Source organism: Phacochoerus africanus, chromosome 11 (genome assembly GCF_016906955.1).
Source record: "Phacochoerus africanus isolate WHEZ1 chromosome 11, ROS_Pafr_v1, whole genome shotgun sequence".
NCBI classification, from domain to species: Eukaryota; Metazoa; Chordata; class Mammalia; order Artiodactyla; family Suidae; genus Phacochoerus; species Phacochoerus africanus.
The window spans coordinates 45,765,036-45,834,306 of NC_062554.1; the positions used below are offsets into that span (position 1 = coordinate 45,765,036).

The 69,271-nt window shown below is 55.7% G+C and overlaps 2 protein-coding genes across 10 annotated transcripts; one reads left to right on the forward strand and one right to left on the reverse strand.

Moving 5' to 3' along the window:
* Positions 1 to 17,247: 17,247 nt before the first annotated feature.
* CXCR5 (C-X-C motif chemokine receptor 5) lies at positions 17,248 to 29,711 on the forward strand. Of its 2 annotated transcripts, none has more exons than XM_047753804.1 (2): positions 17,248 to 17,438; positions 26,992 to 29,711. In XM_047753804.1, the coding sequence occupies exons 1-2, from the start codon at positions 17,382 to 17,384 to the stop codon at positions 28,054 to 28,056; spliced, it is 1,122 nt and encodes a 373-aa protein (XP_047609760.1). In that variant the 5' UTR covers positions 17,248 to 17,381; the 3' UTR covers positions 28,057 to 29,711. The 2 variants fall into 2 exon arrangements, with proteins under 2 accessions (XP_047609760.1, XP_047609761.1); XM_047753805.1 differs by lacking the exon at positions 17,248 to 17,438 and adding an exon at positions 24,767 to 25,082.
* Positions 29,583 to 57,469, reverse strand: BCL9L (BCL9 like). 8 transcript variants are annotated; one of them, XM_047753796.1, is made up of 11 exons: positions 57,331 to 57,469; positions 52,128 to 52,207; positions 51,226 to 51,455; positions 50,899 to 50,954; positions 40,679 to 41,064; positions 39,867 to 39,986; positions 36,755 to 36,965; positions 36,518 to 36,602; positions 34,145 to 36,428; positions 33,423 to 33,704; positions 29,583 to 32,984 (listed from the first exon to the last, which is right to left on the reverse strand). In XM_047753796.1, the coding sequence occupies exons 2-11, from the start codon at positions 52,144 to 52,146 to the stop codon at positions 31,891 to 31,893; spliced, it is 4,767 nt and encodes a 1,588-aa protein (XP_047609752.1). In that variant the 5' UTR covers positions 52,147 to 52,207; positions 57,331 to 57,469; the 3' UTR covers positions 29,583 to 31,890. The 8 variants fall into 8 exon arrangements, with proteins under 8 accessions (XP_047609752.1, XP_047609753.1, XP_047609754.1 ...); XM_047753797.1 differs by lacking the exons at positions 51,226 to 51,455; positions 52,128 to 52,207 and adding an exon at positions 42,330 to 42,431 and having other exon boundaries at positions 57,331 to 57,466; XM_047753798.1 differs by lacking the exons at positions 51,226 to 51,455; positions 57,331 to 57,469 and adding an exon at positions 42,330 to 42,431.
* Between the last annotated feature and the right edge of the window lie 11,802 nt (positions 57,470 to 69,271).

The window sequence follows — 69,271 nt, forward strand, 5'->3', positions numbered from 1 at the left end:
CTTCTATATGCCAGCCAAACAAAACAAAACAAAAGAAGCTATTCCTGTCCACTTATTCTTTCAGATTAACTTTACAAATCACCTTGACTCATACCATGCTGGTAAGAATAGACATCTTCACACCACTGAGTTGCCCCATCTAGGAATGTGCTATGAGCTGTCTCTCGGGGAAGTCACGGCCTTGTCCTCTTGCAGGTCTCACACACATTTCTTGGCAAGGGGTTTGTTGAAGCAATTTTATTTTTAGTTTAGTGCTTCTCAAACTTTGATGTGTCTACCATCACCTGGGAATCCTCTTAAAAAGCAGACTCTGAGTCAGCAGTCCCAGGGCAGAGCCTAGGATTCTGCATTTCTAGCAAGAATGCAGTTGTGCATTTTGAATGGATTCGTTTAGTCCATTTTAAAATTGGTTACTGTGATTATCTAGAAAAGCTAATGACATTTTTTTGTCTTTTGTCTTTTTTTTAGAGCCACACCTGCAGCATATAGAGGTTCCCAGGCTAGGGGCTGAATCAGAACTCTAGCTGCCAGCCTATGCCACAGCAACTTGGGATCCGAGCCGCAGGTGGGACCTACATCACAGCTCACAGCAACACCGGATCCTTAACCCACTGAGTGAGGCCAGGGATCAAATCTGCATCCTCATGGATACTAGTCGGGTCCATTAACCACTGAGCCATGACAGGAACTCCAAGAAAAGCTAATGACTTTATTTAACCAGTTTTGCATACCATTCCCTTCCTGGGCCCAGCAGGTTTGCTGGGAGACCAGCTGGAGCTGCCAGGGCCAAGAAGAGTATTTGGGGAAAGGGGCTCATGGCACTTGTGCTAAAAAAGGGCCTATGGCATCCATGCCTGGAAATCTCGGCAACTGGTTTCCTGGCAGTAGTGCCCCCCCCACCCCTTATGATTTTACCCTTCTGCGTGATTTAGACTCAGTGAACCCAGTGAATGGCAGGGCTCGACAGAGCGTCAAGCAGGTGCTCAATAAATACTTGATGGGTGGCTGAATCTATGGAACCACCCCCTCCAATAAACTCTTCTTGCTGATGGGGAAACTGAGGTCCAGAGAGAGGAAGCAATCTGTTGGGGCTGAGTTACGGGCCTGGCTGGAATGAGAACTCAGGTTCCCTGCCCTGTGCTCAAGATTTCCACCTTGTTTTGGGTCCTGAGATACATCAGAGAAGCACAGTCCAAGATGAGGGAGGCCCCAGGACCACAGCACACAGAACTGAGGCCCTCAGGATCATCTCATCCAGGATAAACTAACAAGGAACCACCCTACGTGCCTGGGCCTCAGTGCTGAAGAGTCTCATTCAATAGGTCATTTGTGAGCGCTATAGGCTCTGAATAATCCCCAGGTGGGTGAATCAGGTATGTAGCCAGCTTGGGAACCGCTGTGCTGATCCAATCCCCTTGTTTTACTGAATAGGAAACTGGAAAGGAAAGTAATTTGCTGACGGCAACACAAAACCATTCCCATGGGACTACCTTAAGCCCTGAGCTTCAGAAGTCAGGAACCAGTCCAGTCATAGGCTTTCTGACCAGGAAGCGGGAGGGGAAGGGTGGCAGGGACTGAAGCTGCCTTCTTGGCAGCTGACCGGCATTTCATTTTTCCAAGCACAGTGACAAGTCAGAAAAGGCTTGTGAGGAGTTCTTGTCGTGGCGCAGTGGTTAACGAATCTGACTAGGAACCATGAGCTTGCGGGTTCGGTCCCTGCCCTTGCTCAGTGGGTTCATGATCCGGCGTTGCCGTGAGCTGTGGTGTAGGTTGCAGACGCGGCTCGGAACCCACGTTGCTGTGGCTCTGGCGTAGGCCGGTGGCTACAGCTCCGATTGGACCCCTAGCCTGGGAACCTCCATATGCCGCGGGAGCAGCCCAAGAAATGGCCAAAAAAAGACAAAAAAAAAAAGGCTTGTGAGTAGGAAAGGCAGTTTGTTTAAGGGCAGTGATTTGAGAGACGCAGAAGGCTTTCTCCCCATCTCCTAAAAGATTGTGCAGATCACATGGGAGGGTGATTAAACAAGCGGCGATCTCTCAAAGCAGCGTCAGTGAGAGAGTTCCTATTCCTGCTCTGCCACCAGTATTAGCAAATTACTTAGCCTAAGACTGTTTTCCCACCTGTAACTTGAGATCATTAGCAGAACCCACCTGTAAACCCAGAGGTTAAATGTATATAGTACTTGGAACCAGACTGGCTGGGTCAAATCCCAGTTCTGCTGTTTATTGCCTCTGTGACTTTTGGCAAGTTGTTTAACCTCTTCATGCCTGAATTTCATCACTTGTAAAATGATGACAATACTAATTTCCTCAGAAGGTTGTCATGAAGACTAAACAATTGCCTTTCCCTAACCACTGAACTTTGTGCCTTAGGCCACAATTCTTCATCTATTCTCTGCCTACACTCACCTAGCTTTAAACTCCATCTGACTTGTGCCAAATTTACATCTTGAAAGCTCCTCTCGTCTGATCTCTACATTTGGATATCTAATTGCTTGATGGACAACTCCTCTTGGATGTCTAATAGACACCGTAAACCTAATGTACTGCAACATAACACGCCCCATCTCCCTCCCTAAACCTGCTCTGCCCAAAGTTTTCTCTTAGTTAATGGCAATTCTATCCTAGCTGCTCAGGCCAAAGTCCTTGGTGTCATCCATTAGCCAATGATGTTGGCCCCACCTTCAAAATACACCTGGAATCTGATCACTTCTCACCAAGTTCATTTTAATGATACTGGTTCATGTCACCATCACCCCTTACCTGGACTAGTAAAATAGCTTCTTGGTCTCCCTGCTTCCATTTTTATTCCCCTCAAGTCTATTCTTTTTTTTTTTTTTTGCTATTTCTTGGGCTGCGCCCGCGGCATATGGAGGTTCCCAGGCTAGGGGTCCAATCGGAGCTGTAGCCACCGGCCTACGCCAGAGCCACAGCAACGTGGGTTCCGAGCCGCGTCTGCAACCTACACCACAGCTCACGGCAACGCCGGATCATGAACCCACTGAGCAAGGGCAGGGACCGAACCCGCAACCTCATGGTTCCTAGTTGGATTCGTTAACCACTGCGCCACGACGGGAACTCCCTTCTAGTCTATTCTTAATGCAGCATTCAGAGCGAACCTACGTCCATCGCTGCAAACCCTCCCCTCCAGTACTTCCCATTTTAGAATAAAATCCAAAATCTTTACAGGGTCTCTGAGGCCTTATACAATCTGGTACCACCATCTCTGCTGTCATCTTCTTTTTGTCTTTTTTTTTTTTTTTGTCTTTTCTAGGGCCGCTCCCACGGCATATGGAAGTTCCCAGGCTAGGGGTCTAATCGGAGCTGTAGACGCAGCAACACAGGATCCGAGCCGCGTCTGTGACCTACACTATAGCTCACAGTAACACCGGATCCTTCACCCACTGATCGAGGCCAGGGATACGAACCTGCAACCTCATGGTTCCTAGTCAGATTCGTTAACCACTGCACCACGACAGGAACTCCTGTCATCTTCTTTACCCAACACTTTACCCACTTTGCTGTAGTCAGACCAGCATTCCCACACCTCAAAATCTTTGTGCTTGCTAGCTGAGGCCTGGAACATTTTTATCCCAATTTATCCTCTTGGCTCACTCTTGTAACCTTCATATCTTCACCCAAAGGACCCCTTCTAAAAGTTAGGTATTTCCTGACAGCTCCAGCCCCCCTTGTTCTCCTTTCCTGCTTTACCTTTTTTAATAGCATATATACCCTTCTTATATACTATTTTATCTAATAGGCCATCTAATTTTCTTTTTCTTTTTTCTTTTTTTTTTTTTTGGTCTTTTTGCTATTTCTTGGGCCGCTCCCGCAGCATATGGAGGTTCCCAGGCCAGGGGTCCAATCGGAGCTGTAGCCACCGGCCTACTCCAGAGCCACAGCAACGCGGGATCCGAGCCGCGTCTGCGACCTACACCACAGCTCACGGCAACGCCGGATCGTTAACCCACTGAGCAAGGGCAGGGACCGAACCCACAACCTCATGGTTCCTAGTCAGATTCGTTAACCACTGCGCCACGATGGGAACTCCCCATCTAATTTGCTTATTTATTTTGCTTTTTATTTGTCTTTTCCCTTTAGAAAGTAAGCTCTGTGAAGACTGGAGGACAGAGATCTTTGTCCGTTTTTCTCACTGCTACGTCCTTGGAGCCTAGAACAAAACCTGGCATTCCTGATAATAATTGTTGAATGATTTAATTAATATTTATTCATCGTTCTTTTATCATTTTGGAAACAGAGTTGGGAAAAGAACAATTTTCTTTTCTTTCTTTTTTTTTTTTTTTTGTCTTTTTAGGGCTGCACCCACGGCATATGGAGGTTCCCAAGCTAAGGGTTGAATTGGAGCTGTGGCCCCTACGCCACAGCCACACCAGATCTGAGCCGCATCTGCAATCTACACCATAGCTCACCGCAACGCCAGATTCTTAACCCACTGAGCGAGGCCAGGGATCAAACCCACAACTTCATGGTTCCTAGTCGGATTTGTTTCTACTGCGCCACCACGGGAACTCCGGGAAAAGAACAATTTTAAGCATTGACATTTCATGCTAAAAACTTCCAAACAATGTTTGAGAGTGTGCTAAATGAAAAGGTCGGCTACAAAATTACACAGATATTATGATTACAAATTTATAAGATGTGTATAAGAAAAAAGATGGTGCACAAAATTGCATTAGTTCTCACTGTAATATTATGATGGATTTTTCCCGCTATTTTCCAATTACATGTTATGTTGCCTCTAAAAAGAATTTGACTTATTGAAATAGAAGCAACATGACATCTTTTGCAGAAAAATGAAGCAAAGCAAAACCTTACCTTTTCTATGGTATCTGGAACAGTTTTGGAGAGATGGACACTGACCTTGCCGCTGTGGTTTTCCCTGGAGAGAAGGAACTCATTGTTGGTATTGACGTATCAACTTTTTCTGTAACGTTTAAATCATTTACAAAAATAACATTTTTATATTGTGTCATCAGACTTCTTAAAAAATAAGCTTAGGAATTCCCATTGTGGTGCAGTGGAAATGAATCCGACTAGGAACCATGAGGTTGCGGGTTCCATCCCTGGCCTTGCTCAGTGGGTTAAGGATCCATCGTTGCCGTGAGCTGCGGTATATGTAGGTCGCAGACACGGCTCAGATCCCGAGTTGCTGTGGCTCTGGGGAAGGCCGGCAGCTATAGCTCCGACTGGACCCCTAGCCTGTGAACGGCTCTAAATAGACAAAAAAATTAAAAAATAAAAATAAAAAATAAGCCTATGAATTCCCTGGTGGCCTAACAGGTTAAGAATTCAGTGCTGTCACTGCTGTGGCTCTGGTCATTGCTGTGTCTCCGGTTGATCCCTAGCCTGAGAACTTCCACATGCCACAAGGGCGGCTAAAAAGAAAAAAAAAAAAGCCTAGAAGAAGCCTCTTTAGGAAAAAAAAAAAAAAAAAAAGGCTGGTCTGTAAGGAGAGGCTCCATAAAGCCACAAAATTCCCCTTCCTTCCCCTGCTGGGCTCCGGAAGGCTTTTCTTAAATATGGATATTGGGGCTGGAGAGAGACCTGGAGAGCACCCCTGCCCCCGAGGATATGGCTCCCTGTGACTCACCCCAAAGTCCTCAGGCAGTTTGGGGGTGGGTAGGTAAGAACACCCTCTCCCGTCTCCCTGCCTCCAGCAGGGCTTTAAAACCCTCCCCTCAAAGACCCACAGCACAAGGAGGAGAGAATTGATGGGCCCTCAGAAGCGGGGTCCACACAGATTTAGTCTACCCTGAGGAAGAAGACTGGGGAGAGTCCCAAGTTAGAGAGGAGGAAAGGGGACAGAGCATCGCCTTTAAAAAGACGACGCAGTGAAGATATGACACAAACTGGTTTGAACAATCAGGCCCAAGATGGCGGAAGATTCGACTTGAGCCTAATTACAGGCTCATTGTAAACCAGCAGCATCTTTTTTTCTTTTTTTTTTTTTTGGCCTTTTCTAGAGCCGCTTCCCAGGGCATATGGAGGTTCCCAGGCTAGGGGTCTAACCGGAGCTGTAGCCGCCACAGCAACGTGGGATCCGAGCAGCGTCTGCAACCTACCATACGGCAACGCCAGATCCTTAACCCACTGAGCAAGGGCAGGGACCGAACCCGAAACCTCATGGTTCCTAGTCGGATTCGTTAACCACTGAGCCACGTCGGGAACTCCACCATCAGCATCTCAACAACACGCCCACAGGCGCCATGACAGTCCTAAGGCTGACCAGAAAGGCCAGAAAGTGGGCTGGGGCCCAATTCCTGGAGATCTCCGCCCCTTTTCCAAAATAGTTGGGATAATCCTCCCACTTGTCAACCCATGAAATTACATAGCCCGAAAAACTGAACACCCCATATATCAGGACCACTCTACTTTTTTTTGCCTTTTTTTTTTTTTTTTTTTTTTGCTTTTTAGGGGCACACCCACTGCATATGGAGTTCCCAGGCTAGGGGTCAAATCCGAGCCACAGCTGCCAGCCACAACCAGAGCCACAGGAACATGGGATCCCCAACCCACTGACAGAGGGCAGGAATCGAACCCACATCCTTATGGATACTAGTGGGATTCGTTTCCGCTGCCCCACAACGGGAACTCCAGGGCCACTCTACTTTCTGAGTCAGACTGCATTCTGTCTATAAGATGTGTATCTTTTTAAAATTTTATTGCTGCACCCACAGCATATGGAAGTTCTGGGCCAGGGATTTAATCTGAGCTGCACCTGCAGCTGCCAAGATGCCAGATCCTTTAATCCACTGTGCTGGGCTGGGGACTGAATCCTTGCCTCTGCAGTGACTCAAGCCAATGTGGTTGGACTCTTAACCCACCGCATGACAACAGGAACTCCTGGGTATCTTTCTAAATAAATCCACTTCTTACCTATTACTTTGCCTCTCACTGAATTCCTTCTGTGCTGAGACATAAAGAACCTGAGGGTCATTAAGTCCTGAGACCAGGTGTGTGATTTCAATCAAAAGAGAGTGGACGAGTTCCTGCCATGGCACAGTGGAAACGAATCTGACTAGGAACCATGAGGTTGAGGGTGCGATCCCTGGCATCGCTCAGTGGGCTAAGGATCCAGCATTGCCGTGAACTGTGGTGTAGGTCGTAGGTGCGGCTCAGATCTGGCATTGCTGTGGCTGCAGTGTAGGCCAGCGGCTACAGCTCTGATTAGACCCCTAGCCTGGGAACCTCCATGTGCCACAGGTGCGGCTCTAAAAAGACAAAAGCAAAAAAAAATAAAATAAAAAATAAAAGAGTAGTTCCCGTCGTGGCGCAGTGGTTAACGAGTCCGACTAGGAACCATGAGGTTGTGGGTTCGGTCCCTGCCCTTGCTCAGTGGGTTAACGATCCGGCGTTGCCGTGAGCTGTGGTGTAGGTTGCAGACACAGCTCGGATCCCGAGTTGCTGTGGCTCTGGCGTAGGCCGGTGGCTACAGCTCCGATTCGACCCCTGGCCTGGGAACCTCCATATGCCGCGGGAGCGGCCCAAGAAATAGCAAAAAGACAAAAGTAAATAAATAAATAAATAAAAGAGAGTGGAGAAGGAGTTCCTGTGGTGGTTCAGCAGTAATGAACCTAACTAGTATCCATGAGGACAAAGGTTCAATCCCTGGCCCGCTCGGTGGGCTAAGGATCCAGCATTGCAGTGAGCTGTGGTGTAGGTCACAGACGAGGCTCGAATCTGGCTGTTGGTGTAGGCCAGCAGCTGTAGCTCTGATTCAACCCGTAGCCTGGGAACTTCCATATGCCACAGATTCAGCCCAAAAAAGCAAAAAAAAAAAAAAAAAAAAAAAAAGACAGGGAGGAGTTCCCCGGTGGCTCAGTAGGTTAATAATCAAGCATTGTTGGAGTTCCCATCATGGCGCAGTGGTTAACAAATCTAACTAGGAACCATGAGGTTGTGGGTTCGATCCCTGCCCTTGCTCAGTGGGTTGACGATCCGGCGTTGCCGTGAGCTGTGGTGTAGATCAAAGACCCGGCTCAGATCCTGTGTTGCTCTGGCTCTGGCGTAGGCTGGCAGCTGCAGCTCCGATTGGACCCCTAGCCTGGGAACCTCCATATGCTTCGGGAGCAGCCCAAGAAATGGCAAAAAGACAAAAAAATAAAAAAATAATCAAGCATTGTCATGCTGTGGTGAGGGTTGGATCCTTGGCCCTGGAAATTCCACATGATCCAGGTGTGGCCAAAAAAACAATAAATGAGACAGTGGATTTGAGTCTCAGCTTGAATGTTCAAGTCCCGATCTCAGTTTTTGGCTGGATTCAAGTCCCATCTGAGGTGTGATTGGGTTCAAGTCCCAATCTGAGTTGCACAGTTTCGCAAGGGTCCTCCGACCATGAATTTCTGCAGCTCAGCGACCTCGGAGCAGCAGTGAGGCTGGTTTCTCTGCAGGGTGCTGCGCTCACACATGCCACCTCCCAGGGCGGTCGCCTCAGATTACCAAAAGGGGCCCTTCGTCTGCTTTTTGTGCTGCTGGTCCGAGAATCTTCTAGAAGGTGTCCCAAACACTGCTCTTCTCACAGAAGGAATAGTGTGCATGGAAGTTGTCAAAGCAAGTTTGGGCTCCTGCTACCCTATGCCCAGGCCCTCCCCAGCCACTCTTTTTTTCCCACTGCCCAGGCCAAGGAGCCTTCTTTTTGCAGCCAACCAGGATTCCGCCTCCCAGTGAGTTCCATGGCTGTACGGCCTTAGCCAATGCCCATTTTCTGGGCACTGGGCTGGTTCGTAAGACTCAGTGATTTGTGGCTTTCTCTTCCCCACCCCAGGCCTGACAAGGGTAAAAAACTGTTTTGTTTCTGGGTCAGCTGTCAAGCGAAGGGTGATTACCCTCGTGGACAAGCTGAGCCTCTGTCCCACCTCTGCGTCTAACAGCCTCCCCCTCAGTGTCCAGCCAGGGGCCCTGGAGGATCTTGAGGCTGGACCAACCACCCAGAGGACAAGAGTTCCTCTGCCTGAAGCAGAACAACAGTAACACTGACAGTTTATGTTCCCTTAGTTTCCCGGAGGATTTTAGATTCCAGCGGCTACCAACTCAGGTACCATGCATAGGTTCATCCATCATTCATCAGACCTCTGTGGACTGCTGACTCCACCCTGTGGGCCTGGCACTGCGCTGGGACACAATCTAGTAGGTCAAGGGTGCAGGTGTCTCTATGACAAATAGGAGTCAGGCAAATGGCCACCCTACCCCACCCCACCTAAAAGAAGCAGCTGAAAAAAATCACTCTTACTTGGATAACTGGTCAACAACATTATTGAGCCCTTATTGGGTACTGGGTTTTTTGTATATTAATCATATATTGATCTTCACAATAATCTTTTGAGGTAGGTGTTAGAGCACTTACACATGAGGGAGAAGACAGACTTTCCCAAGGTCACACAGCTACTGATGACTGAGATTCAAAGCCCGTGTTCTTTCTCCTGACCTCACTGTGGTCCCAGGTTAACCACCGCAGGCCCAGTTCTCGGAAAGCCAACCCGCTAGGCCCTGCCCAGACTTCCCACCTCTCCTCCGCTGGCCCTCCTCTCTTTCCCTCTTCATTCATTCATTCATTCAGTGAACAAGTTGTCAAAGGTAATTACTGAATACCTACTAGGTGCGAAGGTCATGGGGAGAGGGGGGAAATGAATCATAAATGACTTGGTCACCAAAGGCTCATAGGAGAGCCCAGTATGGAAATAACTACAATGCCAGGCAGAAAAGGAAAGCATGTAGGTAAAGTGTGAGATCAAGTTCAAGGGAGGCCACACAGTATTCTGATTTAGGAGAATCCTTGTGGAGGAGGGGCACTGAGATAAACCTTGAGGATGTTCAGGTTTGGGTCCAGCAGAGATGTGGGGGAAGAACTGCTACGATTCAGGAAACACCTTAAGCGAAAGGTGGAGACAGAAAGAGATGGAGAGAGGAGGGAGGAAAATTATAGGAGTCTGTGTGGTTGGCGAAGGAGGCCCCTGAAGGGGAGCAGCAGGATGGTGGTTTAGAAATGGACAGTGGAGGGAGTTCCCTGGTGGCTCAGTGGGTTAAGGATCTGGTGTTGTCACTGCTGTGGCACGGGTTGGATCCCTGTCCTGGGAACTTCCATATGCCACAGCTGCAGCCAAAAAAAGAAAGACAAGAAAAGAAGAAAAAGGAAGAAATAGACAGTGGACATTCTGTAAATCTTTGAAAAGAGTATATTTGGGCCAGATTACAAGGACCAAAAATGCCAACTTACAGTACCTGATGCTTGTTTTCTTGCTCACAGGAGCCATTATGGGGATTTTTCAACGACCCCCTCTGGTGGGTAAGGCCAGGTGGCTGCTTTATCTTGGCCTCTGCGGGCCTCCTCTCCAGAGCTGGAACCTCAGTATCAGCAGCCCTCTCCCCCACTGCTGTGTCATCATTTACTCTCTTTCAAGTGTCTGGCCCACACCCAGCAGCCCCCACGCTGCAGCCCAGAAGGCTTCCTTCCTGGGGCAGCAGAGCCAAGTCATTTGGAAACCTCTCTCTGATGAGCTCCGAGATCAAGGTGCTGATATGGCAGGTGGGCCTGCCTCACTGGGTCCCCAGTCACAGAGGGGAATGCGGTGGTGAGTTTCGCTGGCCCATCATCTCTGTCTTGCGCCCAGTTCACTTTCACTGCCGGAGACGGAGATGGAGATGGTGCGATGCGGATGCTTTTGACAACGCCGGCTCCTAGTCCTGCTCCGCCGTTTCCTGCCTCAGCCTTTCAAGATTGCTCTGTCCTGCCCGCCCCACTCTGAGCCATCCAAGTCCAGGCCCCTCACCTACCCCTTCACCTACCACAGTTCCTTGCTCGAGCCTCTGGGGGCATAGACGTGGGGGAGATGAACTGTTCACCACTTCATATCTCCTCTAGAGCCAGCAGGCTAACTGCCCCAACCGGGGGCCAGTTCACCTCTTTGCATCTTGGAGGGCAGAGCACTGGTTATGGAGTCAGAAGAAGTGGCTGGGCTTGCTTTCTCACTGGATAAACTCATGCAATTCACAAGACCAGCTGAGCCTTGGTTTTCTCATAAATAAAAGAGGCTGGGGATTTCCTGTTGTGGCACAGCAGAAATGAATCCAACTAATATCCATGAGTATGTGGGTTCAATCCCTGGCCTTGCTCAGCAGGTTAAGGATCCGGCCTCGCTGTGGCTGTGGCGTAGGCCGGCAGCTGCAGCTCTCATTCGACCCCTAAACTGGGAACCTCCATATGCCTCAGGTGTGGCCAAAAAAAAAAAAAAGAGAGAGAGAGAGACAGAGGCAGAGATCCAGAAGGAGGGAGGAAGGAGGGTAGAAAATACAAGTGTATAGCACATAGTAAGCATAGGTAAAGAATAAGCACATGCCAAAGATGTTGTGGCATAAGATGTATTTTTTACCACGGGCAAGCGTCAGACTGGGTCACCACAGCGTGCTGAAGGTTAACCAGCAGAGCTTTAGCTTCACCAATTAGCGCAGAGGCGGAGACGGAGAGAGGGGCCAGAGATGGGAGCCAGCTGGATCTGGAGGGCATGACCTAAGGGCCAGCGTGGGGTCCCAGGAAGCTGTTGTTCTTGGGGGAAACCAGCTGTGGGTTGTGGTGCCTGTCGTGTGAGGTGCAATCAGTTATTCTAGAGAAGCCTCAGCTCTGGCGGCATTTGTGTGAAGACGCTGAGAGCAGTGCTGGGTGGGTTGGGCTACGTCAGACCCAGCCAGCTCCACGGACCAATCCTCGGAAGCCTAGGGCAGTGGGTCCCAAAGTGTGGTTCCCAGGCCAGCACCATCAGCATCACTGGGTCACTTGTTGGGAATTTGAATGATCAGGTCCTCCCCCAGACCTCCAGAATCAGAAACCCTGAGTGAGGGCCAGCCTCCTGTTTAACAAGCCTGCCAGGTGATGCTGAGGCCTAATGTTTGAAAACAACTTTCCTAGGGACACCCTGTTTGGCATTCCGGGTTTGATGTGTCTTAGAATATCTAGGCAGGGGTCTAAGCGCAGCCTCGTTGGAAAATAGAAATGCCAGGCCTCCAGCCCAGGCCTTTCGATAGAAAACCCCACAGTTTACATGGCACATTCACACCCAGGACTGACTGTGAAGGAACTCGGGGTACATGTTTCTTCTGTGCATCTTCCACGATGCTGGACTCGGCCCTCACTGGGGCCACTGATACAGTACATTCATGTACGTTGCTTTGAAAACGGTCTCAAGGTACATGTGCATATGAGGGTGCAGACTTGTGTACGTGGGTCTCTTCTGCCTTCTCTGCTGGACGAAGTGCTCCCGGGACAGGGCCTGAATCCCACTGCCCTGAGTTTCATATTGCTCCTCTGGTGGAGGCTCAGCAGCACTCAGCATGCAAGCACCTGACCCAGACACCTGTCTACCCTCTAAACCTGGTCCCACAGCCCGCCTCAGGGCTGGGGGTTCCCAGACACGCTCTCGGCCCCTATAACCTTGAGACACCCTTGATGCGCCTACCCAGCACCTGCAGCTCATTTCCTCCCCGCAGGACTCCTACCTGTTACCTAATGAGAGAGGAGCTGTGCGTGGGTGCTGGCTCCGGCACTGAGAAGCTTTACCACCCCACTTCCTGTGTTGATTTGTATTGTGCTTTTGGGTCACTGGTGCCTGAGCGAGATGTTAACATTCACAACTCCTTCCCACTACTGCCTGAAGCTCAGTTTCCATGTGTGTGATAATGTGATAAAAATACCTAACATGTAAAGACCGTTCAGAGGATGAAAGGAAGTGATGTGTGTGAGAGCTTAGCACAGGCCATGGCACATAGTAAGAGCCCGATAAACAGCCCATAAAGGCTTTAGGCAGAGTTTTTCCCCCAGAGAGCCAGGTAAGTGACTGTCCTTTGCAAAACTGAGTCTCTGAGAGGGTTGTGTGGTCTGGTGGCGAGACCACCCCCCGCAGGTCTGGTGTCCACGGGGCTGGCTCCAGGCTCTGGCTCTGCCCACAACTCTCCCTGAAATCAGGAGGGAAGAACTGAACCCCTATGTCCTCATCTCCCCAAAACATAGCCATGGTGGCACCAATACCTCCTGCACGAGGTGTGGGCATCACCCATCACCCAAGGTTTTGAGGATTGGGTAGAAAAAAAGTGTGACATTAAGTACAAGGAAATATAAAAATTCGGCAGCTTTGCAGATTGGTAAATTCTGTACAAATGTCATTGTTATTCTCCTAGCCCAGAGAGACACCCAACACTTCCTCAGGCTGACTCGCTAGGTGGGAGCTCTGTTCTGAACAGTTGGAAAAGACCCAGAGGCAGAAGAAAATAAGGTCTCTGTCCAGGTTCAAGAGAGCGAGCCCCCCAGGGTAAAGAAAGAATAGAGGGGGAAGACCCCAGCCCATTCTCTGTCCCCCAAATGCTCTGCAGAACAACTTGATTTTTCTGAGGAACTGTAGAAAAATTAAAATAAGCTTGGAAATGAACTCCAAGACAAATAATTGTATCTAGTATCCGAAATAAAGAGAAACAATTAATCCGTGAACCGTGAAGCAAGATTACTGAGAAAATCCACCTGAGCTGATACTAATCTGCCTTCTTGTCTGAGGCAAACACAAGTCTACTCTTGCCAGGCTTCATTTTTTCCTTTATTTGGCCTCCCCAATGCGTATGGAGTTCCTGGGCCAGGGAACATATCCAAGCTGCAGTTGTGACCTACACCACAGCTGCGGCAACACCAAAACCTTTAACCCTCTGTGCCAGGCCGCGGATCGTACCTGCATCCTAGCGCTACAGAGATGCCACCTATCCCATTGCACCACAGCAGGAACTCTCCAGCGTTCACTTTGATGAGAAGCCTGGAAAACAATTCTGCCTCGGGTAGGCTGCCCGTGGGTGGGGATTGGGACCCCACAAAAAGAAATATAAATAAGTTGCACATTGAAATAACATTTGGGCGGCCTTATCCGGAAGCGACCCCCTCATCTGACTGTCACACACAGACGGAACCCCTGCCATCTCTTCTTTATTTTTTTTTTTTTTAGTTTTATGTTTTTGTCTTTTCTAGGGCCTAACCCTCCGCATATGGCGGTTCCCAGGCTAGGGGTCCAATCAGAGCTATAGCCGCCAGCCAATGCCACAGCCACAGCAATGTGTGATCTGAGCTGTGTCTGCAACCTACGCCACAGCTCACGGCAATGGCGGATCCTTAACCCACTGAGCAAGGCCAGGGACTGAACCTGCAACCTCATGGTTCCTAGTTGGATTCGTTAACCACTGAGCCACGATGGGAACTCCCATCTCTTCTTTAAATTCAAGAGGGTATTCTGTTGCAGCACAGCTGGTTAAGGATCCAACATTGTCCCTGTGGTGGCTGCAGTTGCTGCCGTGTCACGAGTTCAGTTCCTGGCCTGAGAACTTCCACGTAACTCGGGTGCAGCCAAAAAGCACAAGTCAAGTCCCGGGCTAGGAGTTGCCCTCTCTGCTCTTGGGGGGCTTGCCTAGCTTTGTGGGTTTGACGATCGTAAGGTCATCTTTTCTACCAGAGGCAATTAATTAGTCTCTGAACCTTCTAAGGCAACCTTAGAACTCAGAAAGCATTTACCTATTTAGGGCGAATCCAGTTGACCATGAAATGTCAGTGCTGGTGTGACCAGTGGGGCCCTAGGAACCTACAGTGTGTCCCGGCCTCTACAGAGACAGGAAGGGCCGTCCGAATGGGTCCACAGTGGAAGAAGCACCAGGAAGTTGAGGGCCTGGAAAGGCGTTCAGGTGACAGTCACAGGTCTCTCTTCTCCATAATATGCCCAGGTCAGCTACTGAGAAGCCAGCAGATGCCTCGCTGCCCGTGGTGTCATAGCTGCAACCATAGCCGTAGCCTGCTGCCGCACCCGAACCTCCTCCCAACCGCCTCTCTGGGCCTGCAGCACATCAGGAGGAATGGAAAACCGTGGGAAGAATAAGAGAGGAGAAGGCCACGAGAGCAATTCCTCAGTGCCTACTCCAGCCACCTCCTTCTTCCTTCTGCTGTGCCCCCCAACGTCGGCAAGCAGCATCACCACCAAAACCACACCCACCATATCTTGAGTAATTCTTTCCACATATTTTGTCATTCAGTCCTCGCTGTCTCCCACGCCCCCTACCTTGCACCCTTGCCTCCAGGCACATCTGGTCAGGCTACCCAAACCTTCATTGTCCAGCTCATGTCCTCCTTCTTCCATGAAATTTTCCCTGATCTTGGAGAATAGTAGATCTCTAATGGCATGAAGCAGGGTTCTGTCTTTGGCACTGTTCCGTCAATGTTTTCCAGCAGGACTTGGATAGACCCAAAGGGAGCAGGCTTCTCTAAGTTGGCCTCATGTCAACAGAGGACTGAGTCAGGATCTCGAAACTTGTCCTTGATAGCCTGAGGGGACAGACTAGAACCATCGAAATGAAATTTTGTTAGGCCTGCTGTCAAGGGGAATGGGAGCCCGTAGGAAAGACCATTTTCATTGTAGTTTTATAAGGATGGAACCCTGAACAAGGAAACTCCTATCTTCCCATATTTTGTCCTAGTCAGATTATATGTAGACCATTAACTGAAATCACCCAGAGGTCAAAGAACAGGTGGATTAAGTCATCCTGCGTGAATACACGATCTCTTGCCAGAAACAAGCTTTAGTCTTGGTGATGCTTGACTAATACTGGGTGACCATCAGATGAGGATGTAGCAACAAGAATGCGAGCAACAACAATCTTGCATTTGCTGGGGTTGGGGGAGGGGGAACGAGGATGGAAGGGTTTATCTTCCAAGCTCCCGTCCAATTTCTCCATGACTTTCTATACTGTATTGCTTCTTGATCAGTGTTTTCACAGCAGCAGAAGCTAAGTTTTATATATCTATACATGTATATCCGTGGGTTGGAGGGGCAGGGATGTTGGGGTGGGTGGGGCTGGAAGAATGGAGAGTACGCAGGAAACACCAGGGCAGCTTCCTCCTCAAGGTTTCAGGACCAGAAGTGCAAAGAGCTCTGGCCCCGTGTCCCGAAATTCTTCCTCCTTGACAGCTGTGGCTAAAGGCAGAGAATGGAAAGAAAGTTCTTGCCAGTAAAAAAGAGGCTGGAAACTCTTCGAGTTGTTGAAACCTAAGAAAGATGTATCTGCTAGGGGTGACGCGAGAGGGAGAAAAGGAAAAGACGCCTAAGGAGGCAGAGGAGGAGAAGAAGGGCACTAGGAAAGGTGGGGTCCCAGCGAAGGGCAGCTTGGCTGGAAATGGAGGCTGAAGTGGGCAGAGGAGCGGCGCGCGTCCTGTGCGGGTGCCTTGGCATGTGCAGCATGGTTTCTGTATCAGTGCGGACCTCTCCTGGATGAAAAAGCACGAAGATGAGGCTTGGAGGGCAAGTTGATCAATATCTACAAAAGAGCTTCTTAAAGGTAAGGTTCCATGGGCAGGGCAGAGCGGAGGGAAAGGAAAAGGCTTCCGTGAGCCTGTAAGAGTGGCAGCCTGGCGGGCAGAGGAAACACTGAATATGAAGTCAGGAGGCTTGAGTTCAAGTCCCGGCCCTGCCGCTGGTTGGCTGTGGGTCTCTCCCCTGCTCTGGGCCTCAGGGTCCTCCCATGTCAACGTCTGTTTAGCTGGGTCGTCTGTGATGTTAATAATTTACATGCGAACCTAGTTCCTTCACGATTTTTTCAGTCAGAAAATGACTCTTCAGGGACTATGTTTTGCGCTGGGTGATTTGGGTAATTTCATTTTGTCTTCCAGTAATCCTTCAGGGTTGCTCCCTTTGAACACTCCTAACCTATCTCCTCTGACCTTGAGCTGGAAAGGAAAGGGGTCTGGCCCCTGTTTGGGTAAAAGGATGGAGGCAAGCAGGGTGTCCCAGTCTGCCTGGAACTGAGGGGTTTCCCAGGACAAGGGACTTTCAGTCCTGGGCACCCTGGATGCTGGGTGGCCCTCGTGGTGAGAAAGATGTCGGTTTGGAGGCAGCTTGGAGGAGAAGGCCTGGAAGAGCTCGCCTCCTCTTCCCTTTCTGGGTGGAGTTCCCCACGAAGCCCCCTACCCATGTGGTGGTTTTGATTACAAGGTGCACCTCCTTGACAGGAGGCTGGTGGAGCTACAGGGAGGAGAAGCGAGGGGTGCCTTCAAATCTGTCACAAGCCCATTCAAGACAACTACTGCCAGGAAAGAAGATGAAATGCTTGACTAGCATTGATGCTGTGGGGATTTTCCCTTTTTCTTCAAAAAAAAAAAAAACAGAAAAGACCCAGTGGAAAAAAAAAAAAAGTGATGAGTTGTGAGACAGGCCCCGGGTCCTAAGCAGCCCCAGGAGACAGCGCGCAGTTCATTTGTTTAAATTTGCAGCTGACGGCTGCCACCTCTCTATAGGGACCAGGCAGAGAAGCTCTCAACATCAGGCACTGGCCAGACCGGTGACGGACAGCTACAAATCATGAACTACCCCCTAACCCTGGACATGGAATTCACGAACTACAACCTGGAGAACCTGGTGAGTAGGGACAGATAGCTCCTGGTCACCTGGGCCAGGCCCTACTTGGAATTCTAAATATCCTGTGCCCAGGGCCCAAGGCGGAGGGGATGGCCCTAGAGTCCCCTCCCGCTGTGGATCGGCAGAGTCTGGACAGGCCCCTGGGTGCTTGCCTTATAAAGTTTGATTGCTCATTCCATGAAGGAAGCAGATAAGTAGAGCCATTGCCTTAGTACCCTTTGGAGAGGGGTGGAATGATGGGTTCAGGTCCTGCCTCCTCTCTGACCTGCTCTGTGTCCTAGAACAAGTCACTTTGCCTCCCCATTCTTCCATGGGGACCCTCTCCCTCGTCTCTTAGGGCTGGAATAAGGAGGAGATGGGGAAGCGCTTTAGAGCTTTTCTCAACCTCAGGAGGCTGGCTTTGCGAGTCGCCCAGTGCATATTTATTCATCTCTTGCTTTATGAGTCGATCACTGCAGCATGACATTGTAACTTGGATAGAGAAATTGAGAGCCTGGTCTTGGCCCTCAAATAGCTGACGGGCTAGCCAAGAAGAAACCACGTACGCACTCTTGGACAATGATTATGTGCTGAACCGAGGCAGTGTGGGACCAGGTGGTCAGCAAGTGAGGAGCCCGTGGGCTGGGGGCAGGAGGCCAGGGAGCCAGGCTGGTATCGGCTGGTGGAAGAACTCTGTGTTTGTCCTAGAAAGGTCCTAGAGCATGGTGTGACCTCCCTCAGGGGACTGGGCTCTCTAGAGACAAGGTATTCTTGGGTGGGCTAAGAAAATGGTCCCCAGCATCATTCTCTGCCACCCATCCAAGGCTTTCCTGTGAAGCAGAGTAGCACAGCTGACTTGGTTGTCACTGGGTCCCCCAAAAATAGAGAGAGAGACCAACTCAACCAAAAACCCGAGGGTCCTGTGTGGGGGCAGCAGGTTACCGTTTGTAAGAATCTTTTGGAAACTTCTTTGTGGTTCCTTTCCCCCCACGGCCAAGGGTACCTCTAGGGAGAGACCTTCTCTCTGAGCCACATTCTAGGCTAGATCACGAAGGATCCAAACCCAAGGATATAGGTCTCTCCTATACCCACCTGCTCTCCGGACCCTAACCTCGCCCTCTGGTCCCTGACTCCCTGGCTGGAGTCTACACTGTAACTTCGCCCACCGTGTTCCCAGACTTGCTTGGATCTCACTTGCCAAGATCCCAAGGCTCAGAAGTATAAGTCGAACATGGGGAGGTGGGAGGCAAAGCAAATTCCCCAAAGTCTGGCCTCTCGGATCCAATCCGCTGTTAAAAGCAGAGCGCCAGACCCGTCAGTCTGATCAGACCTGCTGCCTCATTGGTGGGACCCACAGCAAAATGAACATGCAGGTTCCCTATTAAGAATTTCAAGAGAGCAACAACCGAGCACCTGACCCCAGCACTGGGCTCTTCGAGGTGGAGGGCGCTGCGTGACGGGACTGGTCGCACTCACAGAAATCCGGCCCTGAGTCTAATCAGACTAAAGCCCCACAGCCTGACAAGGCGTTGTGCCTCCACCCTGGCCCCCAGTCCTGGCCCCTGGCCTCACCTGGTTAGGTTACTGGGTATCTTTCCCTGCCCCCAGCTTCAAGCTGACCACGAGCCCTGACCCAGTTGGCTATCACAGGAACCAACTCGAGACCTGGCTGGTTCTGGATTCTGAGAAACCTCAAGAGTTCCTCTAACTGCACACCTCACTCCACACATGACCTACTAGAGACAGCCAGTGGGGCTAGCAGGGGCAGGGGGACAGCGGGCCATGTCCCATATACCAAGGAAAATCTGAGGCCAGGGAGAGAGTCACGGTGACTCGCTGGATGTCATACTCAAATGAGTGGTCTCGGGCCAGGCACCCCAGCATGCTGGCACCCCTCCATCAGGGTCTGGCCAGGCACCAGGAGACCTAGCACCAGCCGGGCCCTGGAGCTCCTCTTCAGCCAGCTCCCAGTGCCTCACCTCGCCTTTGCTCACCTCCTGTACTCTCTTTCTCTAGGGCTGTTGCCCTCCTCAGTAGACCCTCTCCCTCCACCCCCACCCACTCACGCCTGGATCTCGAGCATTTTTGTCGGTCTGCTGGGCAGCATCTCACGGCACAGGGGCCCTGGGATGCCAGGGCAGCAGAGGATCTTGTATACAGGAGCTTCTCATGACGCATGGACTGATCAGTACGGCTCTGCTGAGGGTCTCAGCTCACCATTTCTCTCTGGAATTAGTCTCTGTTCTTTTGCTTCCTATTCTCCTTGCTCTCCTTGTTCAAACCACGTAGCAGTTCGCTTGCCTAGAACACTTGGTTCTAGACACCAACACTGGGTTAAGAGCTGGGGGCTCTGGGCCATGAGCCAAGTGTGGGGTATCCTGGCCTCCCTTCCTCCCCTTGCATTCTAAGAGCAACAGTTTTAAATGTCCATTTGCTTGAGATGGGTTTTGCTCATCTCCATGAATAGAACAAGAACCAAAAAATCTAGATGGCTAGGTACCAGAAACAAGGAGCCAGTTCCCTGAATCAGCATGCCAGGGAGCCTTCCTGCTGGGGAGGCCTGGAAAAGCCTCTGTCCACCAGAACCTGGGTGTGAAAGGCTGGAACTAGGGTCTGGGGCCCCTGCCGGGGCCAGTCCTAAACAATACCTCTAGCCGCACCCTGCAGCCCAGCCAAGATGGGACACTGCCATAGAGCAGGGCGAAGCTGGTCCAGCCCCAAGGCCTGGCTTCCCCTGACCCCTCCACAGGGATGACCCCCCACAAACTATGACTTCAGTGTGATCAGAGCATCCCGGGCTGCAAAGGCCATTCACATGTGCCGTCCCCTTTCATCAAGGAGGTATAAAGAAGAGGAACCAAAACTAGCTCAGGCTGTTTCTGGGGTTTACCTTGGGGGAGGGGAGGATAACCCCCTCCCAGAGCAGATCAAAAGTCCCAGAGGAAGCCCCGGGGGGAAGGGGCCATGGCTGGGGGGTATTGGAAGGGTCAGAGATGAAGGAGAGACCCAGGGCTGGCCTGGGGAGGGCAGGCGTTGGGGCAAATCTGGGCTCAGGCACAGAGACCACAGTGTCCATCAGGAATTCTTGCCCTCAGTGAGGACACAGGCTGTGGCCAGTCCACTCCTCTGGCAGAATGGCAGGAAAAGTGGCCACGGGTTTGGCACTGAGGGTCAGGACACAAGAATGGGTCTTCTTTCAGGAAGGATGGGACAAAATGCTTCAGAGCAGTACTGATCCAGGAGGCGATTTCAAGAACTTGCTGCACATCTGTCCCTTGGACTCTCTGGCTCTGTCTCCCAAATCCAAGTTTATTTGGAGGACCGAATAGGGAAACCCTTTAAACCTAAAGACGCAGTCAGAGGTAGGGGTAGATTAAAGTATCCCTTCAGAATCACAGCCAGAGTAGAACCATGTTCCTGACGGTCAAGTCCCTTGAGTGGAGATGGAGGAGGAGGCTGGTGGGCTCACTCTTGAAAGACGGGGCTGGGAGAAGCGGGAGATGTGAAGCCGGAGCCTCAGACGGTCTTTAGGGAGGGCGGGACTTCTAAAGGAAGAGTGAGAGTTCCTGCTGTGGCACAATGGGTTAAGCATCCGGCTGTAGCGTCTCGGGTCACTGGGGAGGCCTGGTTTCAATCCCTAGCTCAGCACCCGGGTTAAGGATCTGGGTTAAAGGGCTGACATGGCCACAGGGCTGCTGCTGTGGCGTAAGGTTGCCGTTGTCACTGGGATTCAATACCTGGGGATTCTCACATCTTCCCTATGCTATGAGTGTGGGAAAAAGCAAAAAAAGAGTAAAGAAGACAGACCTCTGCCCTCATCCCTCAGCCCAGTCTCCTTCCTCGAGACCCCCTCGCCCTTCGAGCCACTGAAAGCTGGAACGCGAGGCACCCTGGCCGGCCCCATGCACAGCTCCTGACCCTTGGTTGGGAATATCCAACCAGGGACATAAAAGGAGATGGAGCCAGTGTGTACTCCCTACAGCCAGAGATGACCCTGTCTGTGTGCAGACGCCTCCCGCAGCCAGTATGACTCAGGCCTCTGGAGCCCCAGGGTTCGGCCTGGATGAGCCAAGCACGCAGCAGCCCCACCCCCCTGCTGGGGGCTGAGAAACAAGGTCAGGCGGGGCCATTCCTGCAGGACAGACAGCCTGGGGAAGCCGACGGCTCTCACCCAAGTGCTGAGCTAGATGCAGATGATGCTGAGAAGCAGCTCAGCCCCAGGGCAGGGCGTGACAGCCCGAGAGTCAGAGCGTCTGGGGATGTGAAGCGGAGGAGCAGGAGCATCAGAGGGCAGGGCCCGGCCGCCTTTCCAGGGCAGGAATTCCCTCCCACACACCTGGCCTCAAGCATCCCTCTTCCTCCCAAGGACCCCCACCCATTGTTGGACTGTTCTGCCTGTTAGAAGAGTCTTTCTCCTTTGACTGAAACACCCCCATCTCTGCCCCTGCGCATTCCTCCTGGCCGTGCCCTCTAGGCCCTCACGCAATAAACCCATCCTACCCTCTCACCGTGGGGCCTCCTCCCAGTCCTGGAGGAAGCCACCTCTCCTGGACTTAAGGCTTCTCTTCCCTGGACTCTGCCGCCCACAACCATACTCTGGAACAAAATCCTGCCAGGGTGGGGATTTCCAGACCCCTTAACAACTGGTCACCCTTGTCCAGACCACACAAATTGAGTTGGTGGCAGCTGCCCACCTACGGGTTTCTGTTCACCTAGATAAGGTAACTGAGCCCTCTTGGCAGCCACCTCACCCTGTTGACTCATCTGAAGCTTGCAGTCAACAAAGTCTTGGGTTTTTTCTCATCAACAGTTCAGTCAGGTCTTCCCTAACCTGTCCCTGGAGAGTTGAAGTCTCAAACTCGAATCTAGGCTCTAGAATTTTCTTTCTTTCTTTCTTTTTTTTTTTTTTTTGTCTTTTCTAGGGCCATTCCCACAGCACATGGAGGTTCCCAGGCTAGGGGTCGAATCGGAGCTGTAGACACCGGCCTATGCCACAGCCACAGCAACACCAGATCTGAGCCGCGTCTGCGACCCACACCACAGCTCACGGCAATGCCATGAGCAAGGCCAGGGATCGAACCCACAACCTGATGGTTCCTAGTCAGATTCGTTTCCTCTGTACCACGACAGGAACGCCTAGATTTTTCTTTATTGATTCCATCTGGTCGGTTTGGGCCTGTAGTTCCAGGTTGTGGAGAACTCTGCCTTGTCTGAAAGCATCATCCAAGACAGGGCTGAGTGTGTAAAAGAGGAGCCGATTCAGGACAGACCCCTGAAGCGTGTCCTGCACCCTCCCTGCCCCACCTGCTGCCACAGAGCCCCAGCCAGCAAACTTTGCGCAGCCTCACGCTGGGCAGTGCAGGACAGCGAGGCAACCTCGTTATTCGGAGAAGTCAGATGGGCCTGGAGACCTTAATTATCCAGGGAGGGGCTTGGGGCCTAGGGTGGCTCCTGAGGAAGGAGAGAAGGGAGGGGTGGGGGGGGGGAGGAAGGGTAACCTTTGTCCTCCCACGCACTTTGAGCTCTTCCCCCATCCTTCCTTCCGCTGGCATCTCCACACCAGGACAGAGAATGTTCCAGCCCCTATTCCTGCCCCCTCCCCCAGGCTCACAGCAATTTTCTACCTAGATTCCTGGCTTTGCGCTCAGCTGCATGCCAATCATCATGTTTCCTTGCCTTCTTTGAGGCCTGGGTCCCTGGCCTCTGTTGGGCTACTGTCCACTGGGTACCTGCTTGTGCTGCCACGGCCCCACCTGGCACGTATCTAAGTCTATACAGGGTGAGCGCTGCCGTCAGAGTGCGTGTGTGCCTGAGGGCCATGGGTTCCAGCAGCTTCTCATTTCGAAGGAGGAGCAAGGGCTTGGCCAGGTGACCAACACTCTGCTCCCTCTGGGTGTGGGTCTCATAGGACCCCCTTCTGCACTCTGCTCCCCACGGCATCCAGGATTCCTGACGCCGAACTTCTCCTGGGCCAGAGCTGACCTTGCATGATTACTCAGTCCATGATCTGGAGAAGGGTCGGGGGGTGGGTTCCCTGGGTATGGGAAGTGGCTTTAACACGTGCCACTCCCGAGCCCCCAAAATGTCTGTTTGACACCTCCTGCTGAGACATACCGCCATCTCTCAGCCCTCCTCAAACCAGCTTCCTCCCATCCTCTCCTCTCTGCCCCAGCACTCTGCCAAACAAATACCTCCTGGGGAGAAGGAAGAGACAGTCCCCAAGCCCAACCCTCCTCTAAACCTGGGTTCTCAGGAGATGGGGGCTCTGGGGTCCTGGGGACATATCTCTCTGGGTTGACTTTAAATGACCAACAAACCAATCAACCTGGATGCTTTAGAGGGTAGGACCGAATGGGTCTCATAAATGGCCTCTTTGGCCAGACAGATTGGCTGCACCGAAACCCTCCCCTAGGCAGTGGGACAGCCAGGCTCCCACCACGTGGTGCATGGAGTCCAGCCCTGCTGTCTGCACCAAGCCCTGCATCTCTTCTTCTGTCTGAATTGCTTTGCTCTGCATGAAGACAGCTCATCTTGCTGCTTTCCCCTTTAACTCCTGCTAAATCCCAGGGTGAGTCAAATGGTTGTAGTCAATGACGATACTGAAAATAGCTCCCAGGATGGAGAGAGAACCCAAGCCTGGCTCTAGGCCATCAAGAGCTTGGGAGGAGGCACATCTGTGTCTCTGCGGAGGCACAGGAAGGAACTTGCCTAAAGTCCCAGGATACAAGGGCCCCTGGGCTTCTGTGGAAAACTGCTCTTCAGGCAGTTCAGCACACATCAGCTGCATGTCCAGCAGGTGTAAAACACATGGCCGCTTGTGAGGGGGACGCAGCAGGCTGGCCCCTGGGAGTTCACCATTTAGTGAGGCAATGGCTATGCCAACCCCTCGTGCTGTAGAAAAGGCACACGTGGTGGAAGAAGAGAGCGCCAAAGTCCAAGTGGAAGAGCTCGGAAGGCTGCAGGAAGGTGGAACTGAATGGGGCCTCGAAGGACGCATGGGATGAGGCAAAGCTGGGAAGGAAAGGAAGAGTTTTAGAGACAGGGATGAAGCGGGGTGTCGGGGGCCGGCAGCCACTAGAATGATGGATCTGAAGGATAGGGATAAAGTGATGAGATAAAAGTAAGGTTTGAAAGGTCAAAAAAAAATTTTTTTTGGCTTTTTAGGGTCGCACCCGCAGCATATGGAGGTTCCTAGGCTAGGGGTTGAATCAGAGCAGTAGCCGTCGGCCTATACCACAGCCACAGCAACACCAGATCCGAGCCGTGTCTGCAACCTACACCACAGCTCATGGCAACACTGGATCCTTAACCCACTGAGTGAGGCCAGGGATTGAACCTGCGTCCTCATGGATGCTGGTCAGATTCGTTTCCCTGAGCCACGACGGGAAAGCCTGAAAGGTCAAAAATTTAAAGGTACAGTAGGGGAGTTTAGACCTCACCCTGCAAGTTCCTTCTTTTCCCTCACCCTGAAAGTAGAGCCATTTTCTTAAACAAAAGCTTAGGTACAAATCACCACCTGAGACAAGAGTGCCTGGCTTAAAGGCAGGGAGGGGCAATGGGGGACTCCCTCCCCATCCGCCACCCCGGCCCCAGTCAAACCTGCAAAGAAATCCATGGATTCATGCTGAATGGGATGCCCCGCCACTAATTCCGAAATTAAGCAAGGTATGTTAAAATCTCTCCCTAAGAGAACAAGCAGATAAACCTCATTTCTTTTTGAGCGCTGCATTGTATCCTGTTGTGGGAACGCGCTGAGGTTGGCTTACTCCAATCCTCTACTGATGAATTTGATTACAAACACGCCTTTCCCTTACAATTGGCTTTGCTATTGAATTACTGAATATGAAATAGAAAAAAAAAAGATGAAAAGAAAAGAAAACTACTGCTTATAGGTAACGGGGATCCGGTAAAAGATCTTCAGCAGGACACTGATGTGATAGGATATGTGGATTGGAAAACTCATCCTGTCCTCTGTGGAGGAGACGGACAGGAGTGGAGAAGCTGGCGAGGATGGAGAGACAGTAGTCCTGAGCCAGGGGTGAAGTAGGGCTGGACGGGGGCAATGGCAGGGGGATGCTGGGGTCAAGGTGAGCCTATGGCTTTGCCATTGCACAATGCATCCATCCCTCCAACCCCCTTCTCCCAGAGGGGGAAGCCAGAAGGCCATATCAGCATCCACACCTCCGGGGACCAGAAGGAAAGACCCAGGTCGGGGAATGGGTCTTCCCAATATTGAGAGTGAGTGTATGACCCACAATTGGGGGCCCTTGGGTAGCAATGCAACCACACCCTGCTGGTGTGGGACCCTTAATGTCCAGGAAGGAGGGCAGCATGAGGTCACCCAGCACCTGGGTGCCAAGTAACCTCACCCATCCTCTCTCTCCCTGGGGCTCCTCATTTATAGAAGAGTCTTTTTGAGCCCACAAAAGTCAGTTACAATTGGTTTTGCAATGCCGTGGGGAGGGGTCTAGTTAGGGGAGGGGTGGGAAGAACAGGGCTGGGAAGTGAGGAGGAGCAGGTGCAGGGGGACAGCTGTGAGTGAAAGGTATGAAAACAGGCACGCTGTCTTCCTTTGCGGTTTGCCGGGTAAACAACCTGAGTGCTGGGGGGAGGGGGGAGGAGGAGGCTGGGGAGGAGGGAGCTTCCGGACACAGAGTGGGCACATCCCCTTCACTAGGGACCCTCCCCCCGACACCCGACACCCGACACGACACCCGGGTATCCCCGCGCCTCCCTCACTTCCTTCTGCCTCTCTCCTCTGCCTCTGGGCTTTTTGCTTCTGAAGCTCGCCTTGCTGTGGGCAGAGAAGGGAGCGGAATGTGCTGGTGATGGGGAGTAGCAGGCGGGGAAGCCCGGGCAGCTGAGTAGGGTGAGCATATCGGCTCTGAAGTTCCATCGTCGTGGGTCCGAGCAGATGTGATCTTTAGCAAGACATATGGGTAAAACAGGACTATGACATACCTTGAGCCTGTTGTGCAGATTAAACCCAACAAGAGGCGATTACTACAATTTCAGTTGTAATGACGTCAGGAAGAGGGGGGCCGATCAAGAGGAAGCCAGCAGGCCACTTCAGCATCCACCCCTTCAGCAGGGTCCTAGGTTTAGTGCCCTCTCTGCTGTTCAGAATTGGAACAGATGGCTCCTTGTCCCAACCAGATCATTTCCCCAAGTTCAAGTCCTGATTTCAGCCCCTGAGCCTGCAGCCTTCCATAGCTGAGGATTCACAAACTCGAAATACTTAGAGGTTCACAGCTCTTCAGAGTTTATGGACCACAGTCCACAGCATATATTGCCGTTCATCTTTGTCACTACGCTGTGAGGGATTAGTCCCTGTTTCAGAAAACTGAAACTGGAAAAGGCAAAGTGATTGGTTCAAGGAAAATACAGGGCTACTGGGATCTGGTCAGTGAGCAGACTGGGAGCACAGGGACACTCCTAATTTTATCTGGAGGGGAAGGATAAAATTACAAGGGTGTCAGAGTCTCCCCCCGCCCCCCCCCCCCGCCCCCCCCCACCCCCAGAGAGGAAAGATGGGTTCTCAGTTCCTCGCCCTTCTGTTTTCTTGCCTTTGCAGTATATGGAATTAGGCTACAATGACAGCACAGAGACCCCCAAGATGGAAAATCATCTCTGCTCCACAGCTGAGGGGCCCCTGCTGACCTCCTTCAAGGCCGTGTTCATGCCCGTGGCCTATGGCCTCATCTTCCTCCTGGGTATGCTGGGCAACATCCTGGTGCTGGTGATTCTGGAGCGGCACCGGCAAACGCGCAGCTCCACCGAGACCTTCCTGTTCCACCTGGCGGTGGCCGACCTCCTGCTGGTCTTCATCCTGCCCTTTGCCGTGGCCGAGGGCTCCGTGGGCTGGGTCCTGGGCAACTTCCTCTGCAAGACTGTGATAGCCCTGCACAAGATCAACTTCTACTGCAGCAGCCTGCTCCTGGCCTGCATCGCTGTGGACCGCTACCTGGCCATCGTCCACGCTGTCCACGCCTACCGCCACCGCCGCCTCCTCTCCATCCATATCACCTGTGCAACCATCTGGCTGGCCGGCTTCTTCTTCACCTTGCCAGAGATCCTCTTTGCCAAGGTCAGCCAGCCGTTTCACAACGACTCTCAGCCGCGATGCACCTTCTCCCAAGAGAACCAAGCGGAGACCAATGCCTGGTTCACCTCCCGCTTTCTCTACCACATCGGAGGATTCCTGCTGCCAATGCTGGTGATGAGCTGGTGTTACGTAGGGGTGGTGCACAGGCTGTGCCAGGCCCAGCGGCGCCCTCAGCGGCAGAAGGCGGTCAGGGTGGCCATCCTGGTGACCAGCGTCTTCTTTCTCTGCTGGTCACCCTACCACATTGTTATCTTCCTGGACACTCTGGCGAGGCTGAAGGCGTTGGGCAATAGCTGCGAGCTGAATGGCTATCTCTCCGTGGCCATCACCATAAGCGAGTTCCTGGGCCTGGCCCACTGCTGCCTCAATCCCATGCTCTACACGTTCGCTGGCGTGAAGTTCCGCAGCGACCTGTCACGGCTTCTGACCAAGCTGGGCTGCGCCGGCCCTGCCTCCCTTTGCCAGATCTTCCCTAGTTGGCGCAAGAGCAGTCTCTCGGAGTCAGAGAACGCCACCTCCCTCACCACCTTCTAGGGCCCAACCCCCTACCCCTGCCGCCTTGTCTCTGCTTTCCTCGGAGCAGGCAGTGATGCTGGAACGCCTTCCGACAGGAGCTGGGATCCTAAGAGCTCACCTGGCCAGTGTCCTCACATGGGGCAGCTGGAGGAACCAGCCCCTCTTTCCAGGAGATCCCTGCCAGCTCTTCTCCCAGCCCCCGGCCCAGGCTGGGGTCCAAGGAGGGGAAAGCAGCCCAAAGGCAAAGCAAAGGATACCGGCGCCCGTCTGCGTCGCCTCGGCCGGGAGGACCGCACTCACCTTCTCTCGTCCTAACCATCCAAAGTTCAAGAAACAACTTTTACATCTGCCCCTGCTAATAGGGAAAGTCATTCCCCTTCCAGAATATACTCCATCATCTTACAGACCACCTACCTCCACAACCACCCACCTCTCCTGCCAAAAGAAGCTAGAAGCTGAGCACCAGGGCATGGATGGAGGTTAAGGCTGAGGAAAGGCCAACTGGCAGCAGCGTGTGGCCTTCATCCATCTCAGTGCCTAATAAGCACAGACATTCTTCCAGGCCCCCAGCCCAGCAGGAAGCAGGAAGCTCAGACGGACCCAGTCCCGGTAGCTGCCCCTGGCTCTGACCGAAATGGCACTGGGCCCATCCCCACGGCACTGGGCCCTGGAGGTCTGTAGACTGTGGGCAGACTCTAGGCGCCCTCAGGGACCATCCAGCATCCCAGGGAAGACCAAGGCCAGCCGCGAGGAGCCCAGCAAAGGCAAGGAACGTGCTCCTCCCCCAGCTCCAAGGAGAAGCAGGATAAACCGAAGCCAGCTATCTTCTCTGCCCGGGGCAGAGAGCTCCCAGGGCGGGCCAGGGCTGCAGGGTCCAGGGCCCTGGTGGCTCTGGGCACAGATGGGGAAGGAGGCAGATTCATTCCTCCTTGCCTGCATCCCCCAAAACTCTTAGAGCCCTAGAAAGGATCCAACCACAGCAGAGGGAGCACTTAGCCAAGAGTCAGAGCAGAAATGGAGAGCCTCGAGGAGAGAGACAGACCTGGGGGGGCCCTGGGGTCATCTCATTCAGTCCCCCGCCTGCAGGCCAGGCCATCTCTCTGGGCTTCCACAAGAGCCACGCAGCCTCCCCTTGGGCTGGGCAATGTGACAAGCAGGCCTGGGCAGGGAAGTCCCCAGGCTCCAGGAAGCCGGGCCCTGCCTGAGAGGGTACTACTCAGATGGAACCAGAGGAAGCTGCTCCGCGCCCGCTGAACCTGCCCCCTGCCCGGGGAGGGCTCTCCCTCCCCTCCTCCCCAGCCTCTGGTCTGGCCAGAGGGGGACTTCAGGGACCCCTGCACTTGCTGAGGGCACCCACCAGGTGCCCAGTCCCTTCAAGCCTGTCAGCCAAGCTCCCTAGGAGGCTCCGGGGCCAGAGCTGGGACCTGGGGGCCTGTCTTCACCCTGGAACAGTGGGGAAGCCCTAGGGCTCCCTTTCCCTCCCAGCATCCAAGAGTAAGCTGGGCTGTGGAGAAGCCAGACACCAAAGCAAGAAAGCAAGAAGCTGGATTTTTAATTTTCTCTTTTTAATAAAAAGGCACCTATAAAACAGGTCAATACAGTACAGGCAGCACAGAGACCCCCGGAACAAGCCTAAAAATTGTTTCAAAATAAAAACCAAGAAGATGTCTTCACATATTGTATTTATATATTTATATTTATATATATATATTTATATAATGGTACAAAATGGCTGGGGGTGTGGCCATGGATGGAGGGAAGTCGGCTGGCCTGTGGAGTTCACCTTGGAAAGCTAGTCTGGTGGCAGAGGTGGGAAGAGGGGGGAGGGGAGGGCATCTGGCCCTTTGCAGTCGGACCCCTCTCTCCTCTGGGCAGGAAACACTTAGAGTCAGTTTGGAGAATCTTGGGTCGGGGTGAGGGGGCTCACGGGCGCAGGGCCCAGGTTGAGACGGGGCAGGAAAGTGTCTGGTGGGATCGAGGGCAGGTGGCCTCTGAACATAAGAGGCCTGGCCCCAGCCCTCGGGAGGGGCTGGGGGAGGCAGAAGCCTGCGACCAGCCCCAGAGGAAGCGCCTGACCTGGCTGACAGTGGACTGAGGACAGCACCAGACTGGGTGAAGTGGGGACAAATTCCCTTTGTATCACAGCTGCCAATGGGAGACCAGGCCCTCAGGTCAGGGAGGCTGGGGATGGGCCACGGCAGAAGACACCTAGTCGAGAAATGGCCCTTGGCCCTGGAGGCGGGGGTACGGAAGGCCTCAGCCAGGGAACTGCCCTGCCACCTCACAAGGCAGGAAAGGAAGTGAGAAAAGGAGAAGTGTTTTACTCCTGGGGCCAAGAGGGCGAAACACCCAATTGTGTATGGCTTCAGCTCTGACCAGAAGCAGCTGGGGAGCTTTATGGGAAAGAGCTGGGGGCTGAGGGGAAGGCAGTGGCTGCACCTGGCGGGGGGGCGGGAGGAGGGCACAGAGCCCTGAGCTCTGGGCAGAGGGACCTTGCCAGTGATGGGACAGGCAGAGAAGCGGGAGGGTGCTCCCCTGCTCCGCGTCCAACACTTGCTCCACTCCATCCTCAGCGGAGGGGAGGCGGGAGGGAGACAGGCTGACTTGGCCAAACCCTTTTCCTTCCTCTTTTGGTGAGAAGTAGGTGGCAGCCTCTGGAAGAGTCAGGGGCCGGAGGGCCACCTGACCCAGGGCCACTGCAGCAGGCACAGGACCGCCAGGGGCCCCGTGCCACCGGGGGCCACTCCTCCGCGGCTCCACATAAGGGGGCCACACAGCCTCCGCCTCATCCTCCTTTCCTTCATCCCAGACTGGGGATCAAGGACTTCAAGTTCTGGCTAAGATGTAGCAGCAGGGGACACCAGACATCCACAGCTGGGAAGCCAAGGCCCCATGTCACCTGTGTGGGGCAAACACGTGTGCATGTGCACGCGTTCTCCTGAATCACTCAGCAGCAGACAGGCTGCCGCCCTGGGGGTCTCAGCCCTGCTGGGGCTCACCAGGTGGAAGCCTAGGTGGTCTGACCTCAGTTTAGGTGTGGGGTAGCTATGTCATTTCACCATCGGGGTTGGGGACCGGAATGGTATCCTTTAGGGACCCAGAGACACTGCCACAGTGGATAGGTGTGCCGGACTGCGTGCCCCTGGGGCCAGGGGAATGGAAGGGGCAGTCATTTGAAGAAGGGGGGGGGGGGAAGGGTTTCTTTTATCCTTTTCTTGTGTGACTTCTATCAAAACACAGAAATACAGCACACGCACAAACCGGCACAAAAGCGCAGCGCTCTATTTACAGCTACGGCTGGCACCTGCCCACCTGGCCAGCCGCCTGCAGGATGGGGTGGGAGAGGGGGTCAGCCACACCAGCAGGGAGAGAAACCGAGGCAGGAGAGGACAGAAGGAGAAGCGGTGGGGGGGGGGGGGTAACCGCAGAGAAACTAAAAGGAACAAAGTGAAGCTCCAGGAGACAGCGGCAAGGAGAGGGACACTGGGGACCTTGCTCCTTCCGCTCCCCACCAAGGACTCCGAAAGCAAAGCCAAAGAGGGTGGGTACAGAGAAAGAGGGGAAATTGAGGCTCATAGGACTTGGGAGGAGTAGGGGAGGGGCAGCCCTGGTGGCCGAAATGGAACCGAATGCCATCCCAAATCCCCCACCCCACTCTGCCACTTCCCCCTAAGCTGCCAGCACATCTGGTTTCCACAAATGCCACTCCCCACACAAGCCCCCTCCCACCCCCTCCACCCCACCCCTTGACCCAGGCCATCCCAACACTGGAGGGGAAGAAATTTTTCGAAGGTTATCATATTTGCAGTACTGCCCCAGCCCCAGCCCCAGCCCCAGCCTCTACAGGGACCGCTAGAAGGGCAGGTTGGCCATGCCGCCCGGCGCCGGGAGGTAGCCCATCTGGCTGTCCAGAGACACGCTGCGCTGCCGCAGGGGGTGGGACACCATGAGGTTCTGCTGGGGCGGGGGGCCCATGAGGGAGCCCTGGGGGGAGAGCATGTGGGGGGGCTGGCTGTAGACCTCCCCTGCCACGCCCCGCTGCTTCATCAGCATGAAATTCTGCTGGGTCATAAGGCCTTGTGGAGGGGACATGACCCCCTGGTGCAGGCCGTGGGGCACCATGCCCTGCTGTGGGGGCACACCTGTCCTGCCCAGCAAGGACATCTGTCCGGGGTGGCACATGGACATGTTGAGCCCCCGCTGGACGCCCTGCTGGCCCGGGAGGTTGGGGGGCCGGGAGGGGGTCTGCTCCGCCATCATGTTCTGCAGGTTCATGAGATGCAGATTGGGGGGCTGGGCCTTGGGGGGCTGGTTCTCGCTCTTGGGGAAGTACTGGAGGGTGCTGCTTGGCTTCTCCGAGGGGATGATCCTGGACAAGTCGAACTCGGGGATCCCCGTCGGGGTGGGCCGGATCACCTCACTCAGCTCGGGGTCGTTCAGCACTGATGCCACCCCGGGGAGCACGCCCGGGGGGTATGCGTCGCCCATGCGCCCGGCCATGCTTTTGCCCATCAGGTGCTGCTGGGGGGGCATGGGGCCTGGTGGCTGGCTGGGCAGGTCCTCTGGGGGCAGAGGCATGCCAGAAGGGTAGTGCTGCTGCAGGCCAGGTCCCCCGCCCCCGCCCCCACTGGGGGCCATGGCACCGTGGGGCTGCTGCAGCCGAGGGGGGAAGGGCATCATCTGGGAGGAGCTGGGCACAGGGCCGCAGGGGGCATTCAGGGAGTCGGGGCCCCCTGGAGCCATCATCAGCGAGTTTTGAGGGGGCCCTCCTGTCCCCTGTGCACTGGGGTGCAGTGGAATGTTGGAGCCCAGAGGGGTGGGGGAGGGCAGCATGGTAGGTGGGGGCTCATGGGACAGGGGCTGCTGGCCTGGCAGGTTCATGCCCATGGGGCTCTGGGCCGCAGCTGAGTTCAGGTGCATCTGGTTGGGCTGGTTATTGCTGATCCCTGCGGGGGGGGAAAAGAGAAAGGGGGATCAGGAACCACGGGCACCCGGCTGGGGGAGGGTGCAGAACTCAGTCCTTGCCCACTGCCCAGCCAGGCTGGTGCCAGGAGTGAGGGCTTTCCCCCCGGGGGCCTGCCCTAGCTGCGAGGGAAGGGACTCGAGGCATTTCGTTAGAAGCCCAGAGACCCAAGCTCTGGCCCAGTTTGCCAGGGACGCATCATTAGAGGTTGGAGAGACCACTCCAGCGCTCCGGGCTTGGTTTCCCTGAACGAGGCCAGCGGGAGCTCTGTCCCCGTACATGACACCCCCACTCCCAGGGCCCTCTGGAAGCACAGAAAGGCCAGCATGACCACAGGGGCGACTGCTGACCATGGCAGCTCTTCCCATTCCCAGGGCCCACATCAGCTCTTCTCCCTGTGGCCCCCTTCCTGTCCTCGCACCTGGCCCAGAGCCCTGCGGTGGTGGTGGCGGGGGTAGCAGGGGCCGGTCGGGCAGCAGCTCGTCGTCTGAGGTGGCGATGGTCTTGATGGCATTGTGGTAGAGCGGGGTGGAGCTGGGCATGGCGTACTTGGACATCTGGGACATCATCAGTGACAGGGGGTTCTGGGAAGGCGTGGGGTCTGGGGAGGAAGTGAATGGCAGGCTGGGGTTCATGAGGCCGCTGGGAGGGTTGGTGGGAGGCGCTGAGGAGCTGCTCCGGGGGCCGCTAGGCGGGAGGGCACCTACAGAAGCGGGGAGACAGAAAGAGCAGGGGGTGACTGGGGAGGGGAAGATGAATTTGGCTGCTCACACTGGGGGTTTAGGAAGAGGTCAGCTCCCAAATCGCCACCTGTCTCCTCCAGGCACAGATGTGCCACTCAACACAGATCCCGCCCGTCGTCGCTACAGCCCACCCGTCTCCAAGCAATGCCTGCAGCCTCGGGGCCCCAAGCGGTGGGGAGACCCCATTTTGAGCCCCTCGAAATGCCTGCAAAGTTAACACAGTGCTCCCTGGGAAAGCTCACACACAGCGGCCAACACCTGCCCCACAGGCAGAGCCGTCCACCTCTGGGTCCCAGCACGGATGCCTCACCTCACTCCCCCGGCCCAGCGTGAACACACCCACCTGGGAGGCTCCCAATGCCAGAGTCCAGGGCCCGCTAGCCCGGCCCAGTTGACTCACCCTGTTCCATGTTGCCCAGGGTGGTGGAAGAGTTCATGTTCAGAGGCGGCTGCTTGTTCTGGGGGACCCCAGGGCTGGGCATGGCTGTCTTGGGCGAGGCGACCCAGCCCGGAGAAGGCACCGCCATGGAGGGAGACTTGAGCCTGCTGGGCGAGCCGGTGGGTGAACGGACGCTGAGGGAGGAGCTGAGGACCTGGGGCGACTTGAGAGGTCCTGGTGGGTTGGCCGAAGGCAAGGGCACCATCTGTGAGGGCGTCTGGGGTGACTTGAGGTTGGCGGAGGGAGAGGTGACCAGGGGTGAGTGCACCTGGCTAAGGGTGGGCGACTTCAGGTGGCCCATGCCCGGCGAGCCCATCTGATTAATACTGATGGTGAGATCTGAAGGCCGCCTGCCCAGGCCCCGGTTTGGGGCTGAATGCACAGACCCAGGAGGATTGGATGCAGGGGGCAAGGGCATGTGGCTGAGCCGGGTGGTACCCACATTGCCCATGGGCATCGTGCTCTGGTCCGGGCTGAACATGTCTTGAGTACTGCCCATGTCCTGGGGCATGGCTTGGTAGGGTCCCTGGCCCCCGGAGAATCCCTGCTGGCCCTGGTTGGGAAACTGTGAGGGCATAAGCATCTTCTGCGGGCCGCCCATCATGCCACTGCTGTTCTGGGCCCGCACTCGGGCCATCTCCTCAGGACTGAGGCCCTGTGGCCCCATCATGTCCCCGGGGCCCCGCATCTTCTGCGACATCAGCATCTGCTGCTGTGGGGTCATCTGCACGTTCAGGTTCATGTTCATGTTCATGTTCACATTCATGTTCATGTTGAGGTTGCCCGGCCCCATGGGTGGGTCCACCTCCCTCAGCCCAGACTGCCCCATGGGGGGACTCAGGAGGCCCCGGCCTCCACTAAACTCCATGCCCATGGGAGTGCCTGCCAGGCCCTCGCCGCCAGCCATCTGTCCAGGGAACATGGCCGGATCCATCTGCCGGTGCGCCTGCATCATCCGCTCCACCTCCATGCCCTGCCCCATGCCGCTGCCGGCCATGCCCAGGGGGCGCTGCATGCCCATCGACCGCTTCTCCATCTGCTGCCGCAGCAGCTCCTCACGAACCCGCGGGGTCATAAATCGCTCGGCTTCGCCCTGCCCGCCGGGGTAGGGCACAGCGTTCTGGGCAAAATTGCCAGGCCCCCCCATGGGGGGCAAGTCTTCCGTCCAGCCCATACCTGGCCTCACAGGCCTCTGCATGGCATTCATGGGCACCTCCATGGGCATACCCTGCATGCCCCCAAACCCAGGCACCCGTTGCATCTGGTTGCCCGGGAAACGGGGGCCAGGGAAGGGGGGTCCGCCCCGGAGCTGCATGGGATCTTGGACATCCATGGGCCCCCGCAGCTGGGCACCCATTCCGGGGGGCCACTGATCCCCGGGCTTGCTGTGGTAGGGGGGCGGTGGCCCCCTCACCATCATGCCCCCCATGCCCATCATGTCCTGAAGCGGGCGGCCCCCGTGCAGCCCGATCTGCTCCTCCTTCCGCCGTTTCTCCTCGTAGTACTCCTCCTGCAGCTTGCGCCAGGCCACCTGCTCAGGCGTCAGGCTGTCCTGGCCCAGCCTCTGCATCATCATGTTCATCTGCTGCCCCATGTCCCCGCCCGGGGGGTGCCCAGGCACTTCATGCTCCAGCGGGGGGCCCCCGAGGCTCTGTGTCTGCGAAATCATGGACTGCAAGGGCTCCTCGTACTTCTTCAGCCCACTGGGTGGGGCCGTGGGGGGCTGCTGTGGGGCAGGAGGGGCCTGTGCTGGTGGTCCCCCCTCGCCTGCTCCTCCAGGGGGCCCCTTGAGGAAGGGCTCGGCCTCCCCGCTGCGGAGCAACAGCCGCTCAATGTCTCGAAGTGTCTGGAGGGAACGCTCCCGGTGCTCCAGCTGCTCCTTGGACAGGCCCTCAGAGCCCACCAGGCTCCGCTGCCCATTTCCAGGGGGCGCCTCCCCCAGCAGGGCAGGGCCAGTGGCACTGCTGGGGTCTCCTCCAGGAGGCAGTGGATTGGTGGTGGTGGAAGCTGTAGGGGTGTTAGGGTGGGTACCCCCAGTCCCACCGCCCGTGCTGGCAGCTCCCACCGAGTTGGGTGTCAGGTCCTGGTTGGTGTCCTCAGGAGGCCCCTCAGAAGGCAGTGCAGGGGGGGCGCTGCCCGGGGCTGGAGGTGGCGGTGGTGGCAGTGGAGGCGGCTGGGACTGAGGGGTGCCTGCTGACGGCGTGCTCAGGGGTAGCGGCTCTGGGGTGGGTGGCACTTTGGGGGCCTGCAAGAGGACAAAGGCAGAGCATGAGACGGGAACGGGGATGCAGCAGCCAATCCGCTACTCCCAGTGGGGCCAGGCGCCACACTTACCTGGTCCAGCTTGGCCCGGGGCACATTCTGCTGATGGTAGGCGAGGATGGAGTCGGCCCGGCCCTGCAGCACAGCTTCCGCAGCCCTGCACAGGAAGGTCAGGCACAAACAGCTCAGAGAGGTGGGCAGGAGGGAGCTCTCAACCCCCCCAACCCATGCCAACCCTGGCCCCCCGCAGGCACTCACTCAGAACCCCAGACTGAGGGGTGCCGGGTAAACCCGGGCTGAGGCACTTACGTGTTGGCCAGGTGGGTGGTGAAGACATACACAAACTGAGAGGGCGGCTTTCCGGGGACACCCCCGCCTCCACCCCCGGGGGCATCGGGCCGAAGGCCTGGCGGCGGCCCATGAGGAGGGCCTGGTGCGCTGCTCTCACTGAGGGGCAGTTGGGTGGCTTGGCCAGGACCCAGCTGTGGGGCCGCCATGGCTGGGTCTGCTACATTACAGTCTGCACAACAGAAGAGGGGAAAGAGACCAGATTTAGAGAGAAGACCCGGAGGGGACCCCGCCCCCCCCACCATCATCCATCCCAGAGATGCCCAGGGACCAAGAGTCGCACTGCTGTACAGCTCATGGGGTCATTTGGGCCACAATCTGGGACTTTCTCTAGTTACTTTCCACACCTACTTCCCCTAGACCCGTCTTTGACAAGGATGGACACTGGGCGGACCAGGAGGAGGAGAGAGAGAAAAAATGGCTCCCATGTGCCTGACATTCTGCCAGACACTTATGGACCTGATTCCATTGAATTATCACATCCCTGGGAGGGAGGTGTCGCACCTTCCACTTGACAGAGGAGGAAACAACGTCAGAGGCATGACATTACTCATCCACGGTGACACAGCCAGGCAGCGCGGAGCCAAGGTCTAGACCAGGCAGGGGCTGCAGAACCCTGCACTTGGCCCCGCTCCATCCAGCCCCTTGTCACTGCGTGTGTGTGTGTGCGTGCATGCGTGCGTGCGTGCATGCGTGTGAGTATGTGTGTACATGCACACATTGGCCAGGTGAAGGGAAAAGGGAGAACTGATAATTCAAACGCTGAATGGCTTTCATTCTGGCCTTCTCAGTAACTGCTTTGCAACCTTACGAACAAGACACTTCCTCCCTCTAAGCCTCAGTTCCCTCATCTGTAAAATGGAAAAACACTAACTCCCGCCCTATGGGCTGGGGAGGGGGGGGAGTTGAAGAAAGCTATTTTTATAGCAAGCTCAGAACTATATCACAAACTAAACAGTTATTTGGAAAAACAGAGAGAGCTACAAAAGCCTAATGTGCTGGTGGGTTTACTCCTGGACACCCTTGACACCAAGGTCACAAACTCGACTGTGAGTCCTAGCCTAGAAAAGATCTATGAGGCGTTCCCACTGTGGCTCGGTGGGTTACAAACCCAACTAGTGTCCATGAGGATGCAGGTCTGATCTCCGGCCTCGCTCAGTAGGTTAAGGATCCGGCATTGCTGTGAGCTGTGGTGTAGGCTGGCAGCTACAGCTCCGATTTGACCCCTAGCCCAGGAACTTCCATATCCCACGGGTGCGGCCCTGAAAAGGAAAAGAAAGGAAGGAAGGAAGGAAGAAAGATTTATGATGGTTATGAAGGGGTCTAGGCAAGTGGGTAGACCCTTTACCATGAGACAAGTGCCTGACCAACAAACAGTAGGTGACAGCACCCTCAGTTCATATAAAGATAACTGCCTGAAGTTGTTTCACTTGTGCCAGGAGAGCGTCACGTTCCCGCAGGCCCAGAGGCAGAGTCTTCTTCTTGAATAAATCTTCTCCAATATTCCTACCTCATAACCCCCTGCTCTGGACCCTGTCTCTCCAATTTTACACAGAATAATGGAGCCAAAAGTTTAGGAGGGAACTTGAGAGCCAATCTCAACGTGTGAGGGCTGCCCTGGGAAAGAGGAGGGTGCATATTCAGTACAAAGAACGAGGACTCCTGGGACAAGTTATGGGGCGAGAGGCAGGCTTTCTTCCAAGGAAGAACTTCCTAATACAATAATAAAAGCTAACGCTGTTCTAAGCATGTTACAGGTATCAACTCCTTGTCCCCCTCACAATAATCCTAAGAAAGGAATTTTGTGTAGATGAGGAAACTGAAGCACTTATTATTTGTGTAAATTTGGGAAAGGGCCTCAGTTCATTGAGGACTCTTCGAGAATCTAGTAACAGTATAATTAAAACAGTAAGTGACTACCTTGGTATTAGATATGTTAGCAATTTCTTCTTTGTATTTCCCGGCATCTTCCTATTTCTACAGTGGTGCAGTCTAATGTTATAAAAGTGAACTGAGGGGGGGGGGGTCTGTCCTAGGAGGCAGTGACCACCCCCATTGATCACTGAATGGCTTGGCCAGGGGCTTTTGGACTGCCACTCATTTCCCTGGGGGAGGGGGTTGTGCCTGGGACCAGATGACCATTAAGGTCCCAGCCAGCTGCAGAGGCTTTGGTATTGGACCCCGCACGCCACCTGCTTGGTCGTGATCCGCTCCTTCCACAAACATCTGCTGAGTCTGTTTCCTCCTCTGCATCACAACACCACCTACCTCACAGGGCTATTGTAAGGATTAAATAAAACAAAGTAGTAAAGTGTCTGACATATTTTTTTTTGTCTTTCTTTCTACAGTCTGGCCTCCCAGAAGTTCACAATTTGAAACTCTGGCTAGTTTCTTTTGCACTTCGCTCCACATACAGATGCAAAGTTGGAGGAAAAGCATCAGATCAATGGGTATGGGCTCCCCAAGAGCAGGGCTATGCTGGTTCCCCCAGCACTTGTGCAAGGCCCACATGTACGCTGATCAGTGCAAGAATGAGAGGGGTGGGCATCCACCCACACCCACTCCTTGTCCTGGCGATGCAGTCCAGGCACTTGCCAGGAGTCAATTAGAGGTTAGGGAAGGGCGCCAGAGAGACAGCCAATGTCAGGTCACACCCAGGCTTAGCAAGGCTTTTCGCAGCAGAGCCAACTGTCCTGCTCCCAAAGATGCTGGACCCTCACCGCCCTCCCTCTATTGACCAGTAGGTGGCAGCATAGGCCAGGAATTCAGGGAGGAGGTGGGGGTGGTGTGGCCAGGACAGGCCACCTGAGGTTCAACCTAGCAGACCCCGGGTCCCTAGGGATAGGGGGCCACTGAGCACCCAGAAGGCAGGGACTGGGCTGTCACAGGGCAGGAAGGGACTAAGTCAGAGATATGAGATGGGAGAGGAAGAGCCTGGGCTCCTGACGCTTGTCTGGTTCTTGCCCAGGCTTGGCCCTCTGAGGCCCTAGGTGAGGAGAGGGAAGCTCCCTCAGGGCAGCTATCCCTCAGGGGCACCATGGGCCACAGCATCCTGACAATGATGGGCACTCACTGTGGGTGGCCCCAATGGGCTTGTCGTCCTCCTCGCTGTCTGGTCCTGAGCACCATTCGTCCCCACTGTATGGCTGCTTCCGCTCCAGCACACAACGCCGCTTACTCCGGGGTGCCACCTCTGCCCAGGCAGGCAGGGGTCCGAGTAAGTACCCAAAGCCCTGACCTCCCACACCCAGGGTCCTTCCCAAGCCCAGTCTTCCAGATGCCCCACCCCAGAGGGCACTACCCAGGCCCCGGCGGGCCCTTTGCCAGCCCTTGGCCCCCACCACACCACCATTTGTTTCTGATTTCTCTCTACAGCCCTGCTGCCTGTCTCCCCTCCCCCACCCAGCACCAAGCACAGCCTAATCCCCAACCACGACTGGTTCTAATTAGGGCTGGGGGGGGGGAAGCCGCTGCTACTCTTCCAAGCCCCAGTGCCTGCTAAGTGGCTCCCACCAGCCAGGGTACCCGGAGGTTCCTGGGAGGCGCGTGGGTCTGTTCCTCACCCCAGTGGCCCTCCTACTCCCCCTGAGTGGGTGGGGGGGGGTCTGGGGAGAAAAGAGATGAATGAGACTGACCAACCAGAGGTCCCCTCACTCTGAAGCCCCTCCATGGGTGGCACCTAAGGATGCAACATCTCCACCCAATCCTGAGAGCATGGCCAGATGGGCGGGTATGATGGCGCTAAGAGAAAGGTGCCCCTGCATAACTGCTGGAGAGGAATGGGGGTGGGGATTAGGCAAGTGGGGCAGAAAGGTGGTCTCCCAACAAGACTGGGTCTAGGACCATGGAAGATGTTGGGGTCTTGGGGATCAGGAAATGGGATACCTTTGGCCTCTGAATCCAGAGACGGGGTCCCAGCCTCTCGCTGTTCTCCAGAATCCACAGACACGCTCCGCTCCCTCTTCACTTTGCCCTTGAGCGAGCTGAAAGGGGGCACCCCTGCTTGGGGGTTCTTCAGACTTGAGTTGCTAGGTGAGATCTGGTTGGCCTTGGCCCCATGGTTCCCCGCCCCCACGCCCTTCGAGCCCAGGTTGCAGGTGGGTCCTTGGTTCACATTCTGGTGCTGGGATTGGGCCCCGCCATTCCCTGTCTTGCCATGATTGGTCAACTTATTTTCTGGGTGCATTGGCTTGGCTGGGGCAGGGGGGCAGTGGCCGCGGGGGGACAGCGGCGGGCTCCCTGGAGCTTCTCTCCTCCTGGGGTGGGGTAACCTGGGAGAAGGTGGAAGAGACATGAAAAGTTAATCTTGCTAGGGTTGTAGCAAGCCTGGATTTTAATCGCCCTGTTCTGCCTCTCCTAATGGTAGGGGAGGTGGGAGCTGAGTGGCATCTAAAACCACCAGCCATTCCCTTCCTCCCTCCATGGCTCCTCAGACAAGGGCTAATGCCCTTCTCCACCTTGGGGAGTGAAGATGGGGCCGCCCTCTCCACCTCCCAGTCCCCACAATTCAAATGAAAACCAGGGCCTGGTATTGGCAGAATCCAACCCGCCCCCAGCCCCGGCATCCATCAGACTGCAAGCCTCCGTGGCAACCCCCCTCCACTAGCACCTGACCAACACATAAGCACCCTCTCTTCAAAGGTGTGCTATCTTCGGACTCCTTCCAAGGTCCCCAAATCTCAACTTCCGTGTGTCCCAACACCACCTGGGAAGGGGCACAGGACCTGAGGGTCACTGCTCATGCCCCAGCCCCATCCCCCTTGGGGAAGTGGGAAAAAGTACACCACAGAGTGGTACCCACTGGTCCAGACCGCTCCCCAGAGCAGGAGGGGATTGCCTGAAGAGGGTCCACCGGCAGGCCTGGCGGGCAGGCAGGAGCAGGAGGAAGGGGGGAGGGTACTGGTGTGAAGCGCAGGCTGAAGCCAAGGATTCCTGCAGCCTAGGCTGCGGGCCCTTTAAGCTCTAGCCCGCTCCCCCCACCGCCTCCCCCTCCCCGGAGACCTATTAATAGCCGCTGGAAAGATCACATCACGGGAGAGGATATTTATCCCCCCTCATTCCACACCAGCTCAGATTTATTTCAGCTCTGCTGTCCTGCTGCTGCCGCCTGGCCCAGTCTGCCGGCTTCTCCTGGGGAAGGGGAGGGAGGCAGGCGCCGCCCCTCCCTCCAGCTCCCACCCCCAGCTAGACAGAGGCCAGAGGGCGCCATCGGACCCGACAGTGGGGTGGGCGGGGGTCTACTCAAACCCTTTTTAAGAGGAAAGGGTAGAAAGGGACTAGAACAGCAGGCTTAGCTGGTTGCCATTCCCCTCTGTCCCCGGGCACTAAAGCTGTGGGCTCCCGCCTCGCGGCAGGCCTTCCCATTCTGACCCTCCTCTATCCCACCAGCGACCTGGAAGCCAGGTGCCCGGGGCGGGGGCGGGGGGGGGGGGGCGGGCTCGCTCTCCAAGTCTGCACAGTTCAGCTCCATCGTCACTGGGCCCTTCCCTTCCCCTCACTCCACACACACATCCCGCCCTCCACGACACCCACACACCTTGTCTTGTTAGCCAGGATCCTCATGGCTCCCACACACAGTGGGGCTACGGCCCCTGTGCGTGCCCAGGGCCCAGCCAGGTACTCGGTACTGGATCAGGGACTGCAGCAACAAGCCCCAAAGAGAAAACTTGTGACTTGGGGAGGGGGTGTGAGAAAGGGAGGGGAGACGGGAGGACGCAACAGCCCTGGGACTAGGGAACTGGATAGGGTAAGGTGGGAATGGCAAGGAAGAACTACAGGTCGGGGTCACGATCCTAGCGGCCGGTCCTGTCCCCATCCCTCCCGAACCTTATCCTCCCGGAGCTTGAGGTGTCTAGCAAGGCGCCCCCACCCCGCCCCGGCCGCAGGGGGAGAATTCACCACAAGGACAGGGTTGCAAAGGTGCCCGCGTGGGTCGGCCGTAAGGTCTGTCAGCGCTCCCCCCCCCCGGGGGGGGGTACTCCCGCTCCCAGGTACGCCCCTCACCCAGGGGGCGGTGGGGGGAACCCCTGGCGCCCCGCCCCCCCGCAGCGCCCAGCCCCAGGGCGCCCGGGCCGGGAGGGGGGTGGGGGTGGGGGTGGGGGCGATGCCCCGCCCCCAGCTCGAGGCCTAGCCCGTGCCCATCCCAGCAGGCCCAGGCGGGCAGCGAGAGGCCTGGCGGGGCCCCGGGGCTGCAGCTGGGCTCTTCTGGAGACCAGTAACGCTGGCTCAGATTCCTCCCCGACCGCAAGAATGCAGAAGCCTCCCCTCCCCCCGCCCCAGCACCCCACCCCGCCCCCTTCGGCAGAGCCCGAGCGGAGAGGCAGAGCGAGCGAGCGAGCAAGAGAGCCAGCGAGCCGGGGAGCGGGAGACGGGCAGGGCTGCAGCGTGTCTCTCTCGGCCCCGCACGCGCCGCCCGGACAGACCCACGGCCAAGTGCGGCGAGGGGCCCGGCGCGCTCCGCGGCGGGGCCGAGGTTGGGCTCGGCGCTGGGCGCCGTCGGGCAGGGGCTCCGGGACCCACCAGCACCCGAACTCTGACTCACACACCCTCGCAGCTCGCACGTGGACGGGGAGACAAAGACACGCACGGAGCCCAGGAAACTAGAGGCGCGCTCCCGCCGGGCCGCGGAGGTGTGCGGGAGGGCGAGGGAGGCGCCGGCCCTAGCAGGAGCACAGAAACAGCCTGCGGCACGTTTCCAGAGGCGGCCAGAGGGTAGAGAGGGAACGCCTCGACTCACTGTACAGATGAAAAGACTGAGGCCAGGCCACGAGGCAGCCATAGAAAGTTGAGCCTGGTACTCTCAGAGAAACACACACACACACACACTTAGATACACCAGCAGACTCACTGAAACACAGAAGCCTCACCCTGCTGCCCCCTGCCCTGCCCCCACAGATACCAGTAAGGGGCGGGGGAGGGGAGGAGTCTTGGGCCAGGAGCTCCTGTCCAGGGACAGGCCCAGCCAGACACCGGTGCACGTTCCCTCCTGGGCAGCTGGAGGCTAGGCCGGGACCTGGGAACCGGGAAGGAGGGAGACACACCAGGGACCCTGTGGGAGTCTAGCCCTAACTTAACCCCGCGGCACGTGGACCTTCCCCGGCTCCCGCTCTGTCTCTGGGAAGGGAGGCTCCTCAAGGGAAGGTTCCAAAGTCCAGGACCTGGCTGGGAAGCAGCCTGCTCCCAGACCCCATCTCCTGCATCAGCACAGGGGAGAGACGGAGCCTGGGTGTGGCGGCAGGCCAACATTGACCTGGGTCCCAGGCTTCCACCTTCACCACCTTGCTGATCCTTAAAACTACCAACCACCTACCAGAGAGTATTATTGTCCCCATTTCACAATGAGGAAACTGAGATCTGGGAAAAGGAAGTGATATGCTCCTGCGTCACGTGACCATTACGTGGCAGCACCAAGACCATGGTCCCCGGTGTTTCCCCTACACTGCAGTGTCCTCCCCGCAAAGCCCTGACTGCTCATCTAAGCCCACGCCAGACAGGTGGGCTTCCCACACATCAGCCACTGGGCCCAGCCCCCGAGGGGTTAGGGTGGAGCAAGGGACCAGTATTTGCAGCTTCAAATATTGGGACCTCTAATAATTTGGGAAGGGGCTGTTAGAAAATTTGTCCTCTCCAGGGTCCCCAGTCAGGCCAGGGCTCCTCCACATTAGAATCCTGGAGTCGCCTTCCCCTCTGGGACTCCACCCCCTCGCTCCCACCCAGCGGCAGGACGAGCTGAGTCAAGTACAGGTGAGTCAGGACTTTCCCATCTCACACCTTCCCCCCACCTTGCCCCTCAGCAGTCCGCCCCAGCGCCCAGAGACCCCTCCTCCTCTAGGCAGTCACAGTCCGGAAGAGACCTGGAAGGCCTTGGGATGGGAGGCAGGAAGGCTGATTCCCTGTGGGTGTGGTTTTAAACAAACAGAGTGAAGGGGGCTGCCCAGCACCAGGCCAGGAGCCCCTGAGATGGGCAAAAGGAAAGGGATGGAGCTCTGGAAAGAGAGTGCTGTGGTTCCCTCTTAGGGGGTAGGGTGGGGAGCGGTGACACATGCTCACAAACTGGGAGCAGGTGCCAGTCCCCTGAGTGAAAGACCATGAGCAGAGAATGGAGCCCAGGAGGCAGCAGAGACAAAGCCTGCCAGAAAGCTTTTGTGGGGGGAACGGGGCGGGGAGCAGTGACCTAAGGGCTAAAGTCAAGTCGACCTGACCTCAGCTGGGGGAGGGAAACCAGGAAGGCTCTGAAGGATGCCCAGGGCCTCAGCGTGGGCCATGCTCAACACAGAACTGCCACAAGTACAACGCACACTAGTGACAATCTGCCTATTTCCAGCTGTCCCCACCTTGACAGCCTCTGCTTGGTTTACCAGCTAGCCCACCAGACTCATTGCCTAATTCAAAACCACCCCAAAGAGGCAGTGAAAATGTGGCTCGGAAGGTCCACACTTCCACACGCAGTGTGCAGACATCTCTAGAGAGGAGATGGGCTGCTAGGACCCTCTGTGGTGGCTGAAAGGACAGGAACCTGTTCGGAATCTTAGGGGTGGGATCCTTGAGCCACTGACTCAGGGAGAGGCAGCTCCCAAGACAACAAGGTCCCGAGTCCCCTTTCTCCTGGGTGTCAGGACTCCTCAGTCCCTAGAAGCTCTCCTCTACCACCCAGGTCACTTCCTCTTCCTGAGGTGGTGACTCAGCCGGGTGGGGAGGTCAAGGATGCATAGCCCAGCAGGAAATCTGCTCAGGAACCAAGGTACTGCTCCAGGACCCTCAACGTGGGGACTTCCAGGCCTGGGGGGCCTTCCCCTCACCCTGGTTCCTAGCAGCCCTCCCCCCTCCCCCCCCTACCTCCTGCCAAAGGAGACCATGCAAATCAACCATTTTTGTCTGGGAGTTTCCAGCCCCACCCCACCTGTAGCCCCGGGGTGGTGTCAAGCAACACCAACCCTGCTGGGACTCGGAAACTCCTGGCCCTGGACCTTCCAGTCTGGGGTGTTTGAACAGGGTGCCTCTGGAGGGGATTCTGCCCTTCTGGAGGCTACCAGGCTAAGTGGCATTGCCTGGACAAGCCTGAGGTCACCTCACTTGGCTCCTGCAGCCAGTGCCCATGTGGCCAGGCCTCGGGAAGCAGTAGTAACCTGGCAGTGGGGTGCCCCCAAAGGCTACTGCCCAGTCCTTAGCTGCTCCCTCCCACGGGGGGGGGGGAGGAGGGGGAGGGGGGCACAAGGAAACAAGACAGGGCAGGAAGCCCAGGCAGGCGGCGGGCACTCTAGGCCAGGCACAAACAGCCAACACAGGAAACCACAGCCCACCCCCGCCCACCCCACCCGCCCAAAGCTCTGGGAGAAAGGAGTGCCAAAAGCCTGGTACCCCAGCAGGGGCAAGGGCCAGGGGTTAGCCCGGGGCAAGGGTGGAGCAAGAAGTTCTCCAGTCCTTGCTCTGGTGCTAGACCCCACCTGGGGAGGGGGAGAGGAAGCCAGGCTGGCAGGGAAGGTGCTGCCTCTTTAAATCCACCGAAATCCTGAGCTAGGCCCAACCCAGCTCTGGTTTCACAGGAAGGAAAGGAGCTCAGGAGCCAGTAGGGCAGGCGGTGGTGGCTGGAATTAGCCCCACCGGCCCAAATATATCTGGTCTCCGCCTGCCACCCCACTGGCACTTCCTGCCCCCTGGCACCTGCACCACCGTGGGGGTGAGAGAGGGTCTAGATGCTACTCCCTGCCCTGTGGGACACCCCAGTCTCCGGAGGTGCCCCACTGCTGGGTACACTTGGTAGGAGGGAGGAGGAATCCCAAGCCTGGATTCCCAGGAGGGAGGAATCAGTAGGCGGGATAGTCTCCTCGGGCCCTCACCTGGCCTCAGTCCTCCGAGGGGTTAATCCGGCCCTTTTTTTGGAGGGGGGGGGGATTAGGGGTGGCCCAGGAACCTCCTCCAAACTGCCTGGCGGCTGGGAACAATGGGGCCATTGTGGGAGTTGTGGAGTGCGGGCAGACTGCTGGCACAGGCTGCACACCATGGGGCGGGACCTCACCCAACGCCCGCCTGCCCTGCCCGCCGCTTGCTGGGCTCTCTTCTCCAGGTACTGCCAGCGTCAGAGACATCCTCCCAGCCCCCTCACCTCGCCGGCCTGGCCCAAACTCTTGGCACCAGCAGCACCTGGAGGGCCCTGAGCTCTGCCCACGTGGACATCCAGACTGCTGTGACCCTACAGGAAGCAGGGGCACGGGGGCCAGGACGGGTGGGGGTGGGGGCTGACGAGACAGGATGTATGCCTGTGATCCTCCTGCAGGGAAGACAGGAAGGCCAAATGGGGTTTCTGGTGTCAGTCCTGGCACCCTCAGGCAAGAAGGGCTTAGGGGATTGTGAGAGTGGTGACAGGCAGGGTCCCCTGCCCCCAGGCCTCCGCTCCACACTCATTCCATAAACCTGCTCCCTGAGGAGGCCCAGTCCCAGCAGCCTCGTCCTCTGGGGCTGGGACACTGGCAGGCAGTACCAGTTCGAGTGATGCAGTGGAATGAGAACTGGGTTTGCAGTCAGGGTACCAATCACATCCCACCCCTTCTGAGTGACAGGACTTTGTCCATCCCTTCAGCCCTCTGAGCCTCAGTTTCCTCATCGGCAAAATGAGGATCAGTGCGTAGAGTGAGATCCTAAGAGTGAAACTATCCAACAGAATGCCTGTGACATACTCAGCCCTCAACAGACCACCTCCGGCCACGATGTTGCCCTCTGTAACCCCCCCTGCACGGCACCCAAATCCACAGGCATTTGGTAAAGGTGGGCACTGTCCAGATATTTGCCCTTGAGCATCTAAGGGAACGGGGCCCATGGGCATCATCTCAGTGGGACCAAGTGCAAAGATTTCGCCCTTCCTGTCATCACAGAAGCCAGATCCCTCGGCTGGCACTCCCCTGGGCATCACTGGGTTTACCAGCACATACTCAAACCCAGAGCATGAACCCAGAGAGCAGTCAGCCACTGTCTCAGCCTCAGGGCTGTCTCAAAACCCCAGGAGGCAAGCAAGGGGGAGTTTCCTTTCCTCTGCCAGCCACCCCTCTCCCCTCCCCACCGCTTGGCAGGCTCCCTGCAGGGTCTGGCCTGGGAGGAAGCTCCAGCTTTCTTGCTGTGGGCCTCTTTAAAGAGTGGAAGGTCTGAGAGGGAAAGAAGAGCAACTTGGACGTGCAGTTCTGAAAGTAGAGGTCCAGGGAGAAGACCTGTCCTCTTCACAACTGGAGAGGGCTGTCCCTCTAAGGGTGGCTCCACAGCCCCCCAAAGGGTTAACAAGGCCCTAAAAATAACCTGCTCCCAGCAGGACCTGCTGATCGGAACCCTCCAGCCATCTGTTCCCATTTTCTCCTGTTCACATTGGAACATCTGAAACCAGCCTGAGCCCCAGCCCGATCCCAAAAATAGCCCCAGCCTGCCCAAGGAACAGGCCCCAGGGGCCGGGCACAGACGGCATGGCCAGCCCAGCCATGAGGCATGGCCCAGGCCAACACCAAGCCCTTACGCCCAGGCCCATGGGAGGGAGGTAGTGAGTAGAGCCAGGGGCTCCAGCCCACCTCTCTTGGTACCAGGCCACAGAAGGCACCTGTTAGGTGTTCAGGTGTCCCAGGTACTTGTGCCACATCTGAATCCACTTTCTCTGAAGATTTGGATACTCGCTCCCCGGAAGACCAAACCGCTATGTCTGCAGAGCTTCCCTCCCCATGGGCACCCACCCCATCCCTGCTGCCTAGTCCTGGGCTTCACACCCAGAAGTTCCCAAGCCTCAAGCCCCCATCATCCCACTCCCCTCCCAGGGCCTTTAGGAGCCTGGCTCACCCAGAGTCACTTGGCGCTCTCCCCTGGCCTGCCCAGAGCACACAGGCTGAAAGACAACTTGCCCCAACCCTGCCCACACTCACCCATGCAGCAGAGGAAAGGGTTCTGCAGGTGTCCTCTGGCCCAAATGGATGCTGATATGACCCCACCCCTCCTCTGGGCTTCCAAATGCCTCCTTCCTGCTTGTCTGTGCGCTACAGGTGCCAGGCGTGCCCATCTGGGCACTGCCCCACCACGCTCAGGGAGAATGCCTAGGCCGGGTACAGGGAATCCAGGGGACCCCGCCCCCCAAGGTAGGCCTAACTGCTGTCATCCTTGTCACAGCTCCACACTGCTGCTTTTCTCCTTAAGGAAGGTCTCTGACCCCTCAGGCCAGGAAGAGAAGAGGTGGCCATTTAAGCCACTGAAGGACAGAGTGTCTTAAGGGCTATTCAGCCTGTGAAGGAACAGAGCAGCAGGGGATGGGATGGTGGGAGGGGTGCTGAACTGATTTGTGCTAACGGCCTGAAGGCAGAGGGAGGGCTCAGCCCTGAGAAGTGCTGGGAGATGGGAAGGGAGTTCCTGGTCCTCAGACCCCTCTCCAGGCCCACTCCTCTCTCTGAGCTGGCGGCTCCTGGGCAAACTTGCAGTCAAGATGTCAGCAGCACCGTCAGTTGGGAACCTGTATTAAACTCTAGGAGTCTGAAGTGTTGGAAAGGCAGTCTCTTCCCCACCCTCCACACTCCCCCCAACCCTATCAGTTCTTCTGCTAGGGGGAGGGCCAGGAGTTCCTGTGAAGAGCTGTGACTAATAATAATGAGAACACTCTCTAATATATATTGGGCATTTACTCTAACATCAAGCTGTCCTGAAGGCTTCACATGCAGTATCTAATTGACTCCTCAGAGCAACAATACAAGAAAGTACTCTTATTACCCCACTTTACAGATAAGAAAACCGAGGCACAGGGAAGTTGAGTAACCTGCCTGAGGCACATAGTCCAGAATTAGAAGAGTCAGGATTTGAACCCAGACACCCCAGCAATTAGGCTCTTAACCATTTCACAATCCAGGTTCACCTTGGCATCAGCCCTCTGTGCTATGATGAAAGAATGGCTACCTCACTCCCTCATTCCGCACGATCCCTCCAAGCCTGATGCGCATCAGGTGCTAGCTAGAGGCCACAGTTCCTGCCCAGGGACGAGATCAAAAAGAGGCCACCCCTCCCCACCCCTCAACACAGGTGCCCAGCCCTCCGGTGCTCAGAGAGCAAAGTTCTTGGGCCACCCCAGCCCCGCCCACCCCCAATCCGTTACATCCTCACCTATCCTGGTCCCTAAAGAGTCTGGGCGGGAGCGAGGCAAGTTACCAGGACAACAGTACCGGCCCCTGCTGAGAGTGGAGGGGAGGCTAGAGTGGAGTCTGCTGGCCCTCCTACTCTGCAGGTGGGGGGTCAAAGGTCAAGTGGGACTCACTGGTGAGGGTGGAGTCCCAGCCCTGCTCCCCCCACCTGCTCAGCCACTCCTGTCACTGCCCCCCACTTTTTCCACTGCTGGAGTTGGAAGCCAGACCACTCAGGGGTGGTGGCCACCGGCGGGCAGGGTGAGGGGATTTGGGGCCCCTCCCTCCTGAGGACAGTTTAGGAGAAGCGCTTCGCCTTCAGTCCTCAGCTTTCTCCAGCTTTCCCAAGCTTTCCCCGTCAGACCAGGAGCCTACAGGCATGTTTGTTGTGAATTCAGGGAGTTGTTGCTAAGTAAGGAAGGAGGGGAGGGAGGGAGGGAGGGAGGGGGTGGGGGGGAGGTAGGGAGAAAGCGTGTGCGTGTGTGCATGCGTGTGTGTGTGTGTGTGTGTGTGTGTGTGTGTGTGTGTGTGTGTGTGTCTAGGGGCCAGGGCAGAAACCACATTACCGTGGCTGGTAGCCACCCTGGCTTTGACTCAGCCAGCAGAAGCCAAAGCCAGCAGCAAGCGAGGGGGAGCAAGTACTTGGGACGGCCAGGGCCAGGAAGGAAACCGTACCTTGCCCTCTAGGGGTGACTGGGCTGGGGCTCCCCACCTCCCACCCCGGCTGGGACTTTCACTGGAGTGACAGGAGCTTTAACCCTTCCTGCCCCGGCCCCGCCCCCGCCCCCTATGGGCTTCAGGTGGTAGGCTGTCGGCACCCCCTCCTGGGGGGATGGGAGGGGAATGAAAGGAGAAGTGGGGGCAGAGAGCCAGGAGGAGGGCACCCAAGACAAAAAGCCAAGCGGGAGGCTAGGGCAGAGGCAGACAGAGCCGAGCGCCGAGGCCGTGAGGACACACACAAGCACACAGACCTCTCACCTCAGGATAATGCGGGTCGGGCTCAGGCTCAAGGGTGTGATCTGGGATGGGGCTCCCTGTGGAGAGAGGGTCACAGCTAGAAGCCCCAGGCCAGCCAGCCATACCCCTGCTCCTCCCATAAGCCCAGCCCCACCCCCAGCATGCACACCACTGAGCGTGTACACACAGAGCGCCTGCAGCTCCAGGAAGTCCCAGAGCTACTTGGACACCACCTCCCTCCACGACTTCTGTGGATTGGCTGGGAGCCAGGCCTGCCCCAGCGCCCCCCCCCAGCCCCCCCCCCCCCACGCCCTCCCCTGGAAGCAGGAAAGAAGGCAGTGGAGATGCCTTAGAGCTCGGCCCACAGGGAGAGAGGGGGCGGACGACTCCCACGGCCTGGCCTGAGGTCCGGGGAGGAGGGATGGGTGAGGAGGCCTGAGGACCCCAGCTGCCAGCACCAGCCACCCCGGGGTTATCCTGCGTCAGGGAGAAGAATGGTGTGGGTCCCATGTCCCTGTGTGGTCTTTCTTGTCCCCTGAAGACTCGAAGTCCTGGGGACTGGGCCTGGCTGGGAGAGCCTAGGGTGAGAGAATCAGGCTTAGCAGTTCAGTAGGAGGGGGCTGGGTGAAGCTCCCACGGGCAGGCGAGAGGGAGGCTGGTGGCTGGGCTCAGTTTGTACTGGGGGTCAAAGGGGAGTTCTTTTCCGAAGAATTCTGGGAAAGACGCCAACTAGAGCAAGCTGCTAACCACCCCTCCCTCTCTCTCTCACTGCACTGGGTGGGGGGGTGTCCCTGCCAACCAGACTTAACCCTCTCCGGCCTGCAGTGCTCCCAGGCCTGGGACAGAGGGGGGAGATGCTGGGGAGGGGAACCTCCCACAGGGCCCAACTTGCATTTCTAGGGGGCAGGCACAGGGCGCTAGCCAGAACGTGGTACCACATGGCCCCATCTGATGCTGCCCTGCCCTACAGCCACCTGGTTGACTTTTCTGGGCTCATCTCCTGAAGGTGTCTGCAGTGACGTGCGTGTGCGTGTCTCAGAGACAGAGATTGAGAAACAAACTGAAAATTCCTTGCCAAGGCCCTCCCCCTACTGGGTCACTGAGCACTGTACCAACCTGTGCCTCTACCCCTCCCTTCCTCCCACTGTGTCCTGGACCAGAGGCCATGGGAAGGTGGCAGAGTCGGGGTGGGGTGGGGTGGAGTTGGGGGGTGGGGGTGGGATAAAGGGACAGCTTTTCCCTCTGCCCACCTCCTGCTGCAGTCTCCATAGGCCCTTGACAAACAGCCTCTGCCCCAGCCCTCTTCTTCACTGATTTGCTCCAAGTGCTTCTAAAGGAAAGCATTCAATTATAGCCTGAGATCCCAGGATGGGAAATTGAGTCATAGTGAGGCATCAGGGGTTCCAGTGCCCACATCCCATGCAGACATAACTCTACTATCACCACTTTTGCTTTGGCAAAAAGAAAAAGAAAAGAAAGTTCCCCCACCCCCCAGCAACCTCCCCTCCTGTAGAACACTGTCTAGCTGCAGCAGGAAGGAACGAGATTAGACATCAAGAAGGACTTTCCAGGATCAAGGCTACAATGGCAGCTGGTCCCACACCCAATGCCTCATATTTCTGGAGTGGCACATCATACTGCCCCCCCGCCCCCAGGATTCCAGGCCCCTCTGTATTCTGTTCAGGCTGGAACTATGTGTGTCTTGTCTTGTTTTGCTGTTAGCCCTTAGCTAGGGAAGTCAACTTTTCTGAACTTTAGCCACCAAGCTCCCAGATCTGATGTGGCTGGCTGTTTCTTGTCCCCAGTGAAGCAAGTGACAACAAGGGTGGAGGGTTAACTCCCATTTCCCCAGCCCTTTCTTTAGAGCACTGGGCCTCCCTGCGACAGCCCACAGAATATCAGGACAAGAAGAGGGTGGACTGGTAGTGTCCCGATCCCTTAAGGTGCTGGGTGTCCATGAGGGGCAGAGGAAGACAGCCCAGCCCAAGGGACAGTTTATCCCAAAGTCTCCCCACAGCCCCACCTTCTCTCCAAGGACCACAGAACCACCAGAAGCCTTGGCCCCACTCCAGGAAACCTCCCTATCAAAGCAGAGAAGACTCCAAGTCCCAGGGAGCTACAGGGAGGCCTGTGGCTACACACCCCAGACATGTTCTGAGGAACAAGAGAGGCGAGAACAGGAGTGGGGTGCACATGTGAGCATGCTCGCACGTGCAAGCACACACACACATTCATCAGAGATACAACCCCAAGCACACACACTCCTCAGGTCCTCTCAGACACACGCACCTGATAGAGAAACAGACACAACTCCCAAGGACACACATCCAGGATACTTCAGAGTAACCCAGACTCCCCAAACATGGCTCCATAAGACCCACAGAGGCTTCTGTACTCATAGAGAAGGTCTAAGAGGGTTCAGGAGACACAAATGACACGGGCCAGTCACCCAGAACTGCTGACAGAAAGACACACAATGGGAGACACGCACAGACACGCACACACAGAGTAGTATGCACGTGGCCATATGCTAGCGCACAAACCCTCACTCACACACTCACACACACACACACACACACACACACACACACACACACCCCCAGGCAATGCACAGCGTGAAGTCAGATTAGAGGACTAAATTCTGGGCTAGTGGGGAGGAGGGGAGTCAGAAGGGGGTGGAGCAGTACTCAGGGATTTCAAAACAATCCTGGTTTCGAAATGCTGGAAATGCTGGATTCAGGGCCATTCCCAGTTGAGGCTGGGGTGGGGAGGGGAGGGGCGAGGGGGAAGGGAGGACAGGGCAGCGCAGGGCCACCAGCCCATTGGAGGAGGGACTTGGACAGAAGGCACCCCAGCCCCTGGGGAAGGGGGGACTAGGCCAGACACCAAGGTTAGGAGGGGCAGGTGGCCCAGGGCCAAGCAGGGAGGCCTGGGGTGAAAAGGAGGCAGAGGAGGAGAGGCCTCTGCTTCAGCCACTGACTGGAGAAGTAAGCAGGCTGGTGAGGGAAGCTGCCCTTCCCCTCAGGACTGCGAGGAAGGGGGAACCAGCCGGGGCCCCTTCCCCTACCCACACGTGGCTGGTGGGGGCCACCTTCTCCCCTAGAGTGGCACGCTGGCTCCCCTGCCCTGCCCTGCGGGCCATCAGTGCCCCCGGGGAAGGCCTAAGGCTAAGGGGTCAGAGGGTGTGGGAGGACAGCAAGGACCTGCATGGGTCAGGGATCTTCCAGGGCACCCAGGACCCCCCATACTCAGGGCAGGGTGGGGGATAGCTCCCTGGGAACCCAGAGCTTCCCACCTCTCGGTGGTAAGGGGGCCCTCAGGGAGGCTGAGGCAGTAGAGCGCACCCCCCACACCAGGGAAGCACCCTTCTCCTCCCAGGGCAGCCCCAATGCCTGTCCTGCCCCTCCCCCAACCTCCAGGGAAAGTCGGCAGCTCTGTCCCAGGGAGGGGAGGTCAGGCCAGGCTGGGGGTGGGGCTCGGGAGGCCCAGCCCTGGCACCCGGCAGAGGAAATTCCAGGCGGTAACTCCAGGCTGCCTTCAGGGCGGCCCATCCAAGTGACTGCAGCACCTCTTGCGCTGCGGCTTTCTTCACCCAGCCCCTCAGCTCCTAGACTGGCTCCCGGGGCCTCCAGCAGGCTCCAGCTCCAGTAGTGAGAGGGTGGGACCTGGGGAAACAGCACTCCCTGCAGGAGCCTCTACCAGCCCCATGCTGGCGCCTTGGCCACTCAGATCCCTAGGGGCAGTCCCCACGGTGTGCTCTGGGTGGGCAGCTGTTGGGGCTGGCAGGCAGAGGCACAGATGCCAAGCTGGAGCAGCCAGGCGCTCAACAGGTTGAGCCAGTCCCTGGAACAGCCAGCCCCACCCCAGGGAGAGCAGGCCTGGCAGAGGCTCCCTGCCGGCGGCACCCAGCCTGTACCCGCTTGGCTCCCACGGCTGCCCACTTTCCCACAGTGCCATCCCCTCTGCCCCCTCCCCCCCCAGGTCAGCACCTGAGCAGTGCCCAGAGCTCCTGGCATGAGGAAAGGATGCTGTTTGCCGGTCACCTCTGGGTGCCCAGACTCTTGGAGTGCCTCACAAGCAGCAACCAAGGAGCCCCAAGAAAAGTAAACACGGCATCAGCCCACTAAGAACCCCAAAGTGCCCCCCATCTCCTTACAGGCCTCTTCCAGTCCTGGGCAGACTGGACACTCAGACACCCTGGCTCCCAGCAACTGCCCCCCCTCCGCCAGGATGCCGGGACAGAACTTCAGCCTGTGGCGCCAGAGGCAGTGTGGGGGGCCCCCAGCTCCTGCCTTGGACCCCCTGGAGGAGGGGCCTCTGAGCTGGTGACTGCTGGCTCCCTCCACTCTGGCCAGAATGGCTGCTGCCTGCAACCCCTGGTCCTTTCCTTCCAGCCCACTCCTGGGCTCCACGGAGCTCTATCCCAGCCCCTCCCCCTGCAAGCAGGCAGCCCCCTTTGCAGGCATCTCTTTTAATCTAAAGCAGGTGCCAGGCATTCCAGCCCTTGCTGAGTCGACACTGCCACCCACTAGGCCTCTGCCCAGAAGGCTATTGCCCTGCCTGCTCATGGAAGTTGAGTCCCCAGCCCAGAGCTCCTGCTTAACCCAAGTAACCAGAAGTTGGGAGGCAGAAATTATCCAAATGGAGTCAGGGGTGCCCCCGCACAGTTTCAAGGAGCTGGTTCGCTAGGTCTCACTTTACCACTGAGGTGATTGGTTGCAGACCATCGATTCCCCAGGACTCTGTAATCTCCTCCCACCCGGACCCTCAACCTTAGTAGTTAGAAACTCACTCTGAGGCTCCATATGGACTTCCCGAAACCATCTTCAGCATGAGGCCACTGCTAACCTGAGCACAAGTTACTCTGGATCCAAGATTATAGGTATTCTCCCCGTCATGGGCACTCTTTCCAACATTAACCCTTGCCCCACCCCTGACGAGGAGCAACACAGGTAAGCAGAGAACTTCCAGAGGGAAGTGGCCAGAAGGCTGGCCTTCCAGGCCTGGTTCGCCAAGGCCAAGGACCCGTATCAACTGGGGGAGGGCAGCACCTCTCATCCTGATACCAGACACCCCCTGACCCTTACCTTCCTCTCCCATTCTCACCCTCTCCTGAGGCTTCTAGCAGCAGGCGCCTCAGAGCTGATACCAGAAAGACAGGGCCTGAACATGCTCTTCCCCTGGGGCCATGAAATCATCGTCCTGACCCAGAGAAGGCAGCCCAGCCGGTGCTGGGGGGCGGCAGACCAGCCAGGCAGCCTCAGCCCATAAGTGGCTACTCCCTGGAGAGGCTGAGGAGGGGGAGAATAAGGGGAGTAGAAGCCCACCCACCCTGCAGTAGGAGAGCTGCCCAGAGGCATCAGTAGAGTTACAGCAGATACTGTGCGAAGACAGCTTTCCTAGGTCAAACAGGAAACCAAGGCCAAAGATCAAGGGGGCCTCCAAGCCCCTCTCCCAGGGCTCAATCACATGCCCGGCTCACCTCTCCCAGAGCCACACTTTTCCTCCCCACAGCAGGGGCCCCCCTGACACAGACACAGCCCCACAGCCCAAGCAGCAGACAGACAGAAGGAGGAGGGAGGAGGGGGTGTCAGAAAAACCCGGAAGGAAGGAAGCTGGACAGACAGACAGAAGCTGATCCTGGCTTCACTGCTCCAGAGAGACACCCTCCGGACTCCCAGACTGTGAGGGACACTCTCAGCTCCCAAGAGGGAGAAGGGGAGAGTACATCTCAGTGTCCCCTGAAACCAAATGCCAGCAGCCCTGGGATAGGACATAGCCCAGCCAAGCAAGCAGCCCGAAGCCTCCCTTCGCTTCCCCACATTTCTCCCCCAAGGGCTCCTCTGGACCAAGACAGGGGCTGCCTCCCCTTAGCAGTGCAGAGACACCACCAAGGAACTCTGTGACTGCCCCACCCCACCCCCAGCCAAGCCCACATCACATAGAATCCTTGGCAGGGGTGACTCCTCCAGTCACAGCCCCTGCAGGTCCTAGACAGTGCTTGGGGACAGAGGGTGACCCCCAGCAATCCCCATTCCTAATGCACCTCCTTCTGGATGCTCCCAAGAGCCAGGAGAGGAGTGCTGGGGTGCTGAGACCCAAGGGGTTGGTGAGCCTGGAAGGGGGACTACATCTCCCAGAAGCCCCCAGGGCAGGGTTGCTGCTCCAGCTGGCCCAAGGCCGGCCTTGTTCTCTGCGCTAGGGTGGCAGGGTCCCCTGACTGCCCCTAATCCCTCCCGTCTGTGTTCTGGGGTTGCCAACCTGATTGGGGGCCCAAGAGTAGCCTCCACTAACCCTGGGGACAACCCTCCCTCAAACAGCCTGGGGGTGCATGCCAGAGGGCAAGGGACAATCAGCCAGTGTTCCCCCCTCCCCAATTCGAAGTGGATCTCCCTTCTCACGCCTCTGCTGGCCTGGCATGACTTTCGCCCTCGGCCCCAGCCCACCCCTCACCTCGCGCGGGTCGGGGGTCCTCACGCCAGGCCGGAGCTGGACGCCATGACCAGGTCAGGGTCGGTGGGTGGATTGGGGTCCTCCTGCTCGCCAGTTGGAGGTGCGGAGGGGGGCAGGCAGGCAGTGATCTTTTGATCCTGGACGCCTTGATCTCAGTACCAGCACGGCCCGGGAGTGGGTATCCGGGGGTCGCTGGGCGCCTGGGTTCCTGCCTCCCAACCGCGGAGCATGGTCGTGGGCGCCCGGCAGCGGCGGGAGAACGCGCACAACAGCCCGGCCCGGGGCTCGGGGCTGGGGTCTCGGCCCCGAACCTCACGGCTCCGGCTCCTGCTCCTCCTCCCTTCCTTCCTTCCTTCCTTCCTTCGCCTCCTCCTTTCACTTTCCCCGAGGCCCGCGGGGACGGCGGGCGCGGGGCGGGGAGGGGGCTGTCTGGGCGCTTATTGTTGGTCGGACGCCGAGGGTCCAGGTCGCAGCCCCCGGGCGGCGCGGCGCCGGGGGACCCAGGCGTGCGGGTGTCCGGCCGGCTGGCTCCGGGCGGCGGCGGTGGTGCAGCGGCCCCGAGTCCGGGGCATGTCCGGCCACTGGCTCAGCCGCTCGCCGCCGCCTCCCCGGGCTCCCCTGTGCTGCCGGAGCCTCGCTCGCCCCTCCACTCGGCTCCGCTCCCCAGCCTGAATAAGCATCGGGGCTCTCTGGCTGCCTCCTTCTGCCTTCATACCAGAGCCCGGAGAGGCCCCTGTCAAAATAAGAGCTCCCCCATCTCGCTCGCCTCCTCGCCCAACCCGGCTCCCCCAGCCTCCCAGTGGTCTGACTCGGTAAGGCGCCCGGCCGGCTTGCGGGAGGCAGGTTGGCCCGGGGGCGGGGAGGGGGCGTCTATCTCTCTCTCCTCCCCATTCCCGAGGACTGGGGAGGAGGCGCGCTAACATCTCAGGCTAGGGAGAGGTTTGACAAACACACCCTCCTATCTACACTGATTGGAAGGAGTGGGAGTTGCCTAGACTCCCCCAACCCCCAACACACACACACACACACACACACACACACGCACACACACACACACACAACTGGGTCCCTCTCGGTTGTACCCACCCACATTCATTATGCACTGAGCATCTTTTTATTCATCTCTCTTTCCTAGTAGACCATGAGGTCCTTGAGGATGTAGACTAAATTTTTTCATCTCAATCCTCAGCATCACAAAGTGGATGCTAAGAAAATGTTTGTAGAAGTAAAACCATTGTTCTCTCAAAAGAGCTCTCTCCTAACCTCAAAGTGCTACACAAACACACACACACACAAACACACACACACACACACACAAGGAGACCCTATAGGTGAGTAGGTGCAGTGAAAAAGAAATTGTCAGGCACTATTTTAAAGCATTTCACATATGTTATTTCAACGTGTGCCACAAACCTGTGAGAAAGATGTTATGGCCCCATAATACTGATGATGAAACAGAGGCTTGCATTAGTTAAGGACTTCCTCAGGGTTACACAGCTAGAAAGTGGTAAGCCCAGGACTAGAGTATGGGTGTCCTTACCCCAAGGCACTTTCCCTGTATCCCACTGCCCCCTGCACCCAAAATACCAACAAGTAACAAGCATTGCTGGCTTCAGAAATGAAGGGCACTAGCAAGCTCCCTTGTTCTTGTTATTTGTTTCCTCTGATCTGTCCCCTGCCCCTCCTCACAGACGCCCCCAGCTGGCTCTAGCCCTCACTGACCTCCCTCTCTTTTGATCATCTATTACATCTATGCTACCCAACCGAGTACCTACTTGTATGTTTTATCTTGTTTCTCCTGTGTGTATATCTGGTTACCCCAAAAAATTCTTGGGGCCCCAAACCATACCTCCTAAGCTTCTTTATTCCCCACAGCACACGAGTGCTGGGCTCATAGTAGGGATTCAGTAAACATACACTTGATAGGTTGATGGTGCTCACAGCTGGGTACTGGGCAAGCTCTGGGGAGGCACAGCTGGAAAAGAGGGAGAAATCCTGAAAGAAGATAACATAACAACCCCTGTGGGTGCCTAACATGGAAGTTTACAAAGCATTTTTATACACACTAACTCTTGGTCATCATTTGAGCCAATCAGCGAAACTTCCCCAAGTGCCTACTATGTCAAGACCAAGCATCGTTAGGGATTGGACCATCACAACCCTATGAGATAGGTGTTATTCTCACTTAAAACTTGAAGTTCCCGTCGTGGCTCAGTGGTTAACGAATCTGGCTAGGAACCATGAGGTTTCGGGTTTGATCCCTGGCCTTGCTCAGTGGGTTAAGGATCCAGTGTTGCCATGAGCTGTGGTGTAGGTCGCAGACGCGGGTCAGATCCCGCGTGGCTGTGGCTGTGGCATAGGTCGGTGGCTGTAGCTCCAATTCGACCCCTAGCCTGGGAACCTCCATATGCCATGTGTGCAGCCCTAGATAAGACAAAAAAAAAAAAAAAAAACCAAAAAACTGAAGCCCAGAGAGGCTGAGCTCTGGTTTGAAAGTTCCCACAGCCTAGGATGGTACCTGACCCATGGAAATAGGCTTTAATCTCATCTCCCCTCTCCAGGGTCCTGTGGGAATAAGATAGGCCACAAGATAACATTTGAGCCACATTTCTCAAAAAAGGATGCTTGTCAGGTCCACCCAATTACGTGGATCAGTTTCCCATTACATACATGATGAGCCACATGGGCTTGTGATGGTCCATTTGGCACAATGCCCGGTTCATGGTTCATAGCAGGTCCAGAAAACAATGTTTGTAGGAGTGAGTGATGGCTCTGTTGCAAGGGGTCTGTTAAATGTGGTACACAGTAAGTTCAAAGCGTGGTCGGCGGCATGTCCGGTGGGGGAGCAGCCATGTAGAACACTCGTCTGGGTGGGGCTGTGACTCATTCTCCCATCGTGGGTTCCAGGTTGGGATGCGGAGCCCCAGCCCTGGGAAGCCACGAGTTCTGGGTGGAACCCTGGAGTTATTGAGGAGAGGAGAATGGCTGGTGGCCCATTGCTGGAATCGAGTAGCTCCCTCTACTGGCGAACTCGGAGAATCGCCTGTGTTTTCGTGTATCTGTGTGTCACTGTGTCACGAGGAGTGTCACAGGTGTGTCAGCGAGTGTTGGTGGAAGTTTGGGCATGGGTATAGTTGTGCGAATGTGCCAGCAGTGTGAGTGTTCCAGCGTTACGCGGACCTGCTTCTAGGACCACAGGGTGTACACACACAACCACTTTTTGTAATACAATTTACTTTGGGGGTGGGGGTAGAGGGTGGGCAGCACTAGGACTGCTGATTATCTGAGATTATTACTAATCGGGGTGACTAGGACGAAAGGATCCTCCAGCTGCTACTCCTCCACTGACCTCGTGCAGGTGAGAGGATTCAGGCCTGAGAACAGTTCCTGGGAAGGGAGTCTATCCCCTAAAGCAACCAGGGACCCAAGAAAGGGTTAACTTTGAGCCCCACAGTGACTTCAATCATTGGCTCTGGGCACTGTCAGTCAGCGTTCTGGGGGCGGGGCTTACGGGGCCGCCCTAGGACTGCCCAGCGCCCCTCGCTTGCCCCTCGACCCCCCACTTCATTTCACTTCTGGGCTGCCGCCACACCCCCATCACGGTGGAGACACCTTCCGGGGCCCTGGAGGAGGAGCAGATCTGGGCATCCTGGCTTCCCCACTCATTCCAGCTGCCTGGCTTCCTGATAGATGGTGATTATTATATAATAGACCTGCTGGACAGAACGGTGCCAGCTCTCGGAACACTTTGCCCCCTCCTTGAAGCCCCAGGGCCTGGCATCAGCAGTACAGAGCCCGCTGCCTAGCTCTGCCGGCGCCCCCGGCACTACCTCCATTCCGGGGCGGGAGACCCCTGGGCCACCCTCGCTGGGGGGCCTGGGGCACGTCCTGAGAGATGGGTCCGGCGCCCAGCAGGTCTCAGGGTCGGCCTGCGAAGTATGGCTTTACCAGCGCCTCTCCAGAATTGTGGGACCCACTTGGCCCCTTCCAACCTGAACTTGGAACTTGGGAACCCAAAGAGGTGGGGATAGGGCGCGCAGGGGCCAGGGTCAGACAGGGAAAGGAGTTTGGAAAAGGTGCGGGGGCAGGAAAAGGGAGGCTGGGAGAGGGGACGGGGCAGGGGCAGTGGGGGGAGGGACTCTTATCCTGACAGGGCTCCCGCCTTCCCCGACTGGAGGGTTTGGAAAAACTGAGCAGGCAGCCAAGGCTTGGCTGGAAATCCTGCAGCCCACCCTCCTGGGGACACAAAGCTGGAGGGCGGCGGCAGGGCGGGGGGAGAGAGCACGACCCCGGGGAGGGCAGGGCCTCTTCTGGGTCTGGGGGCCCAGGGACCAGGTCCCTGGGGAGGGGGTTCCTGGCGCTGTCTCCCTGCAGTCTGCTTCCCCCTTCTTCCCCCCCCTCCACCTCTCCCCCCCTCCTTCCCCTCCCGGCTCCAGTCTTGCAGATTGCGGGCAGACTTAACTCCTTGCGCGCCAGCGCGGTGGACTCCATGGTGGTGACGCTTTGAGGGAGGGACTCCCAACCCCACTCCCACCCACAGCTTAACACCTTGAGGCCCGGAAGGCAGTCTCAGAACTTAGGCTTGTCAGAGTCCTGGGAAGGCTGCACACACAAAACCCGGCACCTGAGAGCTGTGTAATCTAGTCCGCTGTCCTGCCAAATCTTAACCGTCTTGCCTCCCGCGCCACCCCAATCCCCTCTGCCTCTTCCTCCACCCTTTGGCCACATTCCCGCCACCACCTCTACTAGTTGCTGCAAAGGTCCCTGACAGATAGGAGGCTGCGGGGAACCCGGAAGTCTGGGTTCTGTGGCTGCCTGGACCTTCTCTTCATCCCGTCTGGGAGGCCCCGCGCAGGTGACCGCAACCCGCGCTTCTCTGGCCTCCGGGGGACTCCTCCACCCACCTGTGGGGGTAGCTACCCACCCGAGGCAGGGAATGCTAACCTTCCCCCTCTCCAGCTACGACATGGGTTGGAGTAGCCGGAAACCCTGACTTCACTTCCAGCCTAGCCCCTCTCCTGGGCAGCACTTCCTCCACCATCAGATTTGCCACACACACCCCCACCCCCAATTCGGCCGCAAATGACTGCCAGAGGGCAGTACCTCGGTCTAGGCAAGAAGGGGTTAACGGAGCTCATAGGCTCCCGGTGAGAGCCAGGTGAGGCACCGCCCGTCTTGGCCTTCAGGTGTGTGGGTGGGGAAGTGGAGGGACGCTGACCTCGGGGCTGCTCTTTTGCCCCCTGGTGGCTAGATGTGGCTTAGCAGTCCTGGCAAAAGCTAGGCTCAGGTGGGGATTGGTGGAGGGGAAACTTTGGAGAAGTCCTCCTGCAGGAAGAGCACCTTCAGGGAGAAAGAATCCTCTGGGAAGGTCTGCGGAACGAGGGAGCTCCCACAATCCCCGCCATGCCATCCCCACTCAACAGGCTGCCTCAGCCACTTTCAGATCTTTGCACTTGGGACTCTACTTGTGGGTCCCAGAGTCCCTGGAGGAGGAAAGGCAAAAATAAAAGATATGCACCCTATCCTGCCAGGGTCTCCACCTAAAGGAGGGGGGCAAGAGAAGGAGGCTGCCCCTCGCTTTCTTTTCCTTCTGTGTCCCAGGTCTTCCTAGAACTCCCACTCCTTCCAGACCCCAGCAGCAAATGCAAACCTCTAGCCTGGCTTCAAGGTTCCTATCAGCTTCTTGGTCCCCCATCAGTTTCCCTCCTCTCCAGCCAGCCTGCCTTCTGGGTCTCTCCCCCATAAAAAGGGTCTCTTGAGAGATTCTAGGTGCTCATAATCCCTTCCTCCCCTGAGTAGCAGAAGCCCTCTCAGGTTAGCAAAGGCCGTGACCTTCAAGGGTTCCTTTCTTCTTTATTTTCTGAGGTTGCCTCACTTCCTTCCCTCTCTCCAATATTTCCTGTTATCCTCTATCTAAGGCTTCTTTTCACAGAAGCAGTTCACCCAACCAGGGACAACCCTTGGAGACTCTGACCAATCTCACTTATTCATTCAAAAAAATAGCTTTTAAAGATCTACTATGTGCCAGGCACTGGTTAGACAATAGATAAATGTTGACGAGTGAGACAGATGTGGTCCTCAACCTCACTCTAGTTGGGAACAGACACATGAACAGGCACGTGTTTCAACTTAGTGTCATGAAGGCTTAGGGAGCACTTTTTTTCTTTTTGGCCCTACCCATGGAAGTTCCTGGGCCAGAGATCAAACCCATACCACAGCTGTGACCTGAGGCTCAGCAGTGACAACCCCAGGTACTTATCCCACTGTGCCACCAGAGCACTCCTCGGGGAGCACTTGGAGGGACATCTATCGGGGACTTGGGAGTCTGGGAAAGTTTCCTGCACAGAGCAACTTCAGAGCCTAGACTTAGTCCAGCCTAAGGTACAGTTCTGCCCAGACAGACAGTATATTTCACTGGAGGTCTAAGGATAGAACAGGATCTCAGCATGGCATCTCACCAGATATTCTAAGAGACCTCTAAGGCTGCCTTCCCAAACAACCCATTTCTTTTTTTTTTTCTTTTTTTTTTTTTTTGTCTTTTTGCCATTTCTAGGGCTGCTCCCGAGGCATATAGAGGTTCCCAGGCTAGGGGTCGAATCGGAGCTGTAGCCACCGGCCTACGCCAGAGCCACAGCAACGCGGGATCCGAGCCGCGTCTGCAACCTACACCACAGCTCACGGGCAACGCCGGATCCTTAACCCACTGAGCAAGGGCGGGGATCGAACCCGCAACCTCATGGTTCCTAGTCGGATTCGTTAACCACTGCGCCACGACGGGAACTCCCAAAACAACCCATTTCTAATAAGTTTTCCAAGCTGCAAAAGAAAGGAGACTGGCCTGAAAGCCAAGAGTACATGACCTTGGCCTAGTCAGCCTCCCATCTCTGGGCCTTAGCCTCTTCAACTGTGAAACAAGGGGGGGTTGGGTGAGTTTATCTCCAGGCTCTTTTTTTTTTTTTTTATCAAAAAGAGCAATTAAATAGCAGGTTTGGTTTGTCAAGAGAAAAACAATCACATGGCTCTGGTCGACTTGGAGATGGAAGGCAGAGTTCATAAGCCCAGGAGAGGCTGTCTGAGGCATGGCCCAGGAAAAGCCACGCAAATCACCTCCTACTCTTCACTGCCCCTGGGGTTGCCTGGCAGTTCTGAGTCCTGGGAACATTGAATTCTTGCTATCAACTGAAGGCAACAGCCTTTCTGAGATTGTGCTGGTAGGGGCGGGCACTGGGACACAGCATCCTTAAAATACATTAAGTCTACTGCATTCATTTGCTCTTGTATGTTGCACTATAGAGCTTTTATTTTGAAGAGATGGAATATTCAGCGATGAGGAAACTGAGGCACAGAGTGGTGAAAGGACTGGCCTAAAATCACATGGCTGATGAGTGATAGCTGGAAGAGGTGCCTGGTCTCCGAATCTCCAGTCCAGACTCTTTCCACAACACCGCCGCAGACCTTGCTTCCAACTTTCCATTGGACTTTTTCCTGTGTCTGGCTCATTTCCCTGTGAGGCCATAAGATCTGGGAAGGCAGGCTTGGCCTCCTTATCTGGACGTCCCCCAGAGCCTGGTGCAGGGCTCTGAACGGAGGCGGGGTGCTCAGAACCCCAGTCTCCCAGCCCCCCTTCCCTCTCTGAGACCAGGAGCCTGTTTACATGCACGTAGCTCTCTGGTTCAATCTAAAAAGGCATCCCTGGATTGTGGACAAAGCCTTGGGCCAGGCATATTCCCTGTCCCAGCCAGGCCTAAAACCTGCTCTGTGACTTTGAGCATGCTGATTAACTTCCCTGAGCCTCATTTTCTCCATCTGTCAAGACCCTTAACTGATTCTAACTCCTGGGGTATTTGTAACTTGAAATCCCAGATTAGGAAGTATTTTTAAGAGCTATAACTCTGAGAGAAGGAAATAAGTTTAAAGTTTTTGTCTTTTTGCAGGATCCCACAGCCTCAGGACCATGTCTGCTCTATCTGCAGGGACTGGGTGCTGCTTGATGGGGGCACCTACACCCTGATACCATGCTGGGTCCTATGAACGTTATAGGATGGATAACCTGAAGATATTCTGGGGTCCCACAGCCCAAATACCAAAAATAATTTCAAAAAATAATCCCAGTTTTTACTTTGTACCCCTTGAAGGTGATGAAGTTCCTAACCTACACCATGTCTTGTTAAAATTCCCTTTCCTCTTCTATTCTCCTGCACCTCGCAACAGTTGAATCACTCTCAGCAAACCTGATATCAGGCCCTTTCTCTGCCTCTCTCTGCTCTCTGTAATCAACAAAACTCTTCTGGGAGTTCCCTGGTGGCTCAGCGGGTTGAGGATCTGGCATTGTCACTGCTGTGGCCCCGGTTTGATGCCTGGCCCAGGACCTTCCCCATGCCACCAGTGTGGCCAAAAAGAAAAACAAAATAGAGCTTCTGTCTCTTTCTGCCCACTGTCTTCTTATTATGTAGCTAGCTTAGCTAGCTTAGCCTCTCAGGTTTCATTATTTTCCTTTCTCCTTCACCCATTACCCAGATTCTCCCTAACATATCAGAAAGTTACCTGTCTCCTGCCTCTCTAGTCTTATCTCTCACCTCCTGTTCTCCCAGTTCTCTACTACAGAAGCCCTGGAACTGAGCAGGCCACAACAAGATTTCCAACAACAGGTGAGGGATAAAATTATCTTGGGGGTGAAGGGAGGCGGGGCAGAGGGAGGCTAAGAACAGTCAATGGTTAATATGTTTTTATCCTATAACACATAATAAAAGACACCTGCCCTCAAGGACTTTATAAAATGGGGACAATTAAAGAACACTAGAAGGAGTTCCCATTGTGGTGCATCGGAAACAATTCCGACTAGGATCCACGAGGATGTGGGTTCTATCCCTGGCCTTGCTCAGTGGGTTAAGGATCATCTGGCATTGGCCTGAGTTGTGGTGTAGGTCGCAGACGCAGCTCAGATCTGGCGTTGCTGTGGCTCCGGCGTAGGCTGGAGGCTATAGCTCCCATTCGACCCCTAGCCTGGGAACTTCCATATGCCTCAGGTACAGCCCTAAAAAGACCAAAAAAACCCCCAACCAAACAACCATAAAAATGTCAGAAGGCTCAGGAGCAGATTTTTTTTTTTGGTTTGTTTTCTTATTTATTATTATTACTTGTCTTTTGTCCTTTTAGGCTCGCACCCGAAGCATGTGGACGTTCCCAGGCTAGGGGTCGAGTCAGAGCTGTTGCTGCCGGCCTATGCCAGAGCCACAGCAACACCAGATCCGAGCCACGTTTTCGACCTACACCACAGCTCATGGCAACACCGGATCCTTAACTCACAGAACAAGGCCAAGGATCGAACCCGAAACCTCTTGGTTCCCGGTCAGGTTCCTTAACCACTGAGCCACGATGGGAACTCCTGGTTTGTTTGTTTTTTTAATTAACTTATTTTGCTTTTTAGAGCCACACCTGCAGCATATGGAAGTTCCAGGTTAGGGGGCGAAGCGGAGCTGCATCTGCAACCTATGTACGCCACAGCTCAAGGCACTTTGGCAACACCAGATCCTAAACCCACTGAAGCTAGGGATCAAACCTGATTCCTTATGGATGCTAGTCGGGTTCATAACACGCTGAGACACAATGGGAACTGCAGAATGTTTTTGAGTAGAGGAGTTACATGGGAGCAGATGGGTGTGGCAATAAAACAAAACACTAACTGTGGAACTCCATAGATCTGGACATGAATCCTAGCTCTATTGCTCACCAGCTGTAGAATGTGGGTAAATTACTCTCACCACTCTGAGCATCAATTCCTTCTGTAAAATGGGATAATACCCACTTTATAGATTATCATGAAGAGTAAATGACATATATGAAGAGTCTGATACATAATGGATGCTCATTAAATCAAGAAGAAAAAGAGAGAGAGAGAGAAAAGGGTTGTGTTTCAGGTGAGTTGGGTTTTTGAGAGGTGACTGACTACCTTTCTAGGAGGCCCAGGTGAGAATGGGGCTGTAGTGAGCGCCTCTAAGACTTGCTGGGCACTTAGTCACAGGTGGTTTAGATGAAAAGGCAAAGGGGAGTTCTTACTGTGGTGCAGCAGAAAGGAATCTGACTAGGACCCATCAGATTCGATCCCTGGCCTCCCTCAGTGGGTTAAGGATCTGGCGTTGCTGTGAGCTGTGGTGTAGGTTGCAGACACGGCCTGGATCTGGCATTGCTATAGCTGCGGTGTAGGCCGGCAGCTGTAGCTCAGATTAGAACACTAGCCTGGGAACCTCCATATGCCATGGGTGCGGCCCTAAACAGCTAAAAAAAAAAAAAAAAAAAAGGCAAAGGAATTAAGCAGATTCTCTTCTTCAAAGGAAGAGTTGATATCCCTGGACTCCAGCTAGATAAGAAAGATGACAGAGAGAGAGGTGAGTCGCAGACAGCACCAAGATTTTCACACTGGGTAGTGACAGGGTAGTACTGTAAAGAGGGGAGATGGTTTGGGCAGAAGGGTTCATGTTTAGAGTTGTTGAATTAGGTATGATAGTAGGACATCCCGGTGGTTATGGCTAATGACGAGGTAGACTTTTTTTTTTAAGTTTTATTGAAATGTAGTTGATTTACAATGTTGTGAGGTAGACTTGATTGAACTTTATTTTGGCTTTCTTTGTTTATAATTTTTACTGGAATATAGGTGGCTTACAATGTTGTATTAGTTTCAGGTGTACAGCAAAATGAATTAGCCATACATATACATATATATCCATTATTTTTCAGATTCTTTCCCCATATAGGCTAACACAGAGAGTATTGAATAGATTTCCCACATATATATATATATATATATATATATATGTATGTTTGGGGTGTTTTTTTGGCCTCACCTGCAGCATGGGGAAGTTCCCAGGCCAGTAATCAAAGCCATGCCACAGCAGTGACCACGTGGGATCCTTAACCTACTGTGTCACAAGGGAACTCCAGCCAGGGAATTCCTTGATTGAACTTTGCAGAGAGAGAGATCAAAGCCAAAATTAGGTATTTGGGATGCACCCCTTGCCAGTGGGAGTTGTGGGCACGGGGTGAGGTGTCTGAAGGTGAGCTGCGAAGCAAACCAAGGACAGTGCCATGCGGGACCCCGACAGAGCCATGCTGATTCTAAAGACTGATTCTGGGACTAGAGAAGAAACTGCCTGATCCTGCCTTTCCTCCCTCCCCATCCCCCCCTTGTCAGAGTTGAGTAAATAAAGAAGACCTTATATCTACCTTCGCATCACTGACCTCTATCCAGAGCCCACTGGGACCCAAACCATGTCCCTCCATGACTCTCTGCTTTTCCTCCCATATGTAGAAGGAACACAAGTTATTGTTCAGCCAACAGACTTTAGTTTAGATTGGTTGCTACGATCCTGGATTTGAGAAAGGAGGGCTGGCGGGGGGAGGTGTACAGAAAGAGTTTAGAACAGTAGCAGGCGGGGACAAATGGAGCACAAGAGAGAAACAGAAACCAAGAGAAGGTGAGCACCGCGAGTACGGAGAAATGCAGACCGATACAGGAGAAAAAGACTGAAGGAGGGGCAGGGAGAAAAAGACTGAAGGAGGGGCAGGAAGAAATATTTGCCGAGAAACTGATGGAGTGCAACTGAGAAAACTGTTGCCATGGTGATGGGTCCAGAGGAGGGAGTAGGAATATAAATCGGATTATGAGTTGGGGGAGTGGGGAGGGGGGCTGCTCAAGACTCAGAGGCAGAGCACCCCCCTCAAGCCCTCCCCATCAGACCTCTTTCTACCCACAAGGATGCTGTTCCCAGAGGTCTCCCCAGGGCCAGGCCAAGGAGTGCAGTGAGGACAGGAGCACTGGAGGGCCTGGGGCTCTGGCACTCCCTCTCTGCCCCCCACTCCTGGTGAAACAGATCTGTACCCCTACCCCCTGGCTCTAGGGGAGCTCTCTCCATCAACCCTAGTGGCTCTCATTCTACCTCTTCGT

Coding starts and splice junctions, on each gene's coding strand:
- CXCR5 (XM_047753804.1), top strand. CDS start 17,382: ATGAACTACCCCCTAACCCTGGACATGGAATTCACGAACTACAACCTG. Junction 17,439..26,991: donor ACTACAACCTGGAGAACCTG/GTGAGTAGGGAC, acceptor TTGCCTTTGCAG/TATATGGAATTAGGCTACAA.
- BCL9L (XM_047753796.1), bottom strand. Junction 36,603..36,754: donor ACCACCCACCTGGCCAACAC/GTAAGTGCCTCA, acceptor CTTCCTGTGCAG/GGCTGCGGAAGCTGTGCTGC. Junction 33,705..34,144: donor CCTGGGCAACATGGAACAGG/GTGAGTCAACTG, acceptor CCGCTTCTGTAG/GTGCCCTCCCGCCTAGCGGC.